Source organism: Lissotriton vulgaris, chromosome 7 (genome assembly GCF_964263255.1).
Source record: "Lissotriton vulgaris chromosome 7, aLisVul1.2, whole genome shotgun sequence".
Classification (NCBI taxonomy): Eukaryota; Metazoa; Chordata; class Amphibia; order Caudata; family Salamandridae; genus Lissotriton; species Lissotriton vulgaris.
The window spans coordinates 1,203,198,804-1,203,259,751 of NC_141695.1; the positions used below are offsets into that span (position 1 = coordinate 1,203,198,804).

Here is a 60,948-nt window from a genome sequence, read left to right on the forward strand (position 1 = left end):
GCGCCTGGGTTAACAAGTATTTGCTATTTTTTTCATTTTTAAAACATAAATAAAAGGCATTGTCATTTACAATGCCAATAGCTTAAACTTGCGTAAATGCGAGACCTATTGCATTGAAAATGCTTGTTATACAGAAGCAAGCTAGCGGTGCACAATCCATGACTCGCAAAGGCCAATGCCGCCCCACCCCCCTCCCATTAGAAGGCAGGGCTCCTTACCAAAAAAAAGTAAAAAGCCCAAATAAAACAGCCACACACAGAGCAGCAGCTAGAAACTGTAATAGGGATATGTATCGGTCCGCTGAGAACGCACAGGCATGTCATTGGTGTCGCGGAGAGTTAGGGGTGGGAGATCGGGTAAAGGAAGGAAGAGCGCAAGCAGACGTTCGTGCGTACGAGTCAGAGACCTAGTAGCGGAGCTTCTGGTGTCCTCAAGACCGCAGTGCACAGCACAGCAAGGGAATTGAATTGCAAGGAAAACCGTGTGGCACCCCAACCGTTAGCAGACCTATCTGCGGCTTCTTTAGTGTGACACTAACGGTTAACAGTAGCACGTATGGGCCGATGTGGGAGCCACATATGCACAGAAACATCACAAAGTACAGACACCACCCTCGTGTTCCTCAGAATCACTATTTACATGCCACTCCATGCCCGTCTGGATCCAGAGGAAATCAACTTAGCAAAAAGGAACACACGAGTGAAGGGACACCTAACCACCTGAACAGGGGCGGATTGGCAAGGCGGGCATTCGGGAATGGGCCGAAGGGCCGGTGCCTCAGTGCCCTCTGTGGGCCGTTTTTTTCTCCCCTGTCCCAGTCCACAGAGAGTGGACTAGGAAAGGGGAGAAACAAAAACGGCCCACGGAGGGCACGAGACCGACAGAGAAAACGAAAGCAGCCTCGCTGTGCGGCCGGACAGCGATTGTCAGCTGTGGCCTCTCCTTCACCCCTGCCCTGCCAAGCAATCAAGCTGAGGCTGGGCTGGGGAGGGGTGATTGTTTGCAAGAATCGGCCTCCCTGGGGGCCAGGTGTTTCTCAGGCATTTGAGCCATTTTCACCTCGGCCCCCCTGGGGCCCATGCAGCCCAGAAACTGTTTTAGTCTTAGCACCTCGCCCACAGCCCTTCACATTCAGGGCATAGTGGACGAGGAAGAATGGGTCTTGCTGTGGGGGCCAGGTGATGTTTGGAATTTTTTTATTTTATTTATTTATTTATGCAATTTTATATAGCGCGGACTTTACCCGAAGGTGTCAGAGCGCTTCACACAAGTAACAGCAATAATACATGAGGAGAAAAATTACAAGTGGACAAATTACAAAACCAAACGTTAAGTTACATGAATCAAAAGTGACAATAGTGAGCAACCAAAATACATGAGGTAGCAATCGGTACATTACAGGAGGAAAAAGTGATATGTGTGCAGGTTACAAAAGCGTACAAAGTACAAGTAGAGGTATAATACTGCAATAAATGACAGACACTCCAGCACAAGAACAAACGTTACATAGGCAATGGTGGCACTTGTGCAAGTGTCTAAAGCAAACAAAAGTGAGAGGTAGCATACAGTGTGATACCAGAGAAAAGTGACGTGTGGAAGTAACAAAAGGGTACCATACACAGGTACAAGGGTAATACTACAGTAAATGGTAAACACTCAAACTGCCAGAACACTCTGGGAAGGCACTTCCCATGCACCAGCACACCTCAGCCTCCCCCCTGGCTACCTGGCTACCTTGGATGACCCAGAAAGCTGTGTTTTGTGCTCCCCTGCCAGGACATTTTCCCGAGGCCTGGAGGGCTGATTAATGTACTAATTGCAGGGGCCTTACCTCTGTTCATGTGCTCCTGAGCTGAAGGTCTGGGGAGGGCTAAGTAGGTTAGTAATAGCAGGGGCTTTGCTGCTTTTCAGGTGGTCCTGTGCTGGAGGGCTGGAATAATTTTGTGACAGAAAGGGGCCTTGCTATTTTTTTTAGTTGCTCAGCATGTAGCCCATTGGCACCTTTGCCCTGTGTCCTGTGCAAGAACAGTATCCTCCCACTTTCATTCCTTGTCTGTGCAAATAGTGTTTCATGAAAGGGCACGCCCCTTGAATGTGGGCCACGCCCCTTATATATGGGCCACGCCTCTTGAATGTGGGCCACTTTTTTCGTCAGTGCCCGGGCCGAATTGTGATCCCAATCCGACCCTGCACCTGAACCCTCCTCTATCGCTAGGAGCCGGCGACCTTTATGTGCTCCTGGGGATGACCCTTGATTAACTCGGGCCGCGCGCGCTGTCAGTGACAGCTCAGCGGCTTACGATAATGCGCGTATATATAAATAAAACGAGAGCGAGGCAAAAGCTTAGCGGCAGGGAATCTGATGACCCCGTGGAGAAGCACGGCTGGCGGGGATATAAATATAAATAAAATGGGAGCGAGGCATGAAAGCAGAATTAAACAAGCTAGAAAAAGTGCTTATCGGCTAATTAAAGGAGACTGTAAAACTCCACAAGTAAAAGATCCAGTCCGGATGGGTCGTCCCAAAAGGAAAGCCCCCGAGGACAGAAATGAAGCATGCAATAGCCTTTCACCTTTCCTGACTCCTGCAGCTACTTTTTTATCAAATCATGCCTTGTGTGTGGGTGGGGATGACACCTTTCACATAGAAAAATAATGACCATTTGTTCACGTTTTTAAGATTTTGTAAAGGCTTGGACATGATCCCTCAATAGAACTTAATATAAACTAATTTATTTTCATTTTAAACATTTCCTTTCTGATTTTGTTTACTTTAATTATCAATCGGGTCAGATGCGGAACTGTAAGCACATTTTTAAATAGCATTCTGCTTATATTTACTGTTTTAAGTAAGAAAGGGGAAAACATACAGACCTTTGGTGATGTTACAAATGTTTGTACTAGCCAGGACTTTACAATTCCCCTGAGGCTGGCATAAAACAGGCTAATTGGCAACCCTGTGTGTGGGATGTAACACCCCCAAATGTCTGAATATTAAGCTACTGGATATAGACTGGGAGGCAGTGATCTATTTTAGAGGGATTGGATACTTAGGGTGGAAGTTTGAGATGATGGGGCGAAGATAGGACAGCAGGGTCGGACTGACCTGCAGGTCAATCAAGCAGTGTCCAACGGGCAAGTCTGACAGTCTAGATAATGAGGCTGGTACACACCCACAGAGTCTGTATGAGAGGCAGCCTCGGAGGGCCATACAGGCTGCTATTAAAGGGTATGGGGCACACAAATGGAATGTGAGGGGCCAACTCAGCAATATGCATTGAGGTTGACTGTGGAGGAAAAAGCACTTGGAAAGAGATGCTTTGAGAGAGGGCCAGAGAGGCAGACTGTAAGAGGTACAAAGAGCAGACGGTGAGAAACAAACACACAGAAGTAGACTGTGAAAGGCACACACGGAAACAGGGTGTGGGAGAGGCTCACACAAAGCTAACTGCGGAAGAGGGATGCCTACACTCAGAGTGGCATAGGCGCGATGCCTACAGTCAGAGTGGCATAGGCGCGCATGCATCGCACACACAAGCATCCTCCCCAACCTCCGGTTGTGAGCCACATGCAATGTGAGAGACAGGCAGATGGTGGGCAGGGCTGCCTGTAGCTACCATGGGGCAGCAGGTGCTGTGACGTTGGGGCTAGAGCCCTGAGGGGCCCACAAATCCTCATAATTACTGTATTTCTGTTCTACCCTCAATTGCATTCTAAGGGGCCATCTGCCCTGCTTGTACCACGTCCCACAGCATTCTTGCTACGCCACTGATGCCCCCTTCAGCGAGACAAGGCCAAGGTGACCTCGTGATGCCGGCATGGCTGGCCTGAAGCTGCCACGGGGGCTCAGTTATGAGGAAGGGGACAGGGTCATGGGGGACGGCAGCCGTTTATACAGTACCCAGGCATATAAATAGGCCCTCTTGCCATGGCATGGTACTGCCTGCAAAGTGCGTGGGGTGGTTGCACAAACCTAGACCTATTCTCTTTCACTGTCGCGTGCCACCAGGCTTAAAAAGAACGCACAGCCAAAAATCATACCAGGTAGAACTTTAATTGCAAAGCTGAAGGGTTCAGAGAGGTTTAGGTGGAGAGGGTAAGCAACCGAATAGAGCATGAAGTTGGATTCATGGTACACAGGGGATTGTTACCCATGAGATAGCAATAACAGAATAATATTTTGGGATAGTTATTTCGATTTGTTGAAGTAACATTAGTTAAAATAAGAAATCACATACCAAACCATATTATGTTTTGTTATTTGCGATCGTCATTTTAAATGTAACATTTTAGGCAACATTTTTATAAGATTCTTTACCGTTTCACTCATGTCTGGCTTGCAAACGTGACTCGAAAATTCCAAAAGCCACCTCCACCGGCTTCGCATAGGGAGATCACTGTGTCCCCCACCGCCGACTGTTATCATTACAATCAGGGGCCAAGCACAGGCCCCTGCAGACCCTAGGGCGCGCGGGGATGGCGGAGGCACCCTTCAGAAGGGCCCCCCTCAGCCCAAGACCCATGAATGTCATTGATATGTGGGAGACTGCGACCCCTCACCACATTCCACAGGGGAGCTCCAGAATTTTGCGTTCTGACACTGGTTGTATGTGCTGAACACAAGTAGTGTGTGCAGTGCAAAGGTTTCAACACAGGAGAAAAGAAAGATTTATTTGAACAGGAGTCCACGCATTTCAACACTACACCTGTAGAAAGTTAGGACAAGTTTCCACAGCCAGGCCGATGCTCTGACGCACTGTAAAGAGAAAGATGCCAATGACTGTTGGTTCTACTTCACACATGCAGTCACTGGAACCGATGAAGCTGTTGTCCATGTGGTAGACAAACCAGGTATTAAAAACAACAAGTTTGCTTTTACCTTTACCATACAGTGAGTGCTCCTTATGTTAGGGAATTCAGATAAGGCTCAGCTTGCTTTCGTGGACGTTCGGGGACTGGCAGAGAAGGAAAAGGACTCTGTCTCTTCCTTACTGCCCAGCGAAGACACAAACAATGTCCTCTTCTTTTTTGTGCTGGCAGCTGCCCCCCCGCCCCTCTCTTCTTATTAATCCCTCTCGTTCTGCCTTGCTCCTCACTTACTGAAAACCGTGGCTTGAAGAAACAGTTCACAACCTGTCGTTCCTTCTTTCATTTAGTTGCTTCCCTGTGAAATGGATCCAAAAAAGAATAAGCTGTCTCTGTGGAGCCGATGGGGGACGGAAAGTGAAAGCGAGCGATGCGCGCTGTGGGAGCCAGAGAGGAGACGCCATGTGGGTGCGCCAATGGGAGCGTGCAAAGCAGAGGAGATGCCATGCGTGTGCACATCGGATGTCCGTGTGCGCACATGGTTTTGTCTCCCTTCACTAGGAAAAGCCACAACAATAGAGTCTCGCTAAGCGATGCAGCTGCGCTGCGTTCGCCCAAGCAAGACCTAAAAACTATTGTTTCTGAATAAGCTGCTCACTGAAAAATGATAGCTAGTGCTGCTGATTTTGGAAACGCAGAATCGGGTTTGAGTCTCGGCGTCTACTAAACATCCTGTGATTCTTGGAAAATCACTTAATCTCCCTTAGCCTATAAAAAAAATTGTTTCGATCGAGTTGGCGCTATTTATTACTGCTATCTTTCTCCTTCCAAATCCCTACAATTGTGATCATGTGGGACTTTAAGTTATGGGCAGGCTCGGAGTGGCCTATTGGGCAATCTGGCAGTGCGAGAATGTTTGGTATAATGGGTCAGGGTGTGGCCCTGTTTATTTTCTGTTTGTTGACTTGTTTTACGGTCTGGTGAGCCAGATTTTGCTGTTGATTTCCTTGATATTATCACAAACATTACCTGCAGCAAGCACAGATGCATCTAGGTTTACATTGAAAATATCTAAAGCAGAATGTCTTTCCCATTCTGACACTCTTCATGGGTTTATAATCCAAGTGCCAGCAAAAGCCTCCTCCACTGTAAGAAGTTCTTAACCTTGAGCAAGGTAGTGTGTGGGACAGGGTACACTTCAGACCTCAATTTCTCCCAAAATTTTTCATTGGTGTTTACGCATTTCACACAAGTAGACCAAGGACCCACCTGAAAGGAAAAGAAAATGGATAAACACACCTCAAGACTCCCCGTCCCAGCGAACAGTGGGGCATATTAGCAAGAACCTCGTTAAAATTATCGCCATTTTAGCGTGAGGAAACTGCTGATAAAACGGCGATAATGGGCTTGTTCATATGCTTTCTAGAATTCCAATAGAAGCCCAGGTTATATGTCCTGCACATCTAACCTGGGCTTCTATTGGTATTCTTTAATGCATATTAGCCATTTTAGCAGCAGTCTCCTGACGCTACAATGGCGATAATTTTAACAAGGTTCTTGCTAATATGCCCCATTATAACTACCAGTTTCTAGGATTTGCTGACTGGTGATCAGTCTACGGAGTGGGTGCTACAGCAAGTACTGCAGGGGAAATGCGACTTTTCTATTGGAAGGCACGAGTGTTCCCTAGTGAGCATGCGCGGGAGTGCCTTTGGCTTCCACGTGGACATGGGGATTCGATTCGCTGTGTGCACAGGTGCAACCGAGGCCCCTGCGGTGATGGACGGAGCGTTTGAGCAAATCAAACACTCACCCCCAGGCCTATATACATCTATGAGATATGGGCGTGTCAGGGACCCATCACTAAATTCTGCAAGGGGGCACAATTATTTTGAGTTACGTCTCTGTATTGTGTCGTTAGCTTGGCAGGACAATTTAAGGGCCTTCAAGCGTGTGTGAATGTATGTGTGTGTGTGGGGGGTTAAAGCACAGATGTTCTATTTTTGAGAAAAAGTCAAGCAAAGGATTCCATCTCACAGAGAATGTTTGCTCTCTCTGTGGTAAACCACGGGGGAGTTGTTCCAACGCTAAAAAGGAAGGGTTCAGATATTTTGGAAATAAGAACCTTGGAGCCTGTATAGGCCATCTTTTAAACTGTGTCACTGTTCGAGCGGCAACGTTAGCATTAGATGGATATAGGTCCTAGTGAATTAACTGCCACTATTTAACACTTTTGTTTCAGGGATAGTGACGTCCATTGTGCATTGCTCAAAGGATTTGATACCACCGTCACGAAAGAGGTCACTATGACATTCCCTTTTTGCCCAACTCAAGAAGTTGTCCGCTCTATGGTCCGGGGTGATGTCCGGGTGGTCAGTGATTGGGTATTGTGTGACGGTCAGCTGGTAAGACCTCCCCATACTGCCACTTGACCCTAGAACTCTAGCACTGTCCTCTTTAGAGTGACCAGCTACGAATTGCGAGGTTATTTTGTGCACTAGCGCCATGCTAGGTCCTACAGCGACCAACCACCACTGCTCTACACATGAACAGACATTTCTTCTCACTCTCTCTAACTGTCCACTCAGACTTGAAACAGAGAAGCGCGGCTCTGTAGTATCCCAACAAGCAGACCTCTCTAGGTGATAGGAAATGCTTCTTGGAAAACTACGGGGTCATCTCCCTCCCTAGTTGAAGTCCATGACTTTGTTCTGAAATATATGTATGCCAGTTAAGGGGTATGCTTATTGAGAGTGGTTGAAGGTAGAGGACCCTGGAATATGTGTTTATTTTATTGACATTGATGTGTCTTAACCATTAAAGGTATAAGTGCTGCCCAGAGATAACATCATCTAATATTTTCTTTTGCAGTGCAAGCCAGTTTGCGCCCCTACCTGTTTCTAGGAACTTGATGATGTTTAGTCCCAGAAAACAAATCGTTTTTTTGGGTGAATGGAAATGAGAGCCTCTATGCAGTATTTTAAGTGCTGCCAGGGGGACTGATACACTGAGGTTTGGACGATTGTTGCTTCTTAACTTTAAAGCCGGCCACAGCTTTGAATTGGTTGAGTATTCTCTTGACTGCGGGTATTGTGAGTACAACATCTTTTGAAAAGAGACATGCCTTGTGCTCCCCACCCCCAAATGTGACGTCTTTAATCTCTTCATAAGGTCATATTTTAATCATGAGGCACCCTACACGAAGGACGAACAGCAATACCATGGCACACCTGCATTCATTAAACGCAAAATACAACTCAGCCAAAATGCTGCCGCAAGGCCTCATCTCCATCTTCACCCAAGAGAATGCATGACTCTAGTCCTGCCATTACTCCACTGGCTAACTACAGCTCGAAGGGCAATGCTCAAACCACTCTGCATTGTCCATAAAGCCTCCCAAGGAAAAGGACCGCTATACCTACAAGTTAAATTCAAGCAAAATAAACCAAACAGAACATTGCTCTCCAGGCTTGAACCACTTATTATCATACCACCTTACCCTAAGAAATACATAGGAGGCACAACTTTCTCAGCACAAGCTGCCAAGCTCTGGAACTTACTACAAGCCAGCGGAGAAACACCCAGGAGCATATATAAGACCCAGAAGCATATACACTTCCAAAGACAGTTCCTAGACAACTGCACCACCCGCATCCCAGCAAGAGAGCCCAGAAAACAGCTGTGCCCTCAAGCACAATCCTCAGCTTAAAACCCATGAATTACAGAGAACTTAACAGGCAAATTGCGTTCGATATGCAGGTAAGTTAGGAAGGGCTGACCTATGGTTTGTCGTGGCATTAGATAGGTATTTGCTTTCATATACAACAGTTATGGCCCACAATAATACTATGTTGATAATACAAAGTGGTCTCAAACAAATGACATCTTATACCTCTTAAATTCACATAAAGCATATCTGGTGTGGGGGTTGTCCATCACCAGCACTGCATAGCCGAAAATCAGCCATCACCAAATGAACAGGCATGGGATAACATCTGCCACATATTGCTGGACAACCTGGAGGATTTTGATATAGTTCAACCCTGCAGGTCCCAAATATCTATACAATTGGAGCGCTTCGTTACACCTCACTAAAATCCTCAGATATGGGATGATAATCAAAATGCCCATCACAACAGATCTCTCCACTTCACCCTCCCTCCAACCGTGGCAGCTCAGGACCATAACTATACACACACTCTCAGATTGAACAGCAGGGTGCAGCAAGCAGCTAATGTAATCTAGACTATATCATATAAAATATCATAAAAAGACGCGCAGAGCTGTTTAAAGCGACCAACATAATGCAAACCATAAAAGGGTGTGTAACGACTGGATTTTCGGACCAGATAGAATCAGCTCACCAAGACACCACCAACCCAGCCGAAACGTAACCACCTCCCTCCTCAGGACCTACTTACCATGGTACCTGGGTACCTACCTGGGGATGGGGAATTAGCAATATACAAGCTTAGATCATCCAAAACACCACCAAATCCATAGGGATTACTAGAAACAATCACTAATTGCTAAGGAATTCCATATTCTAAACCACACTCATACCTTATAGTCTCGCGGCAACTTAGGCCCAGACTATGCTACCCTACTACTCATAGTGAAGGGGCAGTTCTGATTACTTACCATTACACACTGATCACAATCAGTGTTCACACAAGCCACAATCATGTGGGTATACACACCGTATCCTCCCGGTGCTCTCTCTCTCTCTGTTTCAAGCCACAATCCTGTTGGTATACACACCGTATCCTCCCGGTGCTCACGCTTCCGTCACAATCAGGTGATGATACCCACCGTATCCCCCCGGCGCTCTCAATTACTGTCCTAATGATACCTTTAACTCTCTCTCTCTCTCTCTGTTGGGAAGTTTCACTATATACTACTGGGAATATCTCACATATTATATGATAGGTAGACAGTTCGATCCTCTCACACAAGAATGGCCAAATTACGGTATGCAAAGGTTATTCTCTGATTTAAGTGCTCCCTGCTCCCTTGCTCAGTTACCACTTACCCGGACGGGAAACGCATCCGTCCACATAACAGCATCTGACTAGAAGAAAGGTTAACTTTACCATACAAATAACAGTTACACAATGGTTCACTAAGAACTGGGGCCCCTTTATTACACAATAACAAATTATAACAACAATATAATACTGCAATATAACATATAGCCTGAAAAGCAAAGGAAAGAATTAGAATGTGTGTGCACGCTAATAAGAAAGGGTCGACGTCACCTTATTAGTACGAAGTCTGGACTCAGTTGTCATCTGGGTTCCCTTCTCGTCTGTGCCTTGGCTCATCTTAGGATCACCCCTGCAGTCACGGATACACGCCTGCACCGCTATGCTCTGTCTCCTCTGCTCCCCTCCAAGTCACTGGAACCTCCCTCTTGTTCTCTGTTTCGTCTGTCTCACTCTCGTCGTTCTGCACTACTCCTATCTCCTCTCGATCACAAACTATCTTCACCTTCCAACTTCGATCTTATAAATCTGTTACTGACGCTCTAATATTCGTTCGCTCCACTAACTTCTTCACTCTGCATGCTCTGATCTCAGTATCAAAGCTCACCAGCTGCTCCAACTAAAGTAACTTCAATCTTTCTGAGAGATTATCAGCCTTCGGTCTTTTCAGACTTCAAAATGGCGACTGTCTGCTTTAAGTTGATTAACTGCAATAATGCTAACGACTAGCTGCCATCTACTAACTGACTGAATGAACTCTCCTCCTCTCTGTACTTTCGCTAATATAGAACCTTGTTCATGCATGGAAATTTCCAGCCAGTAACCTGCTGCCCACCAAATTCTTGTACCACCCCGTGCCAAGGACACGTTCTCAGCCGGCCGGCCTGATGTTATGTCTTCGACACAAAGAAAAATACAGTCTTTCGATAAGGGCCAGCTCGAGCCGGTTCTCTCCAAGCGAACAACACCTTATAACTAAAACATTACATTTGACCTAAAAGCATCTCAAGCAGCCGAGGCAGCAATACAGATGGAGCCTCTCCTGTTCGAGGCCTACAAGGCCCGAAGTAAGCATAAAGATGAATAACTCTATCAGGAATATACTAGTAACCTTACAAAAGGACGGAATAATACTAATACTAAGGAATCTATCCCCTAACATAAACTTATAAGCCCTAGAATATGGAAAACAATAGGGAATTATGTCGAGCACCTTGTAAATAGGCCAAATCTAAGGCTCTAATCCCTCTATTAAAATGATAGTAGGCTAAAGTCACCTTCACTTAAAAAGGGAACAAAAACCCGGTCAGAACAGGGTGCATCTGTCTCTCACACTTTATTATCCAACACACTAATTCTCTCTGTCCCCATAACACCATAACCAGCTCTGTGGTCATCATACATGACATGGAAACACTTCCTACATAGGATCAAAACAAAGACAACATCCTTCCAACCACACAATGTACACCAAATGTCTTCAAATTCTTTTTGTTCTGTAAGACCTCCTAAGCTTCATTTTTTCAAGTCAACCCCCCCAAAACGTTATCAGAAGGATTTGAGGGAAAGAGGTCTGAGCTTAGGAGGCTGGGTTTGTGAGATCATTTCAGGGGTATTTTTTCTGTAGCTCATAAACCACACCAAATGTGAGACTTCTAAAAGAGTAAGGACCTCATTTACAACGTTTGCCTTAAGGCAACGCTGCTTCCCTACATCAAAAGGAAAGGGCAGGAATGTGCAGGATCTATCAGATACAGGTAATGCCTGTCCCTTTCCCCTGCACTGGTGCCAGGCACTCTTGCATCAAGGTGAAAGGGTGCCTGCATGGCAGGGATAATTGTTTTTTTATGCTTTCAGCGAGAGTTTTTTAGACAAGCAGGATGGTGGCGCTCGAGCAGGTAAACATTATGGTACAATGAGTTAATGAAGAGCAAATATTTTAACGGTGCAACCAGGTCAGGGGAAGACCTGTAACCCCTGTTTACAGTGTGGGCCAAGAAACCCACACCAACACAGTACAAAACCTAGTCCCGGGGAGACGTGTAGAGATACAGTTATTACAGTTGTGCTGTTAAATTGGTACAGAAATCAAAGGAGATCAACACCGGTAGTTCCATGTATTGAGAGATGTTTATACAAGTATAGGAGTTCATCAAAGCAAAATGCCAGCCGACACGTGTTTCGTCAACAGGTAGTTACCTATGACTCTTCAGGGCTGAAACAACGTAAGGAAGTACGTAGTCGAAGGACCGGTGATAATTCCGACCTGGTCAACGTGTATAAATATTAGCGAATCATGGGTGAAGTAGAAAATCTCAGGGTCCAGCCTCCCTGACGAGACGCACAAAGGCTGGATCCTGCTTCTTACAGGCCCTGCCAAACACGGACGTACCCGCCTGTGTGATTCTTGAGATTTTCAACTTCATTGTTTTTGTGCAGGAAGGAACATATTCCTGTACAGAACAATCATGAGGGGCTGTTTCCTCTTTCTATGTGAGCTACAGAATGCAGCCCACATAGAAAGAGGAAACAAGCATTGGTATAGCCAATAGGTCTCGCTCTTGGGACCTTATAAGTATTTAGTTATGCAGCACAATATCCTTGTTGCATCAACATCAACTGTTGCATGGCTCAACACTTATAAGGTCCCAAAGGCGAGACCTATTGGTTATGCCAATGCTTGTTTTTCCTGGCGGCCACCCAAAGCCTAAGGAGGGGGAAACTAGACAGATGTAAGTATCAACCCGAACCTACAATGGAACCTTTCTAGTACTGGCCCAACCTCAAAAGGAGAGAAGGGGGAGGGGTGAATAATCTGCAGAAGATAGATTATACACCATTAAAAGAGTACAGGGGATACTTCTTCCCCAGACACCTAATCTTAAAAAATTGTCTCAAAGCAGTACCCAACAGGCGGCACTAAGAAGTGCCAATCAGACAAGAAAATCATGCAAAACTGGCCAGGCAAATGAGTTACTGCTCCTCTCCTGAGCAGCCAGACAGTTGTTCTTGGCAAACACATGCCCCGTAGTTCCCGAGTCAACCTTGACATGTTTAGCTGTTCGAAGCGTTGTCTTTTTACTGAACGAGCAGAACATCAAGATCGGTCAATGGGCATTGCAGGGGAAGCTTGGAGACTGTCTGTGGCAAGTTTGTAAGGAATAAGGGTCGGTGTCTCGGGTGGTTAGCTCCATTTGGGGACAAGTTGCCTACATGATTTACAGCAGACTGCCAGAAACGGATGAGAAAAAGATATATGGAATCTGTATTGCACCCACACGGCTCTGAAGCTAAATGGAGCTAATAATTACACACATCGATTAAAAAGCGCGTGTTGAAAATACATGCTTTGATCAGAAACATTAACATTTAATTTCCATTAGGAGAAAAGACTTTTCAATATTAGAAATTATAATGTTTTCTAGGGATATAGATTTAAATACAACTTTTCATTGTCCTTAACCGCATCGCTGCGGCGGTTATTTTTCCGCTACGCGGCTTTTTTCTAAAAGCCGCGTTAGATGACGAGCTCAGCTCGTCATCCGCAAACGACCACCGTGGTTGATGACGAGCTGAGCTCGTCATCAGCATCGAAGGGGTTAAAGGAAAAAATATTTCTAATGTGACTTTCTGTATGTATAAAGATATCATATTTTTCTTGCCTCGTTCAAACAGTACATGATAGGGAAGAAAAGGCAGGAGTTGAGGGGTGGGCGGAGGAAACAGATAAACGGAGAAAGACAAGTGTGTGTGACAATGCCACAAAGAGCAAAAAAGAGACACGGGAGAGGATACAGAGATAGAGAGAGAAAGTGCGAGATAAAGAAAGGATGAGGACACGAGAAAGAGGAGAGGACTAGAGTGAGGGAGAGAGGCAGTGAAGGAAGGGGAGAGAGAGAGAGAGAGAGAGAGAGAGAGAGAGAGAGAGAGAGAGAGAGAGAGGAAAACAAGAGAGATTGAATGTGCGCAAGAGAGCGTAATCCCAGGGTAATGAAGAGTTAAACTTCCGGTTTTTACAATTCCTCACCACACAGAGAAGATATACATCTCTCCTTGCTGCACTATTTCAAGTCCATGATTGTACCCAGTGGTCGAAGTGGGAGAAAAAAAGTAGGGGAACTGTGGGCAGAGACTCCGAGGGCGGGGATAACCCAAGGATTGCATCAGTGGACGGAGTCAAAGGTGTGGCCAGAATGTGCCAAGCATCCCAATTTTTAGTATTTGTTTGGCATTTCACCGACCAGTTACAGCTTATTGTGTTATTTAATTCAACCAATGGATACACTTGATTATTTAAGGTTTAACAGGAGTTATTGGCATTTAAATACATTCACAAAGTGGAATATATTTCCAATCACACAATGCCCCAAATACGCTTAAAAGTGGAATCACAAACCATTTGTCTCCAAGCTATGCAGTTTCTCTCATTAGCACTTCTCCTCCCTTCTTCCACAAGAGCAGTTCAAACATGAATGGCAAAATATCCTAGTTTGCAAATGTTTTCTATTTGTCACATAATACATCATCCATTGTATAATCTTGCAGTTTTAACTAATCATTTTTGTAGCTCAAACGGATAAGATGTTACTAAAAAACATGACTTGAGTTGCTGAAAAGTGTACAGCCCTTTGCAAAGGTTGACTGATCACCTTTCTCACTGCTGCATTTGTATGTTATACTGATACTAATGAGGCAGATTCTTTGCAGAAATGTGTAAAAATGTCTAAATTATAAAATATAAGAAAATATATTGCATTACGCTGCAGCCTTTTTGTTGTGCATAATTTAGTCAACACTGCGGCATCATTTTGTCCCCCAATGCTGCATAATTCCAGTGGCTCCAGAGCTGGTAGCACATGTTAAAAGTGCTTGTGCATGAAGCAGAGAGTGTGAAGTTTGCAAACTTAGTTTGCTGTCTGTGCAAATCCTGCTTTCCCGATCCTTGGTGAGTTGCAGCTACTACTGCTGAAACAAGGCCAATGGAGGTACCAATGGGTGAGGCAGACTGGTCTCAATGGCGGGGCCGGCTTTAGTGCTGGAGGCACCCTGTGCAACTATGTTTGTTGGTGCCCCCAAAGATCACCTATGCCTCAGACACTACACAGAGACAATCATTTATACGTGTGTAAATCATTGTATAGGAAATGTTACATAAGACAAAGGACTACAAGGTGTAGAAGCCACATGACAACCATACTAGTAGACTGTATAGTTTAATAGCTCACTGTTCTATGTTAGGATTTTAACTTATAAACTGCAAGTAACAAAAGGATCTCTCTCATAAAAGCAGTAACCTACTAACCTAGTTAACATTATGTGCACTTTGTGATCTGCATGGTACATGTCCTTTGCAGCAGGCACATTAACCCTCTGTGCTACCGTTCCAGGAGTCAACCCTTCCACTAGACAAAACTCTGATCTCTCTCTAGGAAAGACATTATTCACTGAAGTTATCATGACATTTTTATTGTTGCTGAAAGTTGCTAGAGGCCAGGAAGGAGGCAGCAAGTTTTTTAAAAACCATAATATACTTGCAAACACTACGCACCTACCCGAAATAGTTACCCAGTGCGGTCACAATGTTCGCACCCCCCTAACCTGGTCAAGGTTCATGTGACCTCAGTGACAGAGTCACAGTGACTGGATAACTGTTGCTCTAAGGCATGGGTACTCACAAACTTTCTCTCAGGGCAAATTTACAGTGTGGTTTGTGTCCGAGGGCCGCACCGGTGGGGGCTGGGTCAGTGGGGGAGTGGCGGGGCTAGAGCAACCAAAAAAAACTGTGACCATGAGGTTGATCACAGGTCCCTCCACCAGACCCGGCATACACACATCTCTCTCTCTCGCTGTCTCCCTCCCTCTCTTTCTCCCTCTCCCTCCCTCTCCCTCTCTCCCTCTGTCTCTTTGTCTCCCTCTGTCTCACTCACTCTGACTCTCTCACTCCCTCTCACTCACTCTGTCTCACTTCCTCTCTTCCTCTGTATCACTCACCCTGACTGTCTCACTCTCTCGCGCTCTCTCTCTGCCTCCCTCTCTCTCTCTCTGTTTCCTTCTTCCTCACTCTTTTTCCCTCTCCCTCACTCTGTTTTCCTCTCCCTCACTCTATTTCCCTCTCCCTCACTCTATTTCTCTCTCCCTCACTCTGTCTCCCTCTCTCTCCTTCCCTCTCCCTCCTTCCCTCTGTCTCCCTCTGTCTCCTTCCGTCTCCCTCCTTCCCTCTGTCTCCCTCTCTCTCCTTCCGTCTTCCTCCTTCCCTCTGTCTCCCTCTCTCTCCTTCCCTCTCCCTCCTTCCCTCTGTCTCCCTTTTTCTCCTTCCCTCTCCCTCACTTTGAGGTCTCCCTCATTCTGAGGACTCCCTCTGTCTCCTTCCCTCTCCCTCACTCTGAGGTCTCCCTCTCTCTCCTTCCCTCCCCCTCACTCTGAGGTCTCCCTCTCTATCCTTCCCTCTCCCTCACTTTGAGTTCTCCCTCACTCTGTCTCCCTCACTCTGTCTCCCTCCCGCTGTCTCCCTATCTCTCCCTCCCTCCCCCTCCCTCCCTTTCCCTCCCACTCCCTCCCTCTCTCCCTCCCTCCCTCTCCCTCTGTCTCCCTCTCCCTCCTTTTCCTACCTGTCATCCTCCTTCTGTCTGCCTCCCTGTCCCTCCCTCCCTCTCTCTCCCTCGCTTTCCCTCCCACCCTCAATCTCCCTCTGTCTCCCTCCCTTTCCCGCTCTCCTTCTCCCTCTCCCTCTCTCCCTCCTCCCTCTCCCTCCCTTTCCCTCCCTCTGTCTCCTTCCCTCTGTCTGCCTCCCTTTCCTTCCCTCCCTCGCAGTCCCTCACTCTCCCTCTCTTTCCCTCCCTTGCTCTCCCTCCGTCTCCCTCCCTTTCCCTCCCTCGCTCTCCCTTCCTCTCTCGCTCTCCCTCCCTCTCCCTCCCTTTCCCTCCCTCTGTCTCCCTGTGTCTTCCTCCCTTTCATTCCCTCCTTCTCCCTCTCCCTCCCTCTGTCTCTCTCCCTCCCTTTCCCTCCCTCTGTCTGCCTCCTTTTCCCACCCTCCCTCGCCCTCCCTCCCTCACCCTCCCTCTCTTGCTCTTCCTCCCTCACCCTCCCTTTACCTCCCTTTCCCTTTCTCCTTCTCACTCTCCCTCCCTCACTGTCTCCCTCTCCCTCCCTTTCCCTCCCTCTGTCTCCCTCGTTCTGTCTGCCTCCCTTTCCCTCCCTCCCTCTCCCTCTGTCCGTCGCTTTCCCTCCCTCGCTCTCCCTCCCTCTCCCTTTCTTTCCGTCCCTCCCTTGCTCTCCCTCTGTCTCCCTCCCTTTCCCTCCCTCCTTCTCCCTCTCCCTCCCTTTACCTCCCTCCTCTTCCCTCTCCCTCCCTTTCCCTCCCCCTGTCTCCCTCCCTCTGTCTGCCTCCCTTACCCCCCTCCCTTGCTCTCCCTTCCGTTCCCTCTCTCCCTCTCCCTCGCTCTCCCTTCCTCTCTCGCTCTCCCTCCCTTTGTCTCCCTCCCTCTCCCTCTGTCTCCCTCCCTTTCACTCCCTCCTTCTTCCTCTCCCTCTCCCTCCCTCTCCCTCTCCCTCCCCTTCCCTGCCTCTGTCTCCCTCCCTCTGTCTGTCTCCCTTTCCCCTCCCTCGCTCTCCCTCCCTCACCCTTCCTTTCCCTCCCATTCCTTGCTCTCCCTCTCTCACCCTCCCTTTCCCACCCTCGCTCTCCCTCCCTTTCCCTCCCTCCCTCGCTCTCCCTCCTTTTCCCACCCTCCCTCACTCTCCCTCCCTCTCCCTCCCTTTCCCTCCCTCTGTCTCCCTCCCTTTCCCTCCCTCCTTCTCCCTCTCCCTCCCCTGTCTCCCTCTCCCTCCCTTTCCCTCAATTCCTCTGTCTGCCTCCCTTTTCCCTCCCTCCCTCCCTTACCCTCCCTTTCCCTCTCTCCCTCGCTCTTCCTCCCTTTCCCTCCCTCCCTCCCTTGCTCTCCCTCTCCATCCCTTTCCCTACCTCCCTCGCTCTCCCTCCCTCTCCCTCCCTCCCTCTCCCTCCCTTTCTCTCCCTCCCTTTCCCTCCCTCTGTCTCCCTCCCCCTGTCTGCCTCACTTTCCCTCCCTCTCCCTCCCTCCCTCGCTTTCCCTCCCTCTGTCTCCCTCCCTTTCCCTCCCTCCTTCTCCCTCTCCCTCCCCCTCCCTCCCTCTCCCTCCCTTTCCCTCCCTCCCTCGCTCTCCCTTCCGTTCCCTCCCTCCCTCGCTCTCCCGTCCTCTCTCGCTCTCCCTCCCTTTGTCTCACTCCCTCTCCCTCTGTCTCCCTCCCTTTCACTCCCTCCTTCTCCCTCTCCCTCCCTCTCCCTCTCCCTCCCTTTCCCTCCCTCTGTCTCCCTCCCTCTGTCTGCCTCCCTTTCCCTTCCTCGCTCGCCCTCCCTCACCCTCCCTTTCCCTCCCATTCCTCGCTCTCCCTCTCCCACCCTCCCTTTCCCTCCCTCGCTCTCCCTCCCTTTCCCTCCCTCCCTCCCTCGCTCTCCCTCCTTTTCCCTCCCTCCCTCGCTCTCCCTCCCTCTCCCTCCCTTTCCCTCCCTCTGTCTCCCTCCCTTTCCCTCCCTCCTTCTCCCTCTCCCTCCCTCTGTCTCCCTCTCCCTCCCTTTCCCTCCCTCTACTCTATCTCCATTCCTTTTTCTGCCTCCCTTTCCCTCCCTCACTCGCTCTCCCTCCCTCACCCTCCATTTCCCTCTCTCCCTCGCTCTTCCTCCCCTTCCCTCCCTCCCTCGCTCTCCCTCTCCATCCCTTTCCCTCCCTCCCTCGCTCTCCCTCCTTCTCCCTCCATTTCCCTCCATCCCTCTCCCTCCCCCTCCCTCCCTCTCCATCCCTCTGCCCCCTTTCCATCCCTCTGTCTCCCTCCCTTTGTCTGCCTCACTTTCCCTCCCTCTCCCTCACTTTCCTTCTCTCCCACACTTTCCCTCCCTCGCTCTCCCTCCCCTTACCTCCCTCCCACTACCTCCCTCTACCTCCCTCTGTCATCTCACCCTGCCTCTGTGTGTCGGGCTGAGACAGCTTCTTGGGGCACACACACACACAGTGCACCCGAGCACTTCACAGATCATTAAAAGACCATTTGTATGTTAATAAGGCTTTGTTCACCTCTATGGGCCCCTGCAGCCCCACTCCGACTATGGTGGGAATCGCCCAGCCCCCACAGAGCAGCAGAGTCTCTGAGACGAACTCTGGTTGCAGACACTCTTTAAAAAAAAAAGAAAAGTAAAACTCGGGTACAATGTCTGCAATGTCTGCGGGCCACCAGCGGCCCACGGGCCGTACTACGAGTACCTGTCCTCTAGGGTGTGCTGCATCGTAGGCCTGCCTGCATGGCTGAAGGTGAACTTCAGTATGGATTGTGGTGGACAGGCCTTCAAGGTTAACCCACACTTGCTCCTGCAAAGGTCCACCTGCTGGTGCTAAGACACCTGGGTTTGTAAGGTCTAGTGGGGCTTTCTAAGGTTTAGCATGGGAATGTGCTCCCTCAGGAGAGTGGTCTGGGGGACTGATCATGAAGGCTGAACCCGGCTCCCCGGTTCCAAATTCGACGGCTTTGGCCATAGTGCCACATCCTCTCCCCCACTGAACACCATACAACCCCACTGAGAAAAACTCACACTGCCTTCAGCTACAACCCAATTGTGGCCCGTTATAAACACCAGGATGCGACTTAATTCAAATTATGCATTTTGATAAGAGTAATATGCTGCCTGAAAAAAAAAAGTAAAAGCAAACACTCATAAGGAGTGCAAGATTAAGTAAAGCATGTGAAATGTAAGCAGAAACAACATGGTTACCTTAACGATTTCTCACTCACTATTCAGAAATCAGCGAGTGGTTTTACCTGAAAGTTAAGGACATGACTACAGGGCCCTGAAGGGAACCGTGTCAATATCCATTGCTTATATCCTTAATAAATTTAAACAGTATAGTTTAAAAACACCACATCCATAAACACAGATGTACACATTTTGTTTTCCAATCCACCCATCAACCAGGTATTGCAATACATCCAGGAATGGTGCACTTCCCCACCTGGGGACAAAAATGCTGTTCAAAGAAAGACGAGAAAAGAAAAGTAGCGCTTCACTGCGAAGTCTGTAAAGTGAGGCTGATGTGTTTGGATGTGAATAAAGCCAATCTGGCCACTTTGCAACCACTCTGTCTTGCATTATTTAGTTATGTATTTATTTTTCACATTTAAAATCTTTTATTTCTATCCATTCCGAGGCTGCACTTTGGAATAGAAAAATGTCATAAAAAGGGCATTTCCTGCAAGAGTGTTTTCCTTTTTAGGATCCATTTCACAGGGAAGCAACTAAATGAAAGAAGGAAAGAGAGGTTGTGAACGGTTTCAGTAAGTGAGGAGCAAGACAGAAAGAGAGGGAATAATAGGAAGATGGGGGGTCAGCTGCCAGCACAGAAAACAAGAGGACATTGTCCGTGTCTTCTCTGGACAGTAAGGTAGAGACAGGGGGGCAGATTTATGATAACTGGCGCATCCCCAGGGATGCGCCAGTTATTTTGCGCCGCTGCTCCGCCACCCATGGTGCGCCGCATTTACAATGCGGCGCACCATCGGGCAAAAACGGCACAGATGCGTGACGCATCTGTACCGTAAAGGTGGCGGATTTCTGGAGTTGCATCGCAAGCGCGACGCAGCTCCAGCAAGGCTCGGGGGTGCCCTATCTGTCCAATGCTGCGTCAAGCCTTACGCCTGCTTCAAGCAGGCGCAGGGTTTTGACGCAGCATTGGCCTGAAAGTGACTGAGTGAAATCTTATAGATTTCACTCAGCCACTTTTGCGAGGCGCACCTGCCCGGGAACGCCCACCCTGCGCCGGAATGCCCACAAGTGGCGCAGGGCTTTACAACGTGATGCGTCTGCCTAGATGCGTCACGTTGTAAATGGGTCGTAGGGATGCGCCACGTTTACCCCGCAGTTGCGTGACGCAAACTTGGTGCATTACCAACATAAATCTGCCCCAGAGTCTTTTTCCATCTCTGCCCGTCCCTGATCGTCCACAAAAACAACCACGCTCACACATGTTGCCCCTTGCCCCTCTCAGAAGAATTCTCGAGCCTCATTGCATTACAGCCTTAAGAAAAGAGGATGAAGAAGAGGCATAGTCAGCATTTCAGAGGCGGAACGAGGAGCATGAACTTGTGTGCGTAACCGCAAGCTCTAGGCCGCCACAAGCAAAAACGTGTGGTAGCCTTTTCTGGAGGCACCCACTAAATGTGCTGGCTCAGCGAGACCTAGAAAGGAAAAACTAGGAGAAATAAAGGTATTTCTCCTCGCTGTGCTTCCCTAGCGCCTCCCTTTCACCCCCCCCTGGAGGCGTAGGATTTTGAAGAATTCTCAGGTTTACAAAATCCTGTAAATCTGGAAATGTGTCAAATGTCATGGGTGTTACATGGGAACATCCACCGTAAAGGCCTTGGCATGCCTCCCTATTGCAGGGAGAGGCAACATAGTGATTTGTGCTGTGTTTCCTCAGTCCATATCCGCAAGGCCATGTAAAATCAAGTAAGGTGGTTTAAGTGGCCTTGTAGATATGGCCCTGCAGTGTGCGCCACCTGACCATCACAAAAAGTGACATTCCGTTGGCACACAGGGTCTTGTAAACGAGGCCCTGTATGCATCAAACAAAACAGAAATGGATCAACAACACTGCTTCCTATATTTGGGAGCGTTGTTGGTCCCTCACACTCCAACAGCACCTGCTGCACAATAATAGCTGCAGGCCTGCCTAGGAGGCTTTCTCCTTTGCCTCTTTCACCCCTTCCCCACCATGCCTGGCCATTACTCCAATCTTGAAACAGGCTCTCTATCCCTTTCAGAAATAAATTATCACCTATATGTTTCCCACCTCGGCACCAAGCGTTACCTCAGCTCTAATGCCAGGAAAGAATATGAGCCACAAAACCTATTTTGTAAAGTAAGACATCCATAATTGAGATGTATTGGGCCCCTCAATTTCCTGGGCCCCAGGACCACACGACCTGCTTCACTAATAATAGCCACTAGCTACTTCCTTACAAGTGGGCTGTCTTCTCTGTCCTTTGTTAAAACATGGGAACTTGTCTTGGTCCGTCCCCTCCCTGCTATTTTTATGAGGCCCAAACTCAGGTTTCTCCTCTGCATCAATACCACCGCCCCTTAGGCCAATGCTCCGAGACCCAAAGCAACAGCAGCACTGCAAGATGCACTGGGCCCTGATGCAAGCCAAAAGTAATAATTAAAAAAGCTATAATTTGGGTTTAATTGTTCTTTCACACTCCTGGACTCTGATGCTACTGCACCTGCAGCACCAACCTAAAGGCTGTTTCCTCTACCTGTACCACTGGGCCATCACAACTAGGCCTAAGACCACATTAAGGCTGCCTGGACCCTTGTGTAAAAAACAAACTGGGAAAAAAGCCATGTCTCTCCTGCCCCTATTTTTCTTAGGCCCTGTACAGCAAGGGTGATATGGGCCTTAAACCTAGCAAGGAAAATGTGTAGTGGGCAGAGATGGAAGAAGGTAGGATCTATGGGGACCTGCATGCACAGCTTTTTTACCGTTACCTAAACAGTTTCCATACTTTCTGTTAAAAGAAAACCATACAGTCCCTAAATGGTTAATGTTGGCCTTGAGGTGTCTCTTGCTGAAAGAGAAAAGGGGGGGGGGGCAGGTCTCCAGTGCTGTGAGCACTATGGAGGTACACAGAGCTAAAGAAGAAACAGGCCATCTCAGCAGGGTGCCTGCAACTTGAAAGAAATGTAAATGTGTACAATTAGTTAATCGTCAAATGTGAAGGCTGTTTGTGAACCAGTATTGGCTTTAACTGATGGAGTCCTTTGAAGATTCATGCAACAAAGATTTATTGTTTCTGAGAGGTAATGCCATAGTGTTAACAGCTGAATTCTGTTAGACGTCCTTTTATTGGACCCATGAAACTAGTGGTACTAGGTACAGTCTGATTATTTATACAGCTTGATTATGTATTCTTGAAATATATACTTTAAAAGCACTTGTTTTATCTTAAACACTACACTAGGGCCGATTTGCTAAGAACTCAATCAATATATATAAAAATTACAATGGTTCAGGGGTGGCCTAGCTAGGTCCAAGGTAAAAAGGGGTTATTTTTCAATTACTAAATAACTTGGGGAGCACAGTATGTAGGGCAACATGTGCAATTTTTTTTATCAAAAAGGTTGCAATTTAAGTTTTTCTCAGACATGTTCAGGTGCTCACATGAGTGACAGAAGTGCGTAACGTGACTAAGTGAAGGTGAAAATACATGGAATATCAAAAAAACAACAGAAAAACCATGACGATATATACAATGAGGGATTTTCATTGGGGGGTCAACGGAGTTTCGATCCTTGCCTAATGAAGATCATCATCAGGACAGGGTGAGCAGTCTAAAACTAGAGTAAAATTGAGCTTAAGTTAGCACTTTGCCCTACTTGACATTAACTTGATTGATACAGTGCTTAAGTGCTCCCAGTGGTAAAGTAATAGCAATTCACATATTTTTACTTTGAATGTCTAAGCAGTACATAGTTTAACATAAAGCATCCCATTTGTGCGGGGGAGGGATTAGAAATAGCGTGTTTAAGTTCTGGGGTAGCAATATTAGGATGACTATTGTATTCCAAGTCATATAGTCACACTTACTCAATAGGTGAGGGGTGTACAGCCCTCCTTGTTTGTTAATTCAGGTTCTTCAATGAGCTACTTGATTGTGAAGGGACCTGAAGTGAGTAAAGACAGTAATCATCCCACACTTCCAAAGTGAGAGTGGGAATTAGGCACTAATAGTGCATGGTGTGTTCGGTTACTTACAACTCAAATAGTATCAGGGAGTTTTTTTAGGCTTATGGCTTACGGTCCAGGTAAGTATTGTGAAGGCAATGTCTAGAAGAGAATGACATAAAAAATGCTTTTTAAGGCTTATGGGTTAAGGTCCAGAAGAAAGGTACTAGGCTCAGGTGTTAGAGTGGCAATTAAGAACACGAGCAATGCTTACTTCAATGTGCTTGGTGGCGGACCTGTATAGTTAGTAAAGAAGGTCGATATATCCACTCTGGGTTCTAGAAGCAAGTAATACGCATTGTGTATAAGGATGCCATCAGGATTCTGCTTCTGTATACATTTCATGTAGAAAATGTTCCAAATAGTCTTAGTCTTGGCAGGGTCTCCTTTTTCAGGCAATTTGGTGGGTACATTTGTGTTTGACACACTCAGTTATGCTCCATACCACTATGTCACCGTTTGTCTCACTATCACGTAGTGCACAAAGCCCCCTTGGGTTGCCATTGCATTAATTGTCTTAAGTGCTGCTATTCAAAATGTTTGTTTTTACTGGTTTTGTACAATTTGGGCTTTAATACATGATGCTACATGCACTTTCAAAAACGAAAACATTGAGTCTCTCTTTCTTTATGTCCAGATCCTTTGTAATGTCTTGTACATGCAAATATATCTTGTAGGAAGGGGGAGGCTCTAGTTGGCGCAGTGTAGCACTAGCGACAAGCAGGGACTCTCTCTTCCTCGTCAGGGCTGAGGGTTACCTTCCAGACAACCTCTGCTTACCCTCTAGGTAGTGTGGCTTAAGCAGTCTTAGGCTAATCTTTGGGGCACATAGGGTTAAACATTTGCAATATCACACCATCACAACCAACCCACCACACAATGACACCAAACTGTATTTGTAAAAATATATATCTTTATATAAATTTCAAGCAGGCTTGTAAATACAGTTGTAAAACTTTCAATAGCGGTTCCAGGTTACTTAAGTTCAGGTTGCCACAGTTCTCTTTTAATGATAAGCAATCCTTCGGGCCTTCTGCCCAGGTTCGACAAGGTTCAGTGTCTCGTAGCGCCTCAATGCGCTCTCTGCGTGGGCCTCGAGGGCCAGGAGCTGTGCGAGCCTCGGTTTCAGAGGCGGCTCGCGTTGGGAGCAGATAGCGCGGTGCGAGCTCGAGTTGCAGGATGCTCACACCGTGAGGATACAACACAGTACCTTTCAAATTCTTGTGGAGCGGGCGGCTTCCAGGGGAGCTGTCCCACGTCGCGTTGCTTTTCCGGGGTCGCTGTTCGCTGCGGCTCTCAGCCGGGCAGGTCACGGGTCATCCGGGGGGGCGGTGCTCTGTGGTGGCAGGGTCCTTTCCTCGTCGTTCGCTCCGACCCTGGAGGCGGCGGCTGTGTGGTGGCGGCAAGTGGCAGTACGGTCCCCAAGTGCAGGACGTACCCAGCCAAAGTACCGGTTGCAGCTGTGCGCTCACAGCTGAGCTGTCGGGCAGGCTACCGACCAGAGGGGGTTTATCACAGGGCAGCTGTCCGTCTTCGCAGGTGGATTGACGGCTCGAAGCGCAGTCAATTCGGGAGCTTGGACCGGACGGGTCCTCCTTCACTTTGCTCTCGGGCTCCCGGTGCAGTTGCGGTCACGGTGCGCGGGCCAGCGGCGGCTGGACCTCACGTTGCTCTCGCTGTTGCTTTGGGCCCCGGTCACGGTGCTCGGGGGGATGTCGATGCCTTGGTTACGGGGAGCGTGGCAGGCTTGCCCAGCGCTCCCAGACCCCTCTGTCAGTACTGCAGCGATAAGCAGCACACACAGTCGCTTTCTTCAGGATGTAGCGCCCACTGGTCCTGGGGCGCTGGTCAGGGGGCAAGTTCAACAGCAAGCCCTTGGAGATCTTTCAGCAGAGTTTGGCACAAAGTTTCTCAAAGCAAAAGTCTTCTTGTAGTCTTTTCTTTTCTTCTGCTTCTGCAGCAAGGAACCAGACACAGGCAAGAGTCAGCACTCTTCCTTGTCCTTCCCGGTCCTTCTTGTCGGGTAGAGTTCCTTCTGTAGCACAAACAGGATCTAATTTACAAGGAGCAGGGCTCCTACTTTTATACTGCATTTCTTTTGTTCTCGCAGGCCAGGGGGGCCTTTGCATAGCTACTTTCAGTCCTTGAGTACTCTGGTGGACGTAATCCGGCTTCTGCTTTCAGTGTGAGGGGCAGGCGCATCAGACGCCCCACAGGAGGTGGAGCCAGCATTGTGTGGACAGGGGCAGCCAGAGTACCTTGTTGATGGGGCTTCGCCCTTCCTGGGCCAGGTGTCGGCTGAGTCATCAGTCGCTCCCCAGGAGGGTGGAGCCAGCATTGTGATGGCAGAGCACAGCAAGATTCAGAGTCAAGAGCCACTCCTACCTCCCACTAAGGTGTAATCTACGCATTTACCACCTGTCATCCCCCAGCCCTGTCACTCACACATCCCAGACAGTCAGATACACATACCAGCAGAGGCGGGCTGAAATGGTTAGGCAAGCAAATGCTAACTTTCTAAAAGTAGCATTTGCAAACACAGGATACTAAAATAAACTTTACTAAAAGAAATATTTTATCATCCTGAGTTCAGGCATACTAAACATGACTCTCTACCATGCTCCCTGAGCCTGCTGGGATTATAGGGTGTAATAATTCCAGCAGCTCAGTCTGGCCTAAGGGGAGCAGGTAGCCTTCAATAGTGAAATACGAATTTAGTTGTAAGTCACTACTAGGACATGCCACACGCATCAGGGCTTGTCCTACCTTACACCTACAATGCACCCTGCCCGCAGGCCTACCATAGGGGTGACTAATATGCAGTCAAGGGAAGGTTCAGGGGCTGGCGAGTGGGTGCACTCGCCCAGCCAGCATGACAGTACGAGACTGCACGCGGGTTCTGCGGTGGCAGTCCCCAGACACATCTTACGGCTGCTTCTGTGGGTGGCGCAACCAGCGCTGCAGGCCCACTAGCAGTATTGGCCTCTACAAGCCCTGGCACTCCTAGTGCACTTTACTAGGGACTAACAGTAAATCCAATGCACCAATCATGGACATCAATCACATGTACAATTTACAGTAGGGAGCACTTGCACTGCGGCACGGGTCGGCCGTGGTGCAGTGCCCTGAGTATCGGAAAACCAGCAAAACATCGGAGGCACATCAGCAAAAAGTGGAAGGGAAACTCACGCCAAGGTGCCAGGTCTAACACGTGTCCCCTCCAGCTGAAATGTGGGGTGACCTACCCTTCCCCAGGGAGTTCCACATCACTAAGGCGGAAAAACCTGGACAGACCGTCAGCATTGGCGTGATCTGTGCCAGGGCGGTGTTCCACCGTAAAGTCCATACTCTGTAGAGAAATGGACCACCTCAACAGTTTCGGGTTCTCACCCCTCATTTGCATCAACCATCTGAGGGGCCTGTGGTCCGTCTGAACTCGGAAGTGAGACCCAAACAAGTAGGGTCTTAGCTTCTTCAGCGCCCAGACCACAGCAAATGCTTCACGCTCTATTGCACTCCACCTACTTTCCCGTGGAAGTAACCTCCTACTTATGAAGGCTACGGGTTGGTCAAAGCCCTCCTCAGTCATCTGTGAAAGAACAGCCCCTACACCATGCTCTGAAGCGTCTGTACATTTGGACCAAGGCATGTGCATTCAGACGAAACTAATGTACATTAGGACAGGACATGAACACTTCCTTTAAGCACATCCTATAAAAGAAGCCATGTGCTAAAGGTAAAGGCTTAAAACACATATTTCACATTCGCACCATTAATCAGAGCGAATTTTCAGGACTAAACAGCTCTGACTGCACTACATAATTCCAATTTGGTACCCTAGTATTCCAGGACTCTATACCGCTACTGGCGTTGCTGATGCCCTGGTTATTGGTATTACCAAATACGAAAATACCGGGTGCAGTTTTACGCCTCCTATTGTGATCTCATTTTCAGCCCAAACAGAAGTACTAAATACACAAGTGAAACCTTGTCCCACCCTGTGTAATGACCGACACGCCGCTTGGTGCAATGCATTATTCGAAACGATTTAATGGCGTAAATGTCAGTGGCTTGTTTTCTGTTTTGCACACCGCCATGGTGTATATATTTTTAAAGCATTATCAGACAGATTCATCATTAAAAAATGGGCTCGCAAAGGGCCAGATTCTGAGAATCTGGCCCTTTGCGAGCGCAATTTTTGCATTTGGGATTCATCATCCCAAATGCAAAAATCGGTAATTGCGATTTCGCTAAATTGCGAGGAATTGCATTTAAGGAATCTCTATTTGAGATTCCTTAAATGCAATTCATTAACCATTTTTAAATTGCGAAATCGCAATTTCGGGCCGCTATTTACCGCGAGGTCAAACCTCGTGGTAAATAGCGAAAACTTCGAAAAATGCTTTTAAACGCATTTTTCTAAGTTGCATGTTGCACACACACACATGTCCTTTGGACATGTGTGTGCGCAACACCAATGTAGATTACATTTCAGGGGTGCTACAGGGTGTCCTTGGACACCCCTGGCACCCTTGAAATCGCATCCTTATTTTCGATTAGCAAATTGCTAATCGCAAATAAGGAATGTGTAGGAATCGCAATTTATTTAGCGATTCCTACATAAATCACGTTTTGCAAGTCCTTAATAGCGATTCCTTAATAATCACTATTAAGGACTCGCAAAACGGGACAATGATGAATCTAGCTGTATATGTTTTTTGGACTGTCTATTTTTTTTTTAATTCTTTTCATCTGGGCACACTGGCCGAATCTGTAGACACTTGATAATAGTGTCTCCCCCGTTTCGAAAAAATAAAAAAGACTGAATATTAAGAGGCTCAGACATTGCTTCTCCTGATGTTTGCTCGGTGCAGACTCTTTCGGGCGAGCATCTGGCATTCCGTTCCTTTTCGCAGCCTCTTGCTGTCCGTTTTTTTCTTACACTTTGCAAAGGGTCATTTTACCACCCCCACCTCAGTGCCCATCTGACTTCTGTAACTGGAGGAAGAGGCAGAGGATTGGGGGTGGGAGGGGGGCACTGGGTGTGGTCTGCTCTGTTCCCGCCCTGGCACGTCCCTTGATATAAGGCGGTCGGCAGGCCCCTGTCTGGCCTGCGCTTAGGGTGGTTGAGTCCTGCTCTGACCTCTGCTCCCCTGCTTGCTCCAAGTTCCACAGTCCACATAGCGCCTTGAGGATCCTGTCACCATGATGGGGAGCACGTTGCTGCGAGTCTCTGTTCTTCTGTGGCTGGCGCGGTGCAGCCTGCAAGGAGGTAAGGGTGCCGATATATTACCCTAGGGGCGTCGAACCGTGGGGTTTGCCGGCTCGTGTGTCCAGTCAGGGTTGGTGGGGAGTGGAACCCGCACCTCTCATCCCCAGTGGGCCTCACAGTCTGTGGGACACTTCCTTGTGGACAGATTTCTCTGCCCCAGGGCTCCTCCCTGCCCTTGTTGAACCTGATGTGTTAGGCGTTGTATATGGCCTGTTAAATAGGATCACTACTATGTAGCTTTCTCGTTTGCAGGCCAAATTTACAGTATCCAGCCTGTTCCTAGTCACTCTAGTCGAATGACGCAGTTATCAGAGTGGTTAACTTCAAGGCCTGTCCTATGGTAATATAGGGTCAATTGCTGTCGAATTCAGCCTTGTTTCTTTTTTGTTGTAGAATACGTTTTCAGAAGAAAAAAATGCTAAATCTCAATCAAGAAAAGAGTGAAACAATAGTTATGAAAGCAGGTCCCCCAAGGATTTTAGGCGGGAGAGTCTGACTGTTGTCGGGCAAGTGTATCTGACAGGCCTGGAGGGGGGTGGGGCAATCAGTCAGTTCAGACTGCAGTATTTGCACGGTTTGTGGTGGGGTGGTAGAGTGCGTCTCTTGTCAGGCCTCTGTATCTAGAAACCTTAAAGAGTTTGGGAAAAGTCTATCAAATGTGTGGCAGGTACATCTGACAGGGTTGTAGGACGTTACAACGCATACTTTTACAATGCATGCCTTTACAACGCATTTTTCACATCGCAACATCCTTTACAACGTATTCCACTACATCACATGACACCACACCGCATGTTAAGAAACTACCTTTGCAACGCATTCCATTACATCGCATACTACCATTACAACGCTTGCATTTATGGTAAGTATTGGATAGTGTAGGGGTAAAAATTACTATTCTAACTCCAGGGGGTGCAACAGTAGCGTAAGTGTTGGATAGTGTAAGGGTACTATGCGTTGTAATGATATGCGTTGTAATGGTATGCGTTGTAATGACTGCGTTGTAATGACATGCATTGTAATGGTATGCGTTGTAATGGCATGCGATGTAAGGGATGTTGCAATGTAATGACTGCGTTGTAATGGTATGCGTTGTAATGACTGCGTTGTACTGGTAGTGCGATGTAAAAGTTGCATTGTAAAGGTTGTTTCCCACCTGACAGGTCTGGGGGAATGGGACGAAGTCAGTCAGGTCACACACGTGTGTCTTTAAGGCTGGTGTCACTAGAGCAGAATGTGTCACTCGTGAGACATCTGTGCCAGAAAGGCTTGGAGGACTTGGGAAGAGCCTGTCGTATGTCGGGCCGGTGCACCTGAAGGGCGCGGCAGTCAGTCGGGTCATGCACGTGTGTCCAGCGTCACCAGTGCTGGGTGTGTCTCTTGTCGTGCACCTGTACCTGAAAGGCTTGGAAAGAGCATGTCACATGGCGGACCGGTGCATATGACAGGCTTGGGGGGAGGGGGTGGCAGCGTCCGTCGGGCCACGCAAGGCTGGTGTCACTAGTGCAGCGTGGATCTCTTGTCAGGCACTTGTACCTGAAAGGTTTGGAGGTCTTGGGGGAGCCTGTCGCGTCAGGCCGGTACATCTGAAAGTTTGGTGGTACTGGGACAGGGTCTGTCTTTTTTCGGGCCGGTGCACGTGGCAGATCTGCAGGGGTGGGCAGATTCAGTCAAGCTGTTCATCTGATGCATTAGTGGTACTGTTGCAGGGTCTCTATCTTTACAGGTATCTTTTTCGGAAAGGCTTGGGGAGTAAGAATAGTCTGTCACAAGTCAGACCGGTACATCTGAAAGGCAGAGCCGGGTAAGGGGGCGGAGGGGGTGATGGAATAACCGTAAGAGTATGTATGCTGCTGTCAATAGGCCACCAGAAAAGGTTTTTCGAGTGTACCAAATTGCACAGTTTTTTCTCATAATGGTGACAAAGAGACATTTAGAGAGGTTTAAAAGACACAAGAAACTTTGTACGAAGTGAATGTTTGCTTCACGGTGAGAAAAGCGCGGGAAAAAATGAGTTTTGTGGAATACAAACTACGAAAAGTTTATGAGCTTTTCAGATGAACCTTAAACTTATCACTCCCTTGTTTTATTAATAATGTCTGGGTAAAAGTTTCACATCCTTCACACCAGTTTAACACAGTAATACAATGACCATTATCCCAAAGGTGACCAGTTCTCCTCTGCAATGAGCCTGGCACTGTGCGGTACCACATGGTGCACTGTGTTGTGAGTTTTAAGGCCTTTGAGCTAGAAAAATATTTATTTTTGTTTGACGTCTGCAATGCATGCAGCAGAAGGCGGATTATGTGTCACATGCGATAAATCCATATTTATGCAGAAAATGCAGCAGCCGTAAAATCGCATGATTCTAGTGGCCTTGGGCCTGTGTAAGCAGGTGACAGAAGGTGAGGTAACTTTCAATTAAAGGGACCCATAGGTCTGTTTTAATCCCCGAACTAGAGCTTTTTCTGAAGCCCAGTTCCAGGTCTAGTAGAGAATGGTCAAATACCGCCCACACCGCTCGATTGTTTATGCCTGGGCCTGGCACCTTCGTTCTTTCTTTTTTTTCTATCTTTCTTTGTTTCTTTTTTTCTGTGTTTTCTTTTTTTGTTTGTTTATTTGTTTGTTTCTTTCTTTTTTTCTCCCCCCTCTCTTTCTCCTTTATTGATGTCTCTGTGGGGTAGTTGAGGTAGGACACGCGGGATCATCTCCTGTGGGCAGGGGATTTGCCATCTTGCTTTGCTTGTATTTCTTTGAGCCGAAAGGGCCAAGATCCTGGGTAGAAAGAGAGCTGACAATTCTGAGCCTCGCTCAAACCACTTTATATCCGGGAGTTGAAATGATAGATTGGGCGGGTTTTACCTCAAATGTCTACGGGTCCACACCGGTCAGTCTAACCTGCTGAGGGAAGATGCCCGGTAATACCAGGACATGTGGATTTTGCATGGTATGTTCCAGTTTGAAGGGGTAACGTTGTAAGGCCCTGACTACAAGTGCCCCAGAGCCCATGGCGATAATCATCGCCCCCAATAAAATCGGATACGCCCATGACCAGAATTTCTTGTGTGCCATAGTTATTGCCTATTGCAGATTTAATCCTTCTGAATGAGGCATAAAATGCTTTCTGCACCAAAACCCACATGTCTCAACATATACTGGGCATACACCCCCGGCATATATTGGCAAGATTGTTCTGTTAATGTGTATCCGGGGTCAATTGAGGGGGTGCAGACTAGTAATTACCAGGTGCTGCAAATTCTCCTAATTCATAACTCCAACCCTTGCACTTACAGAGATTTGCAGAGGTGTTGGTATTATCCGGCCCACTTTTAAGTAGGGTGACTTCTCTTACTGACCCCCGATGTTCCAGATTTGATCAGATTCTTTAATTATCACCACTTCCTCTGGGTCACACAGTCCGAACCTAAGTGCAGCACAGTCCTTTGCAGCTCTTCCCTTGCCTCACACCCAGTCGTTGTAGCAAAGGAAGTTCACATAGCCTGTGTAGAGGACATTGTAAGGTCGAATGATGTTTGGTAGGGTGCAGGACCAGCTGTGCTTGGTTTAAGGCGTAACTCCACATTCATGTTAGGCTGGTGTTTACCACGTCTTGGGCTGGCCCTTTTCTCTGGAAAACCAAAATTCTTTTTTCAGGTACCAGAAGTTGCAGTGGGCTTCCAGTATGTTTAGGCGTTGTGGTAGGCCTTGTTCACTTATGGACCAGAGCACCAGATTCTCTTCACAGAGTGGGCACATAACCTTTGTACCTCCTCTCAAAAAACATAAACCTGAGAGTAGTAACTTCAGTCAATGTCATTTTTCAAGTAGATATACCACTGGCAATCATCATTTTATATTTCATATTATTAGAATATGTACTCATAGTGTATGTATATATAAATGTGTATACACACACACACACATATATATATATATATATATATATATATATATATATACATATCTCTCTATGTATCTATATATAAAGAGAGATATTTATATATATATGTGAATCATCGTTCCTCTGATTTATATCAGAAACGTTCCAAATTTATAGTAAAATTCAGCATTGAGCACATATATAATCCATTCCATAAACACTGGTCATATGGGCATTAACTCCCTGATATTAATCTTCTGAACATAACGATCAGTGTTTACATATTGTTACAATCCAGTGCAGCCAACAGGTGCTTCATGGTTGTAAGCCGCTTTTTCAGGGACGTAACAAGAACACTATAACCCATATATTAACAATTGATTTAATTGCAAAATCTATAACTACATATCTTCAAACAACATAGTATCCTCTCAACTGTTAATCTTCACCTCAATCGTAGATTAAACAATCATTTTTTATACCTAAATGCAATGTAAACTCTGTTTCTTTTTGTAAGATTCATTCGATGAACAATGTAACAAGCAAGCAAATCTTAACACACCGGGGAGTTATTGACAATATTTGTATGATTTCACATGACTCTTCACTTATAATATATATTCATCTGATGTTAAGCTACATTACATGAATGTATGACGTTATAACGCATACATTTACAATGCATGCCTTTACAACGCAGTTTTTACATCGCAACATCCTTTACGATGCATTCTTTTACATTGCATGCCATCACATCGCATTTTCAGAAACTACCTTTACAACGCATTCCATTACATCGCATTATACCTTTACAATGCATATCATTACAATGCATTCCATTACATCACATTTTAGGTAAGTGCTGGATATTATAGGGGTAATAATTACTATTCTAACTCCAGTGAGTGCAACAGTAGGGTAAGTGTTGGATAGTGTAAGGGTACTGTGCGTTGTAATAGTATGCATTGTAATAACTTGTGATGTAATGCCTGCGTTGCAGTGCTATGCGTTGTAATGACACTCGTTGTAGTGACATGCAATGTAATGGCTGCGTTGTAATGATTGACATGCTATGTAAAGGATGTTGTGTTGTAATGATGCTATGTAAAGGTAGTGCTATGTAATGACTGCGTTGTAATTGTTGTTTCCCACATTACATGCTTGATATATCACCTCTCATAATTTTCATCTAAATTTTATTTTTCTGTACAAATCTACACAATCATATTTACTTAGGTTCCTTACCTTACACATATGAGCTGATATTGTTCTCCAGAAAACAACTAAATGTTACCTTTCATATTATATAATTCTATCCTAATTAATACATGAAATAATCATCATCTGAAGTGAGTGCTAAATGAGCTGGAGGTAGACTTAACTACATCTTACCTCATCCCTATCAGGGCTTGTACTGCTATTTAGGACCACATATACATCTAACCCAAATTTCAAAAAAAGGTTCTGTATTCTACAGCTTTTCCTCATATCCTGTCCTTTCACAAAGCTATTAAAAAGCTACAATATCTAAAGAACAAAGTAGTGCAGACTATCAAACATCCATCTACTTCGAATTCTGACTTTGACCCGACTTAATAAACACATCTTCTTATCCCTGTAAAGATCCCATTTAACATTTTTATGGAAATTGTCATAAAGCTTCCCATTTCCTAAAGCTCTTAAATATCATAAGAATATAATCGGGCTCAATCCTACATCAGAAATTGTAGCTCAATATCAAATTTCACCTTTTGAAATGATTATCATATAACATCTAAAGCCCTCATTGCAGCTATCCACGACTTCTCTTCTTATAGATCTTAAACCCCCACCTAATATATAATCGGACACTATATCACCAATTCTGTTACTTCCCCAATAAATCCCATGTGTACTTTTGTTATACACAAGAAAAACTCTAACTAGAGGAGTCACGGTCCTAGTTCATTACAATATCTACAGAAATGCTTATCGGTCACTCTTCCATCCAACCCCTCATACCAATAGGACAAAAACATTCATTGGGGTTCTAAGCCTCATTTAAATACCACCCACTGGTATTTGAGCGTCTTACATCACTCCCTCATAGAGTTAGTGCCACCATTTCAAATGAGGCATTATTAAACCTAAGACCTGATATTTGTTAAACGATCTTTCAAACTCATTTACACAGATAGTCCCACTCCGAACATGTTTCTTCTTCTAAAACTGTAATTGATAAGTTCTGTAACACTTCATTGACAGGCCGACATGGCATGGGTTTGTAACACTTCATTGACAGGCCGACATGGCATGGGTTTACCAGCGCGCCTTTGCAGATTCACTGGAATTGCAATATTATCCCTTTCCCTGCCCCACTTGGTCCTTCTATCCTTTGTCCACTCGCTCTGCCCCTTATTCATCATGCTCGTTCACCTCTTTTCTCTCTGCTCTGCCTCTCTGTTTCTCTCTCCCATCTCTATTTTGCTCTTTCTGGGTCACCTCTTTGCCACACTGCCTGCACAGCCTGGCATTGCTAAGACTCTGGCAGCACTGGCTGTCCTATCATGGTGGCTGCAGAACGTTACATCTCCAGGTTTCTCCTCTTTAGCACATGCTGCTGAGTCTGGTATATCTGTGTCACTGTCCTATCACACTGGTTGAAGTGTCTGTCTTATAAAGCCCTATTCAGCCTGCATGGTTTAATTCTCAAACTCTGTAACTTCTGGGGCCACACCTCATATTGGCTCACCAAGAAAAATTTAATCACTGCTGTGTTACAGGTCCGGACATGCCTTGAAATATGAAAATAGATGTGCACAGATTCACCCACATAGAGAAAATATGTGAGAAGGCAAGGAAAGTACCTCACGGACGTAACACCCGAGGGGGTTCCCGGTTTGTTAATCACCGTTATACCCACTTCTCATCATCGGTTACTTTCCTTGCTAAGAGGATGAAACAAGTGCAGAAAAGATATGCACAAGAGAGAATAGAGAAAGAGACAGACAAGGAGTGTACAAATACACTGCCTGGTAGGACAGAAAAAAGTGCTTGGAAAAGAATAACAAGTACCTACACTCAACAACCAACAAATATAAAACGTGAGGTTTGGCTGGCTGAGTCGATTTTATTCTGGTGCTGCCAAACTCCACCATTAAAAAATGGTTAAGTTAATCCCATTAATTTTTGTGACTGGACCGACATGTTTCATTGCCTTGTCATTGGCAACTTCGTCAGGGCAAGTAGTTGGGTCTCTATTCTCAATCCTCCATTTTTTCATATGAGGACCTTATGCTCGATTGTAGTGGTCGTACCGTCGAGCATCAAAAGACGGCGTGTCAAAGATCACGAGTCCGTCGTGGAAACTCCTAGATGTGAGTAACCGCTGCCGAGTCCCTCCGGCGACGTCTCGCCGGAGGGACTGACTTCTGAACAGTGAAAACATTCAACCCCAGTCACCGATCTGGGTTTCAGCCATCATTTTTGCACTCACCACGACACCCCAGTTTGGACTTAGCTATATGCAGATCAGTCTTGCCCCTGCTCTTCATGGGAACAGTCCAGCACAAACAGCCAGGCCCCATCCTCCCTGGACTGGAAACAAGTATCCTGGGACCTGTTTCGGGGTATCACCCCTCATCACCCAGGCTTGCTTGAATCCAGTGGCACAGTAAGCAAGGGACCCGCATTTGGGCATACATACCCTACCCACTAAGGGTGACAAAAGCAAAAAGAACAGATGATGGACGGAATGCTGAACAATGCAAATATTTCCCCCTTCAGTCATAGATCTGTGTTTAATCCATCATTTTTTTGCTCACCACGCCACCATGATTTGGACCCAGCCATATGCAAATCAGTCTTGATTGGCTGCAAAACCTGGCAGCTTTGGGTTTCAAATTTTTTACACTGGCTGGAGAGCCTGGCATAGCTAATTCACTTCCCTGTCACATTTAATGGAAAGCTTGGCACACCTGGCTCTCTTGGGTCTTCTCCTGCAACACTGGATACAGAGATTTAATTCCTCCCCTGCCTCTGAAACTGGTTTCAGGGCCTAGCTTCCCTGGGTCTGTCTCCTCTGCCATATTGACATCTCTTGGTGTCACCTCTGTCAGGCAAGCTACAGAGCGTAGCATTGCCGAATGTCTGTTGTCACACTTGCAGAGCCTGGCTTGTCTGGATCAATTTGTTTGTGTCAACATTTTTCTGTTTGCAGTTCATGCTCTTTAATGTGTATCAGGTTATTTGTATTTTGCTTTCCAAAGTGTGTTGAGGTAGGAAGCCGTCTGTGGTGTCTGTGCAGGGCTCTGGAGGAGTCTAAATATGGGTTATTCTCTGACTGCCCTTCATTTACGTTGATGGGTGAATTTCTAAGGTGGTTTCTCATATTTTGTGTCTGACTTCTGCATGAGCTTGGCTGGGGATGTGATAGTCATTGCTCTTTGTGAGATAGTCCTGGCTGGCAATGCCACTGCCCTGGTTGGTGATGTGATATAGCTGGCTGATAACATTCATGGTTAGTGATGACATAACCCTAGCAGGTGGCATGGCAGTCCGGGTGGGTGTGTAGTGACTCTGGCTAGTGCGGAGATGATCCTGGCAGGAGGTGCAATAGAAATGGCTGGCAGTGCCATAACACTTGCAGTAGTCCTGATTTTGGGAGGGATACACCTGGCTGCTGATGTGATAGTCTTTGCTGGTGGTGAAACAGATCTCGGCTGAAGAAGCAATATTTCTGGCTGCTGACGTGACAGACTTCTGAAGATGTGGTAGTCCTACCTGGTGATGCTACAGTCATGGTTATCGATGTGCTAACCCTTGCTTGGGATTTGATATTTCTGATTCGTGATGTGTTAGTCTTACCTAGAGATGTGATATTCCTGGCTGGCGATTTGATGTGCTAACCCTTGTTTATGATGTGATAGTCGTGGTTAGTGACAGCTTGGCCCCGTGCTGGTACGAGCAATGGGGCTGGATGGGAGGGGATTTCGATAGATGACGAGGAGGGGGCGGAAGTTGACCGGCGACAAGGAGGAAAAATAATTATTTCTTTAATTTTCCCTCGTGGTCATCCGTTGAATCCCCCACCCCAAATTCAGCCTCAATGCTCTTACCTGCACGGGCTGCGGACGGCTAGTGATGTGATAGTTTTGGCTGGCGATGTGATGGTCTTGGAAGGAGATCCAGTAGGCCTATCTGGGAATGTAGTAGTATTGTCTGGAGATGTGGTGATCATATCTGTTGTTCTAGCCCTTCTTTGTGATGGGTGGAGATGCGACGGTCTTGGAAGAAGATGCAATAGTTCTAGCTGGTGATGTGGGAGCCTTGGCCTGAGATGTGGTAGTCATGGCTAGGGTTGTGATAGCCCTGGCTGGAGATGTGATGGTCTTGGAATGAGATGCAGTCTGGTTGGTGACGTGGGAACACTGGCTGGCGACTTGATAGTCCTTGTTAGGGATCTGGTGGCCCTGGCACCTGATGTTCTTTACCCCGCCAGTGTCACTCCACCCTCAGCCTGCCCTCACTTCCCTCTCCCAAGGAGCCTCCCGGGAGTTCTAGGAGACCCCGGCGGGCTGCAGCTTGCCTCCTGGAGGCCCATCAAGCGCTTTTCTCATCTCCTCTTCCACAGCAGACAGCCTTCTCAGCACTTTAAGTATTGGTTCACACGAATGCCCCGTCTCCTCAGCAGCCAACGCAAACAGACGCGGGGAGACCGCCAGAACATAAAAAACCTTCCCAATTCAGCAGGGCACAGTCACTCCTTGAAGTACACAGAAAATAAACACGCTTTTGACTGCTGCAAGTTCAAAGACCGTGGTTTCACAAGTGATTCATAGCATAAGAGCTCTCGTCTGACAGGACTAGAAAGTAAACTAACCGAATTTGTGGGGATACTTTCACAGCTGATAAATACACTGATATCGATACAATTCTGACGTCAGAGTCACATAGCTCATATATTGGATATCTAGGTCATAAAGCTGCGCTTATTTCCTTAACCTTAATCTCGCATCTCTTGAGGGGCGACATGGTTGTGTACACAAAGTGTTAGGTGACATTCTGTAGCGTTGGAAACAAAAGGCGTGACATGACGCATCTTTTTAAGCGTGACATTACGCATCTTTTTAAGCGTGACATTACGCTTGAGTCTGTCTGTTGCCTCATCCCCTGTGGCTTCACACTCTTCTTTCCTTTCCACACGTGGTGTAACACTCAGCCTCGTCCTCTGTGATCTCACACCCCTCTTGCAGACTTGTCCATCGAATGCCGTGCCTTCTGGTGTCACTAGTGGCCTGCAGCCTCGTTTTCACACTCAGAAGTTGGAGGACTGGGACACCTACGTCAGGGTGTTGGCCCCATTAAATACATTCTACCTTCATTCATATAGACTATGGCTTTATTTTTTGGGATGTCACACCTCCTCTTATCCTTCCTGAACTCACTCAACCGTGAGTGCGCATTTTTTGATGTCACTTCATTGTTCGGCCTCATGACGTCACATTCAGCCTCCCTTCTGTGATGCCTGTGGCCATATCTTCTGAGGTGTCACAAACATCTTGTGCCTCCCTCTGCTCTGTGTGAAGTGACACTCAGCCAATGGCAGCGTCCTTTATGATGCCACACTATGACCTATGGGCCTGGCTCAGCCTCTGGGATGTCAAACTCATCCCGAGGCCTTGTTTTTTACAGTATTATATACGTCTTTGGTCTCATCAGTGATGTCATCCTTCTGTGGTTTGTCTTTTGTGATATTGTGTTCATCTTTTGGGAGATGTCACAATGTTTCTCACTGGATGTCTATATAAACCAGTATCCTGGAGTTACTGTATGCACATATTCTCACAGTAAAGCGTACAATAAAGTGGTGTATGGAATGCTTGAATTCCTCTCAGCCACTGGTTATTACTTGGGCCCCATCCCAATCCATTCCTATTTTGCACCCACGCCACCTCAGTTTGCACCCAGCCATATGGCGGCATAGCAGATCGCACTGGACTGTTTCCATTAGAGGAGGGATAACATTGATTTACTTATGTCAAACTGAGGTGGCGTGGTGTGCAAAAAACTGATGGACTGGGATGCGGCCCGAGTAATCACCAGTGGCCGAGATTAATTCAAGCATTTCACCCATTACTTTTTGTATACTTCCGTATGTCTCCATAAGTGTGACGGGTATCACTGGAACCAAGCTATACCTGACTGATGAGCTCCAATCAGCGAGAAACGGGCCCTGGGTTACTTGTGTTCCAGTTGAGGGAGGACCTGGCCTGGCAATTCGGGTTGGACTGTACCCTTTGGAGCAGAGTAAAGACTGATTTACTTATGACTGGGTCCAGACTGAGGTGACAGGGTGTGCAAAATAACGATGGATTGGTATGGGGCCTGAGTAATTACCAGTGGCTGAGATTAATTCAAGCATTTCATCCATTACTTTTTGTGTACTTCAGTGTGCCACCCATGTGGGAGGAGTATGCCCAGACATGGGTCTCATGCACACTGTATCACTTGACACAAGTTAGACCTGGCTAATGGGCTGTAATCCAGGTGAAACCGGTCTTGGGCTGCTTGTGTTCCCATTTAGGGAGGACGTGGCCAGACAGTTCGGGCTGGACTGTTCCTATTTAAGCAGGGTCAATACTGATTTGCATATAGATGGGTCCGAACGGAGGTGGCATGGCGCACAAAATATCGATTGACTGGGATGCAGCCCAATTAATTACTACTGGCTGAGGTTAATTCAAGCATTCATCCATCACTTTTTGTATACTTACATATTCATACAGAGCCTTGCTGTGTTCCTCTCTGTGGAATTATTCCTTATTATATGAAGATACATCTGATGAGAACATATCTTCCAGATAATAACATTTCCTGCTAGACACTATAAGGTGTTGGTGCATGCAAAATTGTGTCCGATAATGCATAAAGCACTATGTGAAGTTATGTTTTCGATTGCTCCCTCAGCAGCTATTCCTATGTAGCCGGCAGGCCACATGACTGACCTTCTTCGGAAGGGTAGTTTTCAAGTTCTGCTTGTAACCTATAGAGCTACCAGCTTATTGCATTTCATATTTCATCATCATAATGAAAGTCCCCAAAACACTCTACAGAGCTTTAACAGTGTCAGGGCTATTAGGATTATTTGGCATGGAGGACCAATTTATGCAGCAATGTTGTCTAAATTATGTGGCAAAAAACGTGACTTATGCAGCACTTCCTCTTGCAATATTATTTTCATACTTGTGACCTAGAAACAATGTTTATGGTAAAATTTACAAAATATGTGGCAAAGTATAGGTACAGTGCTGTAAATCTATAATTATGGGGTAAATGTTGCGCAAAGAATTGCAGAGATAAATCCACTAATTTCACCACTGTCTTTCTTTTATCAACAAGTTCACTACTGAAAGGCAAACAAAACCTAACCCCTGAAGCGAAGGTTTTTGGGGAAAACAGGTCCTTTGAGAATAATTGTGGACCTAAACTATATCCTTCTAGTCTATGCAGGTTGTTGTCTGCACTTTGAAGAAAACAGTTTTTCAAGCAAAGTACCACAATCTAAACATGTAATACACGAAATATCTAATGGGTAACATGTGTAATATGGTCCTATATTGCCATCTCGGAGTTCTGGTGACATATACAAACAACTCGACATTTGGCCTTGTGGTTCATGATATCACCAGAAACTCTGGGTTACTCGGACTATCCGAGCACCAAGACACATTTCAGTTTGTGGTGTGTTCTTTTAAAAGCGCAGAATACTTCTAGACTAAACAAGTCATAGCTCAGTAAACTATCTACCCTTGTAGTACCTCTCGCCTTAAAGGCCGTGAAATAGGGCCTTGTGAGACCCTTCACTCCCAGGTGCCAAATTCAACATCTATGCATTATGATTTTACGTAAATATTTGTTTAAAACGCATATTTCTTCACAGAAACGCGTAATATTTCCCCCCATAAGCTCTCCCCGGGCTCAGCACACACGTGTGTTACGTCTGCGGTGTTTTTATGATTCATTCACATTTTACTTTTTTTTTAATGGTTTGGTCTATTTTTATGTGTTTTAAGATTCAAACGTTTTTTAATTGTCGACGTAATTTTTTATTCAATAACTAGTACAATAACTCGCTGGGTGGGCGGGAGCGACTGCTTTGGGGACCTGAAGCAACCCTTGATATAGTTCAGTTGGATAATGTGCATGCTGTGGGGTATTTCTGCGCCACCTGACGGTCAGGCGCACAAAACCCGATAAAATTAATTTGAGTTGCTCCAACCTGCTGCAGAGAGCTGTTTATGTGACCTCGACTCTGATTCTGAGCTATGAGAACTATTTTAGTGGCTTCCTGTCTTCCTTTTTGTCTTATAATGACAACAGCACAACACTTATCGCTAAATTAAAACGTCTTTATTTTGAGATTCTCATTTGTATAACAATGTGTGCGTGCCCATTTCTCAGAGGTTTACTGCCTGCTTTTTCTTTCCGTACAGCCCTGAAACCGCAGGCAACCGGGGCACTGGGCAACCTGTACCGCCCATCCTATGTGAGAGGTGAGTCCAGAGAGGCGAGTCCACCCTTCCGTGTGCCCACCTCCCTTTACTGGCGCCTCTGGAGCAGTTCTTAATTTGTAAAAAAAAAAAAAAAAAAGTACCTCCAAAGCTATAAAAATCGCTTCGGTGGCAGGTAATAGTAATTTTTGGTGTATAATGAATTAATAATTAACTGTTGGTGTGGTCATTTCTAAATTAGCCAGACAGCGCCACCTTGTGGCAGCCTGTCACAAGCATCAGAGTTGACCATTAGCTGCTGGTGCAGAGTACCAGAAACCACCAGCTTAAATTAAGCACTGCTCTAGGGGCGCTTCTGTCTCTGGGGCACTGTGTAATTATGTCTTTATTTTTCCCCTAGGTGCAGGTGCAGGGAGACCACAGCCTGGAGCAGGCCTGGGACAAGCAGGGGCCAAAGCAGGAGGTAAGCGAGCAGGCCATGACTAGGCACAAACCTCCTGCCATGTAGCGATATCTCCGCTGTCTAAAATGTTTGGAACTTGAATGTAAGTCTGCCTACGGACTCTGTAGCCCTAGAGGTGGCTCTGAGGTGTGAAGCTTGCACACCTTGCAGTGCTCTTACATGTGTATTATTATAATCAGAATAAATAACTCAGCCCAGTTGAACTGAGCTTTGTGACAACAGATTGAGCTGTAGATATCTTTTTCAATTTATTTGTGACAGATAAGATGTTTTATTGTTATTTGTTTTTCTTTGATTACATTGATACAGGATATTCCTGTGTCATTGAGAAATCTTTTTTTTTAAAATTAGTTCCATGTGAACACTTGTTATAAGTTTATGAGAATTACCGAAGAGGCAATTTTGAACCTCACCCGCCCCCTAGCCGCCCCCTAGCCGCCCCCCTCCCAAAAAAAAACTTGCTGAGACTGATGCCGTTGCCAATGTCCTGGTATGTTTTCACACAACTTGATGGAGGAGTTCAAAGCCTCGGAAAATGAGCTAGAAAACCACTTATTACAGTGGTTTTCAGCTTGTTTTCCCTTCCACCTTGTGATATTGTCAATCCTCCGTATGATGGGAGCTGATATCATGTGTCACACAGTGGCACCGTGAGAGTTGGCAGGTATGATGCAGCGCCGCTCGTCTTGTGACATCTGTGTATGTTGAAGGATAGCTCTGCTCTACGAGGCCTGTACGGCTAGGGCGGTTGACCTCGAATCTGGGGAATTGGGTTCGAGTCTCGGCAACGATGCTGAACGTCCTGTGATTCTGGTCAAATCACTTAATCTCCCCATGCCTAGCAAAAAATGAATGTGTCTCATGTTACGCAACTGGTGCTATGTAAAGCGTTCTGATACCCGATACCTTCGGGTCAAGTTCACGCTATAGTAAACTCCGTACAATAAAATAAAAAGAGACAAAAGGCAGCATGGTCAAAGACAAGCATATAGTCCGCCAATAAGTGGTGAGGAAGCTGAATTGTGGATGGTTAATGCATTGTGATGTAGTGATCTTTAAATAGGTGCATCTTTAACGCTTTCCTAAATTGGAGCAGCGTTGGGCAATCCTGATGCATATGAAAAATGTGTGCCAGATCCTGGATGCTTAGATAGAAAAGGCCCGCCGTCTTGTTTTTTCCTTTTTACACTTCCGAGGTGGTGAGCTTGTCTGCAAGATAAGCGATGGTGCTGGTCGTGATGGTTTGTCAATGATGCAGCTGGTTTTGATAATGGTTAGGGCTGGTAAGAGGAGCCAATGAGGCCCTATCAGGATGAGGGTGATGAGATCTTATTTATTCAGACCCAGGATGACTTGTGCTGCAGCGCGTAGGTATCCTGTAAGAGATATGAATATGGAGTCAGGGAGACCATGAAGCAGTGCATTACCACCACCTGGATGTGTGAGTACAAGGGCTTGAACAGCACTTCAAAAGTCTTTTTCTGGCAGAAACAGTTCGACTTTCTTTAGAAGAGAGAGCTGGTACCAGACCGTCTTTGTCTGCGTAGATCTAATGGTTAAAAGCATAGGGGCTGACAAGCGTTGACTCAGTAGAATGGTGGTAACATGACTGGCAGGTCTCTTTCTTTAGCGTTGGAGTAAGGACCCTCCAAACACATGTATACCCTGAATAATGAATACAATGCATAAAGCTATATTATTAAGGAATGAATTGGTACCCATTACTACAGTGTCTCATACTCTTTCTCCCTTCTCCTAGGAGCCAGCCTACCACTGGGTGCCCAAGGTGGATATGGAGGTGGATCTAAGCCAGGTAATGGAGCTCACAGGGACCAAGAAGATGCCATCCAATTGGAAAGTAGTAAAGCTGCTAGGGTTAAGGTGAGGTGTAGCCAATGAGAAAGCAGATAGGCCCCCAGGTTTGATGTGGAAAGAAGGAAGTCGCTGGGAGTAGGGGAAGGTACATATGAAGGAAAATCAGGAAGTCACCAAGGATAGGATGGATACATACAAGGGCGTCCACCAGTGGGAAAACAGGAAACTTCCAAGGTGCGCCTGAATACTCACTAGGAACCAGGGCCGTACTGGGAAGGGAAACCGGACCTGGCAAACTGCTTGGCTGCCCCCCCCCCCCCTCGTGGGAGAGGGGGAGTGCGGCCGAGCTGTTTACTAGGGCCGGTTTCGGTCAATTTTGTTACACAGGGCTGATATTGTGGCCCCCAGTAACAAAAACGGCCCCCAGGGGCCCAAAACCGGCCAGAACCCTGTCAGCCAACCCTGGACATGCCAGGTGCCCGCTAAGGCTAGTCCGGCCTTGATAGGAACACTAGAAGACACTGAACACTAGATGGGTGACTTTGCTTAGGAAAGGACAGCTTTTACCCTGAGTCATGTCTTAGGCACCATTTTGAATTTATGTCGCTTTCCCCTAGAGCCTCACTGGCCTATCGTGGAGGTTTTCCTATCAGCCTTGCATCCTGAGAGACTGGAAGATTTTGAGATGAAAAGTCTTTGGGGCTGGCAGTCTGACCAGGAAGCAAATGGCTGCCTCCTTGCAAGACAGCCTGAATTGCAAGGGAAGCCCTGCCATAGAGCTGCATTGGATTACCCACAATGCAATCTTTCTAACTCATCAAGATGCTTACATCAGTTTTCTGGTTCACAGATTTTTTTTTGTAGAAAAAGAGCGAAGGAAGAGAAAGAGTGATCAAATGCGCTCCCCACCCCCCTACTCCTCCCCTATCGGGCGGTCTCTGTGTTCTTGACTTGCAAGGAGGGGAAGAATACAGGGCAGACCAGTATGACACTAATTTTTCTATTTTTTCAGGGAAGTATCCTGACAGCGGAGCAGGTCAAGGACGGCAGCTCGGACAAGGTGAGTCAGTAAGCTGGAGAGGATGATCTGGGCCTAAAATTGGTACCCAAGTGATGCCTTGATAAGCTTCCCTCTCAAACACACTATAGACCCCAAAAGGTACTATGCCCTCTGTGGTGCGAACAACGACGTTCCACACTTCAGAACAACACAGTCCTTCATTGACAGGTGACTGATATGGATATTTCACCCCAATCCCCAAGTTTAAGAAGACTACCCTAATTTTATTTTACATGGATGCATCTTCAAATCACCCACAACTCCCTTCTCTTTCATCAGTGACTCTGTTGGGGTTATCATATAGATCTGTGTCATAAAGACACCTTATTTCCAAACTACTCTTTTGCTTGCCACATTAGTGCATTCTGGGAATTGTAGTTCAGGTTTGCTTGAACAGAAACAAAAAACATTTGCACCATGAAAAAAGTAAAAAAAAAAAAAACAAAGTTCAAGATTTGAAGAGGTTTGTCCTTTTGACCTCGAGTCATGTAGTAGACAGAGGGGGTTACGTCTATAAAGGGGCAGGGAGGAGTACACTGCCCTCTAGAAAATCTCTAAGGCTTCTATCCAAAAAAACAATGAAAGGTCCATCTTTCATGTCTTTGTCTTCGGTGCAGGACATAGAGCTTTGTTATGTCCATCAGCCTCATATAGTCTTTCTTTGACATTTTTTGCACTCTGGAATGAACTGAGAAATGGAGACGTTCAGGACCTGGATTTTTAATCCAGATGGAATGGGTTCAGGTACTGAGGCATGACGGTGCAGAAGAACGGTTTCCTTGGCCTCCTGGAATGGACTCCGAGTATAAACCCTCGAACAGGAGATGCCGCATAATCTGACGTGTATCCTTCCTACAGTGAACCCCAGGTCCAGCCCATGCCATCAATCCTCCCAAATATAAAAAATGGGAGTTTAGGTGTAAAGGGCTGTGATCACACCCCCTCTCTTTAACTTCCTTTGCAATCTGGGCTTTTAGTTGGGTGAGTGGCAATGAAAACGTTTGAAATCATGCTTTAGGCCCAAAATAGGGAGTCTCCTTGCAAACTAGAGAGAGTGATTGCAACAATGGATTTCTTTTTCTCTTGTGACTGATTCTGAAGCCTCTTGGAGTATAAGAACTGTGTGGCACACTCTACCTTTCCTAAGAAAGGGCTCTTAGCAGACTCTTGGGAGAAGAAGGACAGGAACCGCGTGTGTGTCTGTCCTTGAGCGGACCATGGCTGGACTCACCACGTGACAGATGTATGACGGTACAACGCGTGGTATTACCGCGCGTACCGTTACCACTCAGGTTTTATAACGCAAGTTGTTACAACGACTTGCGTTGGGGGGCGCTGGATAGTGGAATAGTTTAATTTACTATTCCAACTCCAGTCCCCGTGGATAGTAGGGAAGGTTTTGGATAGTAAATTAAACTATTCCCTATCATACAGCACCCTCCAGCGCAAGTCGTTGTTACGACTTTCGTTGTAAAACCTGCGTGGTAAAGGTACCGCGTTGTAAAAGTTCTGTTGTAAAGGATGTTCCCCCCACGTGACACAAGGGAAGTCACTGTTTGGTGTAACAAGAGAGGATTGGCTAGCGGGTAGTGTTGCCGTCATTGGAGTTTGAGGTTTGAATCCCTGACTCACTGCTTAAAAAAACAGCAAGCTATTCTGGACAAATCACTTAATTTCCTGATGCCTAGAAAAAAAAATGTGACATGTAATGTGTGTAAAAATGCATTTGTGTAATCTCCACTTGATGTATACAATCTTGTAGATTGCACATAATGTGTAGGCCTCTGTTGCTTCCTTGCTAGGTTTGCACTATATAGGTATATCCTGCTTTTACGAGGGGATGGACGGAGGCATCATCAGATATCCTGAGGAAAGCAGGCAATTGTCATGCTGACACAAAATTCCACCCCCTCCCAAAATATATTCCTAGATATAGTCAGATCCACTCGTTATCCTCATATGAGGCTCTATGAACACATTTTGCAATTCTCCTTCTAGTTCCAAATCCACCACTGAAGTGGGCTCTGGACCAGACTCTAACATCTGTCCCTCCTGGGACGGACTTTGAGTGTTGGCCACAGAAGAAGAAGAAGAAGAAGAATCAGAATTGGCCTTCTGCCCCTCCCTTCTAAAACGCCACCACCATCCCTAAAAAGTACTTCGGTGCATGCTCTGAGAGACTCAAAATGCAAGAAACTGAATTCCTACTGCAATAATCTGGGTGCAGTCGCTGAAAGATGAAAAGCTGGGATTGTGTTTCCATAGTTGCCACTGTCCCGTTTTTGCAGGGGCAGACCCGGCAAGCTGGAGACTGTCCCGGATAATATTGTTCCAGAAACTGTTCCTCTTTATTACACACAGGTACGCAAACAAGAACTTTCTATCTGCAGCACCCGGTGCTGCAAAGTGTCCCGGGAATCTTTTTTCAATTGTTGGCAAGTGTGTGTTTCTTCTAATTCTACTAGATTGGATACTGGGTACTATGAGTTGAAGAGGGGGCTGATGGCCAGTGACCACTCTCTCTCTTTCCCTCCCTGCTGCAGGTGCACAGAACCTTTATGGACGCGGGGGAAAGCCGAACAAACCAGGTGAGGAGGGTGAGCCCCCAGGCACTGCACTGTGTTGGGTCTCAGGCCACTCTAAAAGACGGCCGTTGTGAGGAACTGGTGTTTTAACAGGCTCGGCTGGCGTATTATGCGCCTGGTGTATCAGGCGGTGGTATATTGGGGGGTTGTTATATTAGGCGGTATGTAAATCAAGGACCTGGTATATCAGGGCTGGTATGCGATGCGTCTGGCATATCAGGGGACTCACATACCAAAGGGTGGTATATCAGTGCTGGTGTGTCATGGGTCTGGTATATCAGTGTTTGTATGCCACGGGCCAGGTGTATCAGTGGACTGACATAGAAGGGCCTGGTATATCAGTGCTGGTGTGTCATGGGTCTGGTATATCAGTGCTTGTGTGTCATAGGTCTGGTGTATCAATTGACTGACATAAAGGGCCTGTTGTATCAGTGCTGGTATGCCAGGGGTCAGGTGTATCAGTGGACTGACATAAAGGGCCTGGTGTGTCAGTGCTGGTATGCCATGGGTCGGGTGTATCAGTGGACTGACATACAGGACCTGGAATATCAGTGTTTATATGCCATGGGCAGGTGTATCAGTGCTGGTAAGCCATGGGTCAGGTGTATCAGTGTTGGTATGCCATGGGTCAGGTGTATCAGTGGACTGACATAGAAGGACCTGGTATATCAGTACTGGTGTGTCATGGGTCTGGTATATCAGCGCTTGTGTGTCATAGGTCTGGTGTATCAGGGGACTCACATACCAAAGGGTGGTTTATCAGTGCTGGTGTTTCATGGGTCTTTTACATCAGTGTTTGTATGCCATGGGTCAGGTGTATCAGTGGACTGACATGGAAGGACCTGGTATATCAGTGCTGGCGTGTCATAGGTCTGGTATATCAGGGGACTGACATACCAAAGAGTGGTATATCAGTGCTGGTCTGTCTTGGGTCTGGTATATCAGTGCTTGTGTGTCATAGGTCTGGTGTATCAGTGGAATGACATAAAGGACCTGGTATATCAGTGTGTGTATGCCATGGGTAAGGTGTATTAGTTGACTGACATAGAAGGACCTGGTATATCAGTGCTGGTGTGCCATGGGTCTGGTATATCTGTGCTTTGTGTTTAATAGGTCTGGTGTATCAGTGGACTGACACAAAGGACCTGGTATATCAGTGCTAGTATGCTATGGGTCATGTGTATCAGTGCTGGTGTTTCATGGGTCTGGTATATCAGTGTTTGTATGCCATGGGTCAGGTGTATCAGTGGTCTGACATAGAAGGACCTAGTATATCAGTGCTGGTGTGTCATGTGTCTGGTATATCCGTGCCTGTGTGTCAAAGGTCTGGTGTATCAGGGTATGACATAGAAGGACCTGGTATATCAGTGCCTGGTGCTCCATAGATCTGGTGTATCAGGGGACTGACATACCAAAGGGTGGTATATCAGTGCTGGTGTGTCATGGGTCAGGTGTATCAGCGGACTGCCATAAAGGAACTGGTATATCAGTGCTGGTATGCCATGGGTCTGGTGTATAATGGGACTGACATACAAAGGAAGGTATATCAGTGCTGGTGTGCTTGGGTCTGTTGTATCAGGAGACAGACTATAGGTGGTGGTATATCAGGGAGTTGGTATATCATGGTCCTGGCATGTGAGGTGGCTGGTATATCCTTGCAGGTATATCTGGTGCTGTTTACATTAAGGACTAGTATATAATGGTGCTGGTATCCTGGCGGATGGCATATCTATGCATGTATATCTCATCCCTAGTATAACAGGGTTTCTTTACATTAAGGGGCTTGTTGAGTGGGATGCTGAGGGTGATGATGGTGCTTATTAATGGGACTCTAAGGAAAATGCATTGCTGGTGGAAGAGGACAACAGTTTCCATTCCCTAATGTAGCGAAATTACTGTTTTCTTGTCAATCTGCTGAATGAAATGTCCACCCTCAGCCTACCCCTTTTATACCTCCCCTTATCATTGTCTCTTATACCTAGGAAGTCAAAATATCACACCCACAAAACACTCCATGATAAATGTAGAGATAGTTTAGAAATCTTTTTTCTGCTCTGCATGCCAATCTTGCCCACCGCTGCCTTGGTTTTAATCTTTTCTCAGATGGGTAAACTTCAACAGCCTCCTTCCCTTCACTGTACCTCAATCCCTCAGCTGTCCAATCCCACATTCTGACTATCTCTGGGTCCTCCTGAACTTTCTCAACCTGTTCAACCAATCTCTCTTCTTTCTTCCAGCAGGTTATGGGAGACCTCAACCAAACTACGGAGCAGGTCAGTTAGCTTTCTTACCTTCACCCTGCAGCCCTGGGCTCAGGTCTTCGAGATAGAGTCTCATCCTTAGAGTTATTTTGCACTTTGCTAATAAATCAATACATAATATACAATCAGTGATAATATTATTATTTGTTTTTGGTATTGAATTGCAGCTTTGGGCCAAGGCAGCTACCCTCAGGCTAGAAAACAGAAAGCAGGTGAGTGCATGCAGGATTCAAATGTGTGAGTTACCAGGACTGTTCTGCATAAGGGAACCATAACTAGAAAGTGTGCACAGTCATTACTAGGGCCCCCTCCAAAATTCTATCAGCTATTACTCGCACTGACTCAGTGCTTAATTTGCACAAAAAAAGAAGTGCTGGGGCACTCTTAAGGAGGCCACTGCAGCTTGCATGACACATTGCTCCTGCCACACTGCCAATAATATTACCAAAACAACTTCTAACTATCACACCCCTAAAAATGTGACAATCCAGGCTATTTCAGGCCTCCAAAGCTATAAGAATGGCTTTGGTGGCAAGTAACAGTCATTTTAATGTATATTTAAAGAATATCTACCTCTTGGTTTGGTCATCTCTAAAGTAGACAGACATTGCCATCTTGTGGCAGACTGTCACATGCGCTGGTGTTGACCATTAAGTGCTGGTGCCAAGCACCGGAAACCGCTAGCTCAAATTAAGCACTGCACTGAACAGTACGAGGTCTCTGCTTACTTCCTTCTGTAGTTGCATATACTTACATCTACACCACTAGGGATCAGTGCTCTTATCACTTTGCAGCTACTTTTATTTACCACTAGGAGTTGCTGTTGCTATTTTCCAATAGTTGCTGTTACCCATTCCCTTGAGGCAATGCTCTTCAATTTTTTTTACTGTCCGGCCATCTCCCACCCCTTGTGTAAAACAAAGCCACCAGACTCTCCTCTATAAAACGGTAAATACTGCAAGCAAAAAAAGCATTATGGTGCTTGAGTGCACATTTTATATCAAATACATCAGATTTGCAGCAGTGTTTTTCAACTTCTCACAATAGATAGATGAAAGGTAAAATAAAGCATGTCAAACATTTCAATTGAGAATTTTTCAGATGCTATCTTTTGTTATTCTTCTTGCTTCAAGTAAAATTTACGATTAAAATGTAAAACAATTGCAATCAAATCAGTCAAAACTTTCAAGGGGCTTTAAAAGAAATTTTGAGAAAAGCTGGAGTTAATTTCAGCCTTTAATGTTGTCACGTTCTCTCACTTGTTGTCAAGTGTGACACGTGGCCTGTCCTGGCTTGTTAGCAAAAAGCACTTTGCAAGCTGGGAATTTTGAGCCCCTCAGTATTCAGTACAGTGTTAAATATGAAAGTACAAGCCTCAAAATGCAGTGTGCTGATGGCTAAAATGCAAGGGCTTGCCGAAGATAATTAGGTAGAACTGCCATGAGACAGCTCTGACATGTTTAACAAATGAAACATTGCTTTTATGTCTAATTCTTGTATTTAAAAGTGCAGGTAAAAAAATTGCCCACATGCCCCTTGGTAGATCGAACCTCTTGCCCATAAAGGGTAAACAAGCATTGCATAGCCAATAGGTCTCGCATTTGGAACCTTATACGTTTTTAGCCATGCAACAGTTGATGTTGTTGCAACAAGGATATTGTACTGCATAACTAAATACTTATAATGCTCCAAAGGTGCTATGCCAATGCTGGTTTCCTCTTTTTTCTGAAAATGTATGTCATTTTGAACCTAAATATGGTATGTTGGGGTGGTAATTACCAATGTCAGACAATAACTATGTACACTACCTCAAAAAAAAAAAACAGAATATATATATATATATATATATATATATATATATATATATATATATATATATATATACCTCCAAAACAGTTCCTTTGCGGGAGATTATGCAGCGCTCATGCATGTGCGGTATCCTGCGGCAGAACCAAGCCGCTAGTATCCTCAAAACTTTCTCCCTGCTGGGAAAAAACGGGTCGCACAGCCAACTTCGGATTTTAAACAGCAATCCTTTTTATTTTGCTCATTTCCAAGGGCAACAGGCACAGAGATCTACGCGTTTCGGTGTCACTCCACCTTGCTCACGATCACTGGGTGTGCCCCACCCACAAACATTTAACCACAACAATTTTTTTCATTTTTTCAAAAAACTGTGTTTCCTGTCACATGGTGTGCTAAGGATTGTGGTCCTTGTAGTTTTTACGAATTTTTGACAAAACCAATCTATACAAAAAGTGCATCCAAATTGTAAATTGAGTATAACTTAACAAAATTAAATGCATTTTCGTCATGTGCCTTCCAATAGGCTTCGATTATCAATGTTTCGTTTGCCTTCCAATAGGCTGACTCATACTTGATATTGAGACTTATCTTTGCAACTTTAATTCATTATTGTCTGTTCAAAGGTGCACATACAACTCCTCCGACTGATTCATCCCATTAGGGTGCAGGGTCCTCAGATTAATGATGAATTTCGATTCAGCTTGTCGCAGTTTTTTCGCTCGATCACCCCCCCCGCTCACCTTTTGGAATTGTTTGAATGCCATAAAATTTCAGTTTTTGCCAATCACCCTGGTGTGCAAGTTCCATATGTTTGGCTATGGCATTAGAGCGGTCCTTATGTATTGTGGCCCTCATATGTTGCAAGATTCGGTTCTTCAATTCCACAGTTGTACTTCCAACATATTGCATGGGGCAAGGGCACTCCACAACATATACAGTGAATGGTGTTTTGCACGTGATGCATTGTCTTATTTTCCATTTCTTTTTGTTGGCCAAAGTAATTTCTTTAGTTGGCTTGGCTATCTGGCACATTTTGCACCCATGGCATTTCATGAACCCTTTAGTTTTCAGCCAATCATCCGGTCTTTTTTTCTGGAAGTGGCTGCGTATCAAATGGTCCTTAAGGTTTTTGGCACGCCTGTAGGTTATTATGGGATGTGTTCCAACAATCTCTTTGACAGTGTTATCTAATTGTAACAACTTCCAATTTCTTCGGAGAATTTTGCCAATCTTTTCACTTTCTTGTGAATAGTCTGTTATTAGACGGATTTTGTTTGCCTCGGGATCAACTTCTTTGTTTTTTCTCTTCAAACACTCCTCGCGTGTTTTTGTACTGCTTTTTGCGAGGCTGTCTTTCACTGTTTGTTGTGGGTATTTCCTTTGGATGAATCTTTCCATTGTACGTTTACTGTTCCTTTTCCACTCATCTTCTTCACTGCATATCCTCCGGATTCTTAAAAATTCACCGTAAGGAATGCTGTTTAGTAATGACTTTTGGTGGAAACTGGTAGCTTCTAACGTGGCATTTGTAGATGTTTCTTTTCGATGGAGAGTTGTGTGAATTTGCTGATTTTTTATATAGATTTCTGTGTCCAAGAATATTATTCTCTCCTTGCTCATATTATATGTGAATTTCAAATTTTTCACGCTGGTGTTCATTGTCTGAAAGTATTCTTGGAATTCTGTTTCTGTTCCATCCCAAATTATGAATAGATCATCGATGAATCGCTTCCAACTCACCACTTTATTCACCGACCATTCATTTTTTGAGTTCCACGCTATTTCTTGTTCCCACCAACCCATTGTGAGGCATGCGTACGATGGACTAAAGGAAAAACCCATAGCCGTCCCGCTCCATTGTTTGTAGATTTCACCAGCAAAGGTGAAGATATTTTGTTCCAGGCAAATTGTTAGCATTTCTTCCAACATTTTATTATGGTTGTTGAACTCCAAAGTTCTTTCTTTTAAGAAGAAATTGCAAGCTTTCACACCCATGTCATTGTCAATATTGGTGTACAAACCAATCACATCCATTGAAATAAGCCAGTACGATTCCTGCCATGGTGTGTCTACCAGGCTCCTTAGTAGGTCACTTGTATCCTGTATGTAGGAGTTTAATTTAGATACTGATGGTTTTAGGAAGTGATCGACATATTCCGCCATTGGCTCTAGTAGTGAGCCCTTCGCGGAAATTATTGGCCTTCCCGGTGGTTTTTTTTGGTCTTTGTTGGAAAGACATTGGATTAATTGATGATATGGAATTGAAATTTCTAACTGTGGCTCACCCTATTTTGGCAACTATTTATTTTTTGCCAAAAATTCACAAGGACCAAAAAAAACCACCGGGAAGGCCAATAATTTCCGCGAAGGGCTCACTACTAGAGCCAATGGCGGAATATGTCGATCACTTCCTAAAACCATCAGTATCTAAATTAAACTCCTACATACAGGATACAAGTAACTTACTAAGGAGCCTGGTAGACACACCATGGCAGGAATCGTACTGGCTTATTTCAATGGATGTGATTGGTTTGTACACCAATATTGACAATGACATGGGTGTGAAAGCTTGCAATTTCTTCTTAAAAGAAAGAACTTTGGAGTTCAACAACCATAATAAAATGTTGGAAGAAATGCTAACAATTTGCCTGGAACAAAATATCTTCACCTTTGCTGGTGAAATCTACAAACAACGGAGCGGGACGGCTATGGGTTTTTCCTTTAGTCCATCGTACGCATGCCTCACAATGGGTTGGTGGGAACAAGAAATAGCGTGGAACTCAAAAAATGAATGGTCGGTGAATAAAGTGGTGAGTTGGAAGCGATTCATCGATGATCTATTCATAATTTGGGATGGAACAGAAACAGAATTCCAAGAATACTTTCAGACAATGAACACCAGCGTGAAAAATTTGAAATTCACATATAATATGAGCAAGGAGAGAATAATATTCTTGGACACAGAAATCTATATAAAAAATCAGCAAATTCACACAACTCTCCATCGAAAAGAAACATCTACAAATGCCACGTTAGAAGCTACCAGTTTCCACCAAAAGTCATTACTAAACAGCATTCCTTACGGTGAATTTTTAAGAATCCGGAGGATATGCAGTGAAGAAGATGAGTGGAAAAGGAACAGTAAACGTACAATGGAAAGATTCATCCAAAGGAAATACCCACAACAAACAGTGAAAGACAGCCTCGCAAAAAGCAGTACAAAAACACGCGAGGAGTGTTTGAAGAGAAAAAACAAAAAAGTTGATCCCGAGGCAAACAAAATCCATCTAACAACAGACTATTCACAAGAAAGTGAAAAGATTGGCAAAATTCTCCGAAGAAATTGGAAGTTGTTACAATTAGATAACACTGTCAAAGAGATCGTTGGAACACATCCCATAATAACCTACAGGCGTGCCAAAAACCTTAAGGACCATTTGATACGCAGCCACTTCCAGAAAAAAAGACAGGATGATTGGCTGAAAACTAAAGGGTTCATGAAATGCCATGGGTGCAAAATGTGCCAGATAGCCAAGCCAACTAAAGAAATTACTTTGGCCAACAAAAAGAAATGGAAAATAAGACAATGCATCACGTGCAAAACACCATTCACTGTATATGTTGTGGAGTGCCCTTGCCCCATGCAATATGTTGGAAGTACAACTGTGGAATTGAAGAACCGAATCTTGCAACATATGAGGGCCACAATACATAAGGACCGCTCTAATGCCATAGCCAAACATATGGAACTTGCACACCAGGGTGATTGGCAAAAACTGAAATTTTATGGCATTCAAACAATTCCAAAAGGTGAGCGGGGGGGTGATCGAGCGAAAAAACTGCGACAAGCTGAATCGAAATTCATCATTAATCTGAGGACCCTGCACCCTAATGGGATGAATCAGTCGGAGGAGTTGTATGTGCACCTTTGAACAGACAATAATGAATTAAAGTTGCAAAGATAAGTCTCAATATCAAGTATGAGTCAGCCTATTGGAAGGCAAACGAAACATTGATAATCGAAGCCTATTGGAAGGCACATGACGAAAATGCATTTAATTTTGTTAAGTTATACTCAATTTACAATTTGGATGCACTTTTTGTATAGATTGGTTTTGTCAAAAATTCGTAAAAACTACAAGGACCACAATCCTTAGCACACCATGTGACAGGAACCCCAGTTTTTTAAAAAAATGAAAAAAATTGTTGTGGTTAAATGTTTGTGGGTGGGGCACACCCAGTGATCGTGAGCAAGGTGGAGTGACACCGAAACGCGTAGATCTCTGTGCCTGTTGCCCTTGGAAATGAGCAAAATAAAAAGGATTGCTGTTTAAAATCCGAAGTTGGCTGTGCGACCCGTTTTTTCCCAGCAGGGAGAAAGTTTTGAGGATATATATATATATATATACACACACACACACACACACACACACACACACACATACAGGCGCGCAACACCCATTGGGCTCACAAGGCTTTGCCCCCCCCCTGTCGTGTGGGTCAGCCCGGGCTGACACAGCTTTGCGGGCTGGGGACCATCTAATTGCAGCCGCACCCGAGTACTTAACAGGTCTTTAAAAGACCGTTTACTTGTAAATTAGGCTTTTGTTGTGTTTTCACCCCTTCTTACAGTCACTCTGTATATAGTTGGAAAAATTAGCCCCCCCACCGAGATATTTTTCAGCCCCCCCCCCCGAAATTTGGCTCTAGTTGCCCGCCTGCACACATACATACATACATACACACATCACATAATTGTCCTCTTCATTGCTAAGAGCAGAATAAGTTTGCAAGCTTTGATAATCACAAAACAAATCTGATCTTGAAATCCTCCGGCAGTCAACTGGAACCTGGTGCTGAACACAGCAGCACAATTAGTATGCAAAGCTATGCAGACTGCCAGTCATCATGTCAAATCCCAATTAAAGTCAGCCAATCAAGCCTAGCCACACAAACAGTCTGATCTCACTATTAGAAGTCAAGCCATTTTTAAACCTGTGAAGACAGCCAATCAGCATCTGAAAATCCCCCAAATCCAGTAAATCCTTGCAATTCAGCCAATCGGCATCAGAACCTACTCAATGCTGATAGGGCGGGGGGGGGGGGGGGGGGGGGGGGGTTAAGGATCTCCACCCTAAGCGCCCATCGTCTTCTTGTGGCTGCGCTCATTATAAGGGAGGCATTGATTTATTTCTCCTGTAGTTCTCCAATTTTACTAATAAGGATCGATTTGCCTGTACTCCAACAATTACACAATCACTCGAGGGAGGGCGTTTTGCTTGTTTTCCTCTTATATTTACTCACACTAATCAAGATGATCAAAGGATGGTTGGTGCTTTGCTGTTAAAATATATGGATCCAGGCATGTTGTTGTACCATATAGCCACGAAGTGGCGCTGTTTCCTAGCTATTCATTTAAAAAGTCTCTGGAAGCACCCTAGGGAACCTGTAATATTTCACGCCACCACTCACCTGGCTCAAATATATTTTTTCTTTCTCTCTTTGCAGGATATGGAGGAGTCCAGCCAAACTACGGGGCAGGTGAGTAAATTCGTACTCACTACTCTCCTCACTCTGGGCCCGATGTAGGTAGCCCTTTACCGATCGGAATCGGCCGAAAATACCGATTTTCGGCCGTTTCCGATCGGTAAAGGGCTATCGAGATGTAGGGGCACATTTTCGTTATCATTACCGAATCGGTAATATTTACTGATTCGGTAATGATAACGATTCGGTAAAATTACCGAAAATGCAATGTAGGTAGCCAATGTTCCATCAGCACATGGCTTACAGAATCGGTATTTTACCATGGAATACAAATCCATGGTAAAATACCGATTCCTGTGTACATGCACATCTGTGCATGTACACATGTGCCATGTGACAGACAGACGTGCCCTTAGGGCATGTCTGTGTGCCACATTGCACACATGCCCGTTTTGGGGGTGCTAGAGGGTGTTAAAGTGACACCCCCTGCACCCTTGCCAAATTCGGTATTTACCGATTCGGTAAATACCGATTCGGTATTTGACTTTAATCCTATGGGCTTCAAAGGCCCATAGGATTCAATAGCAAATACCGATTCGGTATTTACCGAATCGGTAAATACCGAATTTGTAAGGAATCGGTAACGATTCCAGATGTTGGGACCTACATCCCATTTACCGATTTTGAAATACCGAATCGGTAAAATTCGGTATTTCAAATTCGGTAAATGGGATTTACCTACATCGGGCCCTCTGTCACCACTTTAAACGAGAGTTATCAGTCAAACATTTCGTAAATTGTTCCTGGGCAACAAATCGCAGTACAATTCTGAAGGTCTGTTGTTTTTGATTGGTTTGCAGCTCTGGGACGGCAGAGCGGATACCCTAACCCCGGGAACCAGAAAGCAGGTGAGGCAATAACAGGATGATTCGTGCTCTCTAAGCGCCCCGTATGTGTATGTCTCCTTCGCTCCAGCTGTATTTTCCGAACTTCCGGTTCAAAGCTAGGGGCGGGCGCGAATGGGGTAGGGCCTAGAAATACAGCGAAATATTTGAGGCCAGGACGATTTACCATTGTCCGTCTTGTCTTCTAATATCCGGGGTAAATGTATTTTAGGGTGTCCCTACCATAGTTTCGACATGCAGGAAGATTACATATTTGGATATGTCGGTGTGCATGCATGTAAACTACCCCCGCAAGGTCAATAAAGATGGTAAGTCCAAGGAAGGCAGGTCGCCTAAGCAGCACCAACTCTTCAGCAGCGATTTCAAAGCTGTAGCATTTAAGACCCATGGGGTCAACAGTCGAGTTTTAATAGACATATGATGTCACATTGTGATATTTTCTATTAAACTCTCGGCTGCCCCTGGCAACATTGACTCATTTTACAATGCAAAGATTAGTGCCTGAGGATGGCGTGAAAGTGGTGGGGCGGAGGTGCTGATGAATATCTGTTCCCCTATGAGCAGGGCTCAAGTCGTAAAAAAAGAAGTGGGGGGACACTGTCACCGGAAGTTACGTCACGACAGGAAGTGACGTCACAAAAGGAGCGAAGCTCCTCATCTCAGAGAGAGCAAAGAGTGAAGTTCAGCTGCTTGGCACGGGGGATGGCGTCCCCCCTGTAAAATAAGTGGGGGGACGCTGTCCACCCGCGTGGTACCCCGACTCGAGCCCTGCCTATGAGGGGCATCGTTGTGTTGTCAGTGATCAGAATATTATATTATACTGACGGTTTAAATAACCGGACCCAGATATACTAACGCTTTGACTTAGGGTGGAGTTTGCCATCCAGTGCAATCAGGATTTGAGTTGCATAGTGTCCCAAAGTAATGCAAAGTTGTGCTGTGTACTGCTTTGCGTTGATTTGTGCCAAGGGGCATTCCATGGGCGTTCCCAATGCAACCACCCATGGGTTTTGACACAAATCTCTATCTACAAACATTCATAGACAGGGATTTGTGTCAAATCTTTACACCTCCTCGAGGCAAGCGTAATGAGGAGAAATGTTTCAATATTACCTCTCTTTTCTAACTCTGCATACACAACTTTGTGTGTGTGTGCTTTGTACAGCACACACACACAAAGTGAGGAAACGCCTTTAAGCATAGTTTTTGTACTAGAATGGGCCCTTTCCAGGACAAAATGTAGGCTTGAGAGAACACAGAGACCCTTGCACTATGGCGGAAGGGTGTGTGTGTTGGCGCCGGGCAGTCAAAAGTGCATCAGCGCTGGGAGAGAGAGAAATGTACCATACCTTAGTAGATATGCAGGCTTAATACTTGAAATTTGAATGTAGAAGTTCAGGTACTCATTATCCCAGAGTACCTGTTTGCTGCTAAGAAGTGCTGGTGTTCTCCCATTTTAAATATTGCATTTCTGTTCAGAAGTGCGGGTTCTGTGGGGAGAGGTGTGGCGCTGCGGACAGGGTGACTGACGCTGGAATCTGGGGATCACAGTTCGATCCCCGGCTCCGGCGGCAGGTTAGCCCAGCACCATGTGACTCTGGGCAATAGCTTGCTTAATCTTCCCGACGGCCCCCAGCGCCTAGAGACCCTTACAGGTGATTGTTCGCGCTTTACAAATGTGGATTATTATTATTATTATTTAACGTTAAAGAAGCGCAGGTACTCAGTACCTGACAGTTCCTGACAGTACCTGCCCATTTAAAGCGCTTACTACTTCTCAGTGAGCCATATGCCGTGCGTAATTATGCTTCTGGGAGGTCGCGACTGTGAGAAATACAGGAATGGAGCAGTGTTGGTCTTTTGAGGTATTTGTGAATGTGATCATTACAGCCTAGAGACATGCAACACAGTGGGCCCTGCACCCCTGAGTGATGGTTCTTCCACTCAGTCGCGGGGTGGCCAGGCTCAAACTTGTCATGATTTAAAACTAAATTAACTTCCAACAGGTTATCCCAATGGAGCAGGCGTTGGAGCTTACCAGGCACCTGGAGCCTACCCTGGCGCTGGGGCATACCTTGGTGCCGGAGCCTACCCCAACGCCAGAGCCTATCCTGGAGCCGGACCTCAGCAAGGTAAGATCAAGAGTAATGAGGCAGCTTGACTTTCCTCCCATCTGTCCTGGATCTAGGTGGACTTGCACCATCACTGAAAGACCACGACAGCCATCAGTGCTAAACTTTGTTTAGAAGCACCCCAAAGCCAGCATTGCAATCCTTCACCTGTAAGTCTCTCTTCTTCACATTAATTATGACTTTTGTGCTGGTCTCGCTTCTAAGGTAGGAACT

The 60,948-nt window shown here is 45.8% G+C and overlaps 1 protein-coding gene and 1 long non-coding RNA gene across 2 annotated transcripts; both read left to right on the forward strand.

Moving 5' to 3' along the window:
• The first annotated feature begins 28,701 nt into the window (after positions 1–28,701).
• Positions 28,702–50,646, forward strand: LOC147703180 (uncharacterized). Its single transcript, XM_086929477.1, has 8 exons — positions 28,702–28,850; positions 42,204–42,263; positions 42,622–42,684; positions 44,444–44,497; positions 45,512–45,559; positions 48,103–48,147; positions 50,385–50,417; positions 50,573–50,646. The coding sequence occupies exons 1-8, from the start codon at positions 28,784–28,786 to the stop codon at positions 50,644–50,646; spliced, it is 444 nt and encodes a 147-aa protein (XP_086785603.1). The 5' UTR covers positions 28,702–28,783.
• Positions 50,647–57,714: 7,068 nt separating this feature from the next.
• On the forward strand, positions 57,715–60,737 carry LOC147703181 (uncharacterized). The gene is made up of 3 exons (XR_015297285.1): positions 57,715–57,752; positions 58,559–58,606; positions 60,610–60,737. It is a non-coding gene; the product is annotated as an uncharacterized LOC147703181 (long non-coding RNA).
• The last annotated feature ends 211 nt before the right edge of the window (positions 60,738–60,948 follow it).

Bases quoted from the DNA above. Each gene is read 5' to 3' on its own strand.
- LOC147703180 (XM_086929477.1), top strand. From the start codon at position 28,784: ATGATGGGGAGCACGTTGCTGCGAGTCTCTGTTCTTCTGTGGCTGGCG. The intron at 28,851-42,203 runs GTAAGGGTGCCG...CTTTCCGTACAG, and splicing joins GCGGTGCAGCCTGCAAGGAG to CCCTGAAACCGCAGGCAACC. The intron at 48,148-50,384 runs GTGAGGAGGGTG...TTCTTCCAGCAG, and splicing joins GGGAAAGCCGAACAAACCAG to GTTATGGGAGACCTCAACCA.